We start from the raw sequence: 66,879 nt of genomic DNA on the forward strand, positions 1-66,879 counted from the left end.
AATTCAGCGTTTGATAGGCTCTCAAAAAAAAATTCTAACACTCGTAAAAATACCAAATGGGCAATTTAAACGTTCAAGTCAATCGAGTGGCGTGCGGCACGGGAAAATGTCCACTTTTGACCGAGATGAACAGCGATTCTCTAAATTAATGGATGCAGCGATTTGTGTTGGAATTAGAAATCAAGGAATATCGCTCCCTGTACTACATTGTGTGTGGTTTGTTACGCTTCAAGTTTATGAGAGACGAAAACATTCATTTAAAAATGTGCTTGTGTGAATTCCATTTTGGATTTAAAAATTGACGTGCAAAATTTAGAATTTTTTATGTTGACCTAAGGAAAGATATACCTTCACTATGTTTATATGTGTTTTGTATTTTGCTTATAAAGTTAGCTCAAAGGAAAAACACCGTAGCAATGATACAATGTTGGAATTGAGTTTGTTACAAATGACGTCGTCAAACGCGTTTGCGGCGCACGGGGATGTAAAAAAATCGTTTTAAATATGGCTTGTCAGCTTCAGAGACAATTAGTAGCGAAGTTGTTTATAAATGACAGAAGAGAATCATGAACTGTTTTCAAAATAGACAGACCTCAAATAAGTAGGGTACTGTTTGTTAAATTCAGACGGTATGGAACGTTATTGGTCACGATCGACGTCAAACCTTGTGTATTGTCTGCTTCCTACAGTACAAGGTAAGGCAACCTTTCGAGGACTGAAATTAAATTACGGTCAGAAATAATGTGGTATTCGTGGGATTTGAACCCAAAAAAGAAAATCCTGAATATTATTGAGATTAATACGCTAACCACTGCGCTTAACATGCAACTCTTGAAGATTAATGACATTAAAATCATTTTTGAGATTGATCCTTGACGAAATGGACTGCAAGAGTTTTTAGGAAAGATGCGAATGTTGTCTCATAAAAGTGTATTTTTAAGGTGCAGTGGATCCTTGCTCCATGTTTTTGTTAACTAATAATGTACATTTTTACGCAAACTATGAGGATAAGCTTTCAATTAAATGGAGTGAAGACCCACTCATATCGAAAAATTGTGTTATAGTATGAGAAAATTTTTTGCCCTATTTAGTGTGTGTGTTATTTTAATAGCAAATAATTTCATTATTGGTGAGATTTATAAGTTGTGGTGATTTTACATACAGTATACCAGTACTTTAATATTAGATGAAAATTTAAAGAAAATTTAAAGAAAATTTTGATGTAATTGAGATTTAATTCATTCATATTTGACGAACAAGGTATTTCGCTTGCCTTGTTCGCTCATCTTCTTTATCTCTGGGTCTATTCTCTATTTTCAAAAATACTTACCACACAGATATAGCCTGATACAAATGATCTTATTGGGTTAACTAAAAGCATTTTTGTTGTAATTTTCTTCCACTTTTATGATTCATTTATTTAATTTTTATTTACTGTTATATGCCTGTATACGCTTTTGATACAGACAATATGTTAGTTTCTTAGATGAACTTTTAATAATTTAGATAATTTAAAATACTTTTTGTAACCTTGTTGAAAATCCATAATTAAAAATTGTTTTGTTTGATCTGAAAAATGAGCATTACCACAAGTGTTTATAATTTTTCCAACTTGACATCTTTCTTCCCGTCCCTAGTATCGATGGTGTTCGGCCATTATTGTTATCAGATATATATGGTCAGATCTTAGACTGGTGTTTCTTTGAATTTGTTATGATTACTCACACTCTGTCCTTTAATTAATCAAATTAACTTCAATGAGCTTTCCCCTTACTTGACTACCGTCTTTAAACTTGTTTCATTGGTTCATTTAAGAAAACCTTGGATATTTCACCACTGCATGTAATAAAAAATATCGAGTTAATAAAACTATGCAAAGTCATGAATGCATTTGTATTTTAGGAATATTTATTTTTAAATCACATTGTTCCAATTTCTTTTTGACTCACGTTGTATTAAAAAAATGATAAAATAAATTAAAAAAATTCAGAGTCTTCATTAATTCTTCATTACTTGCTACAATTCCTTTTATATAGTAATACAACATAAGCTTTTTTTTCTAATTTCCACGCAAAACTTCTCTTGAGTTACTTTTATTTAGAAGTATTACAAATGTATAAATATAATTATACCTAAATTAATGTCAACTGGAATTTTTATATATGAGATCCTTATTAGATCTAATATATGTTAACATATCTTTATGTCCTTCCTGAATACAATTGTATATACAATATACAACCATTTATATACATGTAGTCAGATAATATAATTTTTATAACCAACATAAACTAGGGTATGACCACTTAATCATTATTGACAGCACTGATGAAGAATTAGAACATCTGAAATCGAAAACGTCAGATTATAAGTATATGTAAACTTTATGTTTATCTTGGACATGTTTGCAAAATACTTTAAGAATCTGAGTATTCAAACACTTAAACATTAAAACTATAACGCGTAAATTGTCGGCATCATACCAATTACGGTTTGGTCATATACAAAAATATACAGATTCGCAGAATTTGTTTTCTATAAGTAAAGAGTACAAAATAAATAAAGAGACACATGGGAAAAATAACAGAAGATTAACAAAAGAGCAACGCTTCTGTCATTAGAAGTTCTCAAATATAATTGCACAGAAGATATATTTTGTATGGCACAGTTCATGTCTAATAATTTTCATTTGTTAACAAACTCTTTCAAAATATATAAAATGATTAAAATATTTTATAATATATGTACATCTTTTATTTTTTAATTCTACAACTAAATACTTCTATATACCGTCTTGGTATTTAAGCATCTACTGGTTTTAGCAAATTTGATAACTTCTGTTTTATTAGGCCATCATTATCATCTTCTGTAGACCATCTTAAATACTCAATACACCACCATATATTTTTGATATCGTTTGGGAGCCTCTCTAATGGTATATTGTCTTTGATGACGACAACAATGGAACTCTGACGTTGGTTGTGAAAGGCGTGAGTAACCGTCATCTGGACGGCGTATGAGGCCCAACCACTCTCCAGAAAACATTCAGTGATCACAAACAGCACTTTTCTACTTTCATTTATACAATTAACTATCTCCTCTGCCTCCCAATCTCCTGGAATCGAATCTCTGTCCTTAAGCCACGCCTTAGTATTTAAGCTTTCCAATTTTGGGTACAGATAACGAATAATCCAGGCATAGTCCTCCTCACCATATGACACAAAAACGTCATAGATATAATTACTTTTTCTGTTTTCTGGACTCACATCTTTGCATCTATTTTTTAGTCTTAATATGACGTATTCCACATGTACCCGGTATTTCCGCACCGTAAAGGATATAAAAAGTATAGATAAAGTCAACACGATTAATACCACAGAGAAATTGAGCCAGGTTTCTGTTTGACATTTTAGTTGAAATTTTCTCCAGATTTGTTCATTATAAAGTAAGTGAGCGATTAAATTTCTACTTCCTGCACATGAGATTCTACTTAAGTCAGCAAAGAGATGCTTGTTATTTTTCATCCAGAGTAAAGACTTAAAACTAGAACAAGTACAAGAAATCGGATTCCCTTCCAAGTAAAGTGATATATTATTCAGCGTTTCAAAAATATTTTGATCTTTTTTAGTAAATTCCGATATCAAATTGTTTCGTAAAGAGATATTTTTCAAATTTTGCAAATACCTTAATGAGTCCGGAATATTAAAAAATCGGTTGTGGTCAAGACATATTTCTGTCAAAGATTCTTTCTGGTCTATGAATAAAGTAGGTGGAAGAAAACGCAAATCGTTTTCTGAAAAATCTAGTATGGAGAGTTTTTTCATATTCCTGAATATATTTTCAGAATTTAATACTGTTGAAAACGTGAACGTGAAGTTAACAGCTTTGACAGATAAACTTTGAATACCTAAGGAAGACTGGAATAAATCAGTGTGCACATTAACAAATTTATTACCAGATAAGTCAAGAATCTTTAAAGACGGAAAATCAAATTGGTCGACGTACGCCATAGGAAAATTAGTGTCTTGGATGTACAATGCTTGCAAACTTTCACCAACAATTTTAAAACGAGGTATTTTTTCTTTAATGTTGTGCAACCAATTGTTCGAGAAATCAAGTACTTCGAGTTTCTCTGGTAAAGTTAGAATGATATCTGAAGTATCCTGATATTGGTATTGTATTATATCAGCAAAGCTGTTCTTTACACAATACGGATCATTGCAGCAATAATTCAAATATTTCAATTTAGGTGCTAAGATCCAAGAAACAACCACTGAAACATCTACGACATGCAAATCGTTTTTGCTTAAATCTAATTCTTGCAAACAGTTCCATAACGTTGTGTTATGAATATTCTTTGTTATAGATGCAATGCTGTTTTCAATCATAAATAATTTTAGAACACAGATATTAACAGCATATTCAAGTAACCTTTCATTTAGAACTATCACATTTGTCTCAATCTTTTTCTTATTTTCATAAAGTGTAATGTTATCAATATTGCGATGCTGTAGACATTTTAAAGAGCGTAATGCCGGAGTTACGTCACATTTCCCCCCGAAATTAATGAAAACATCTGTGAGGTTGGGAAAGGAGCAAAACAGATCCTCAGTGACATCACAATACACGTGATTTGCAAACGTCAGATTTAGATGTTGGATTTTAGAGCTTTTGAGTCCTAAAAAGGACGTATTTGATAAACTAAAATCACTAAGAACATTAAACTTTAACTCAGACAAACTTGTTAGGTTTTCAAATGGTGTTGTAAATTCAAAATTTTTAAAAACGTCTTTTTCCAGGCTACACAACGACTGAAGTGCAGAAAGTGCAACATCCGGGTACATGTGTTCACTTTCGAAATTATTATGATCAATTTTAAGGTACTTGATTGGTAGCTGTAAGAAGGCGTCTACTTCTATGCTATTGTTATCAAGATGACAATATGAAATGTCCAAACTACACATGTTTGTGAGTGCTTGAAAGGTATTGCTTCCAATCGTTGTTATGTTATTGTGATTGAGAATTATGGATGTCACAACTGACATATTTGCAAGATTTTCAAAGGTACTGTTGTTAAGAATAGAAAATCTATTAAAGGATAAATCCAAGATGACATTGCGGCCCAGTAATTCCTTTGGTATTTTCTGTGGCAGTCTGTGTATTTCAAATCCACTACAGTTCCATAAAACTCCTATATTTCCACATTGATCTGTATAAGGTGTTGTTTGACACGCTTCTGACATTATGACCAAGCTACTGTCTGCAAAGGAAGTAAAAAATTCTTTGTTATCGACGCAATCATTCTGCTTAAATATCATCCATGTATTCTTTGGATAAATGCCCATAATTATAGTACCTCTTTAAGCATCATCATATTTCCATTTGGTTGTTCAAATGAACAACATGTCATTTCTGTCAATGAACCCTAAAACCATAGTAATTACATGTACCTATTGGTAGTCATAAATTGATAATTTATAAAGAAGATATTAGTATTATTAATTATATTTAAAGATTCGTCAGTATACAATTGTACTCACATATAAAATAGCTTAATATATGTCGTCAGTATATAATTGTATTCACATATGAAATAGCTTAATATATGTCGTCAGTATACAATTGTACTCACATATAAAATAGCTTAATACATGTCGTCAGTATACAATTGTACTCACATATAAAATAGCTTAATATATGTCGTGGTTTCATCTCCGTCATGATTTAAAATCCACACTTCCAATGAACTGGTCTTCAAAAAAGTATTGATTAGCTAAACACGAACAAGTCAGACTTTCTTCTAAATATTCTGCTCATAAGGCAAAAAAATATGAGCAAATGATACTTATTGTGAGTGCACAGTCATAATAATCCATACACTTTCGGTATGAATCGAGTAAACTGCTGAATAAAAAAATAATTCAAATTATCTCAAAAAAGAGAGTGAATTAATATTTGTGGTCCAATTTAACAAAAATATATGACAGTTAAAGCGGAAGTGATTTTATTACAAACTTTGAGCAAACATATTTTAAAAGAGATTGTCAATATCTACCTGTGCCAATATTTAATAATTATATTTACATAAAACGTTCAACAAATGCTTCGACAAGGTAGTCGCTTTTTATTTGAACATAGAAATAATTCATAAACTTTCATTCAGGTGAGAATAAATGTCAGACTGAAAGCAGGGTGGCCTTTAGAGTTTATTCCTTAGGAACACACTCTCAGACTGACCTGGTGCACTACAAGCTATTTGCATTTAAAGTACTGATTAAATACCGTATAGAATGACGTTCCATAAATGTTGCTTCCTCGGAGATGCTTAAGCTCGTCAAAAAATTCCAAGGTTCATTTAAGTCCGTAGAATTGTGTAACTTGCTAGTGTGCCAGTATTTGCCCGATACGTATAGCTTCCGCTTGTTATTCCAGTCTTTTAATTATTCATGCAAAATAAATTTGCACAAACATCAACTAAGTAAACGTTCCTGGTAGAATATAATGTTCCATTTAAAGATTACAAAAATCTTGTCATCAGAATAATTTGCGTAATATAAAAAGAAATTGAAAGAAAAGATATGAACTTTCTGCTTGCCTTAAATTAAGGTTTTCAAAGATAAAAATTGCTAATTCAGACAACTTTTAGTGGAAGAAATTCAGTTCCAGCCTTTGAAAAAATAAAAAAAAAGTCAAATACATCAGTAAGTATTAATCGGGATTAACTAAATGTTGCTTTTGCAAGAATTAAGACGTTTCTTCCTTTATATTGCTTGCGTATGTCAGTTTTGAAAAACTTCATACCAGTAACGCCCCTTAGTTCACTTGTTGGATTGAAGTCGGGTTTATGTATTAGCAGTTGCAGGATAAGATGAATTAAGGAACTAACTGAAGAACTTATCAAAGAAAGTATTTCCCTTAATGTTGAACTCACATATAAAGTTTCTGACAGTAGGTTCCTGGTAACTATTCAGCTGTCAGATGCATGTTGATTCTGTGTTCTGTTTTACTTGGGTGAAAACCATGAAATACATCGTGATATTGTACCCAAGGATGAAATTGTTGAGCAGTTTTTATCATGATAACTGACAGCATAAATCAGTTCAGTTCTTGGCAAGCATAATATAAAATTATATTTTAAGATTGTTCCTTGTAAATCATGCGTCGCGTCCCTGTCTACTAACATGGTGTCGGAAATCGGCGAGGATATGTCAAAAATAAGAGAGATCAGAAGAACAAAACATAAGCCAAAACTTATAAAATGCATGAAAATCTTAACTGAACAAGGATATCAACAGTCTAGTTTGATGTCATCATTTTGCAAGTTTTTTGGTCGATACAATGACATTGTCAGCAAATACAACCTATCACTGGGTCAAATGCTGACTGACGTTTTTCATACTTATTGTTAGGCCATTATTTACACTAATTTACATTAGTTTTTAATTTCAAAAAATTACGTTGCCATGGTTACTAAAATAGAAGTTTTACATAGCGATATATTACCTGATAATTGTGTCACGATACGATATACATATCAGGATATTTTTCATTATTTACAAATATTCTTTTTGTGTTGAGATGAACAAAATCAAAAGAATAATTAATTCATGGAAGACATATATCTGTTGTAAAACAAAATTATTTAATAAAAGTAGAGTTCATTATTATGCATTTCATTGTTATTGTGACGTCAGGCATATCGCATATGCAAAAATCCAGGTATTTGACTTTTTATTACTTTGTCCTATCTTACTGAATTTTTAGTTTGATCTCTATTAAAATTTTGCTATCTTGACGTTCCAGAACTTTTATAAACCCTTTTCGAAAACCGGGACATTTACTCAAATAAAAGTGTTTTAATGACAAGGTGAAGATAACAAACAGTAATCGATCTCCTAAAAATCTATAATCAATATAAATATGTGAGCAGGGCATAAAACACTGACCCCAGGAAATTCCAGAGGTGGGATCAGGTGCCTAGTAGGAGTAAGCATCACCTGTTGAATGGTCATAACCGCCATGTATAGATCAGGTAGAAGGAACATTCCGTAGTCAAAATCAGTATAAAACACAGGCCTAACAATTGGTATGAAACACGTCACCCAACATACGACCCAGTGACAGGTTATATTTTCTAACAAGATCATTATAACGACTATAATATTTACGAAATGCTGACTTTCAACGAGGTTGTTGAAATCCCAGTAACATCAACTTATTTGTCAGTAACCTGTCTCTATTTAAAAATTGATCGTACTCGAAGTATGCTCGTGAGTATCGAATAAGTTGGGAGATGTAAACACTCGAACTTTGGTCAGTCGCGGCCGTGATTCGAACCCACGACCTTCCGATCACGGACATAAATAAGGAAAGTTGACGATGGAAAAGCTGAAGTCAGCTCGTTTCTCATACAATTTAGTTATTAGTTTGCCTTTCTCGTCTACAGTCAGTAAATATCCAAATATGAAACAGATGTGGTAGACTCTGTGGTGTTTTTTATCTCAAGCATATAATTATAATACATAAAAGAAAATTCTATTTGAACAGAATTTAAAAAAAAAAAAAAAAAAAAAAAAAAAAAAAAAAACCTGTCCATTGCAGGCCATTTTGCAAACCTACAACATGTAATGTATTAAAGTTATTCTCAATGACGATAAGTAGTAAACATTTAGAGGTACCCGTCCGTTAATTTGTTTTGTTATTTGAAGCTCTTTTAAATGGAAATTTAAAGTCCTCAAACTGCGATATACATGTATATCTATAAAGTGCAAATGTGCTGCCATTTTTGAACTGATAAAATAACCACGGTAAGATATCAGAGTAACTTTTTTTAAGGAAATATTTAATGCCGTACAGTGTATAATTTATTTTCTTTTTGTACTCAGTTAATATTCCTTTTAAAAAGTTCTTATAGTAAAATAACAAATTACATATTTTGAAGCACTATGGCGACATCCCATGATCCGTTGATCAGATCACAGGATATAAAAAGATGTCAATTTTGCCCTGGAAAAGACAGGAAATCTGCAGCTGAAACTGTTTGTAGCTCCTGTCAAGTAAACCTCTGTAAGGACTGTGTAGGTCAACATGTCATATCTGATCCAAAAGTGAAACATGATGTTGTCACTTTTGAATTTAAAAAATCTGAAATCATACCACCCCTGTGTAGCCAACATGAAGAATTTAAATGTGACATATCTTGTCTACAATGCAATTCTCCTGTTTGTCTAAAATGCCTCACTTCTGGATCACATGAAAATCACGACGTTCAACAAATTTCTGAAATCTACAAATCTAGACGAAACAGGATTATAAAAGATAATAAAGAGCTTGTAAATGACATAGCACCTGTGTATGAATTAATCATATCTGATATAGATACAGTGTTAACAAATGTTGCCCATCAACATAAAGAAAGACATCAAACCATTATAACCTTTGGTGAAAATGCCACAAGCTTATTGACAGTGTTATTGAAAGGTATTTGAATGAATCAAATGCAATTCAGAGAAAGGATACGGCCTCTCTGTTGGCTTTAAAAGTAGATTTTCAGATGATACAATCATTAATTCAGTCAACTGTCAGTGAAAACAAATCCATCCTAGATTCCAGTGAGTCTTCCAAACTAATTCATTATACTTCAAGAAATGAAGATTTTAGATACGTCCCCTCCAGTTTTGAACTAACAGTACCACAACTAAATCCCATGGATTTTACAGAAGAAGAACTATGTCTTATGATCGGCGTCATTCCAAATACAATTAAATCAAACATTCCAGCAAGTGTTACTCTACCCATTCAAAGTTCTATTGAACCCTACAAACAATTTATTGACAAACCTATAGTGATGGAATCTGTAGAAACTGGTTATGGGAAAATTAATGGAATAAACTGCATTCCATACACAGATGAATTTTATGTCAGTGGTAACAGTGAAATCATCCTACGAATGAACACAGGGGGAGAAATATTAGATGAGATTATCACAACGTCAAGAGGAATGCCATATGATACTGGAGTCACCCCAGAGGGTTGTTTGGTTTACACTGAGAGTCTGTCAAATCTACACTTATAAATTAATAAATTTTGCAAATAAACTCCGAAACGGATGCATCAGAGTTCTTACTTACTCCTCTAACAATACACTAGATACAAGCTGATGTCCGTAAACTATATTTAAATTTCACTTGCATAGTAAATATCGTACATTAAATTAAAAGTCTACTTTTATTTTCTATAAACAGCCATGAAATAGCAAAAACCTGAGTACGGTGGCGTTTCCGGTTGGCGGATCTAAGTTACTGGCAATTTTTAATGAAATTGACAACAAGCAATCATTTATTTATTTCATAAAACGTCATCACTGAATTATTCAATCAAAACTTGATTTAAATGATATAAAAGAAATAAGTTTTGATAACCGATTAAAAAGGGAAATGTGCAAATTATTTTCGTCATTCACCGATCTTAATATTGACGGAAGCTTCTAGAACATCATATAGCATCGAGCCCGATGTTAAAAAGAAAAACGAGGCGATCATTTAAAAAAAAAAAAAGCTTTTGTATGAATGGTCATTGAAATAATGGTAAATCATTGATAACACTATAAGTTTTGAATATATTTATATATCGAAAGACTATTACATGTATGTCGTAGGTTTTTCTATAATAAATTTATTAGAATATTAATAAAATTTGTATTTATTCCTTATACTGAGAGCATCGTGGCAACGAACCCGAAGTACAATTTGTACTTCGGAATAAACCAGCTTACATGAAAGACAATTAAAGCTGTGTAAAATATTGTGCTTTAATCAATACATTTCAGTTTTTTTCTGAATAAAGTCATTTGTATCAAATACTCAGCCTAAAAGCTAATTTTTACACAGACCCTGTACTTGGGTCTTGCATTATAAATATGTATGTACCTTATTGATATGTAAAAAAAAAGTAAAGTACATTTTTACATATCAGTAAGGTACATACATATTCATAAACCAAGACCCAAGTACCTGTGAATTTTTAACCCCCCCCCCCCCCCGAAAAAAATCAATTTATCAGTAAAATGTGCATATTCGCTGCTTTTATCCTTTACGGAAATGAAATAAGAGCATCTGAAGTACAATATCCATAACATAGTATAACAGGTTTCACAATAAAGGTCAATTAATGAAATTGTTATATTTCAAGTTTTTACAGAAAAGGGGGGGGGGGGGGGTGGTGGAGACGTACATCTACTTCATGCGGAATTTTGAACAAAGTATTTCTTCCTCCTATAAGCCTGTAGGCTGTCAGTAGAAACTACAATATATTTTCTGTCGTTAGTGATATAAATTCAATTCCCCGCGCTTGCGCGCGGGATTTCATCTAGTGGTATAAATATAGAAAAGAGTGGCAGGACAAGACGCCTATTCCCGCCTGAGGACTGGATACCGGTGGTCATATGTTGTACCCCAACAGATGAATTACTTGTTGCTGTGAAATCAATTGAAAGTAACATCACACAGAGTAAAATACTCCGTAATCCGAGATTCCTCTGACTCTAACCCCTGCTTTTATATTTTGACATGTCATCGATGGGGACGGACAGTTCCTTTTATACATTTCAAATTGTGAATTAGAAATTCCATTTGATCTCAGTACAGATGAAGATGACAATCTGTTTGTTGCTGAACGTCTGAGTGGCAAAGTGAAGGAAATAAAACTGTTTGAATGATAAGATTAGATCTAAATATTTAAAAATAATACATACAACACGAAATAAATTCAAGAAGTTTCATGTTCAAAATATATACATGTACCATGAAAGCACCACTTATCCTACTTTCATATTTTTGAAAAAAAAAAGATGCATGAACTTTATTTTGTCCAATGGCATAACTTTTTACCTTTGAATAAGAAAGACATCCCAATTTTCTCCTTTACAAAATCGAACAATTACCGATGACATTAATCTACAACTGAATTTTGAATATTGTGCTAATATTAGTTAATTTGCTGTACATGTATGTGTTGCCTGAGCCACCTTCTCCTTTGCCAGATATTTAAATAAATTTTTAAAACAACAATACCATTAACATCTACTTGCTTAAGTTATATATATACTTATTAATTAAACCTTTCCTATTTGGAGAATTTTTCTACAGTTTTATCCTTATATTTATATACATATATATATATATAAACATATTGAATATAAATTTAAAAGCATAAAAAAATGGCATCTGATCCTACTTCTAATGTTTTTAGAGGTCCCTGTTTGCTCTGCTCCAAAATTTGTATTGTTTCATTGGACTTTTGAGATTGATTAATGTTTTATCTTTATATATCATTACAAGCCTGTGAACCTGTCTATGAACCTACCTGGCTTCAATTGGGGGTATAATTATTATATTTACTTTGCTATATCTATTACATCTGTTTGATAGAATCTTTTTCACGCATTATTAAGGTCATGGTCACAGGATCAAATAAATTACACATAATTGTCCATTTTCATTTCATCAATACATTTTAAAATAAGCAAATGAATCATTGAAGATACCCTTAAATTGATAAAAGGAAAGATATATCACCATTTTCAGTTGATATATATTTATAATTTTGAGACTATGTAATGCAGGGAAAGTTTTAATGAATGTATGTCCATGACATGACTTCTGGTGAATTATACATGTATGACTGATAGCCTTGCACCAAAGATATTGTGGCCGGTCATTCATAATACAAAGGTTTCTTATAACCTTGATTCTTGAGACATTTCAGGATTTTGAATAAAAATCACTTAGTCCAATAAAAAAAGGTTACAAAGGCACTATATATTAGCACTGCTGCTAATGTGTATATTTTGAAAGTTTTTTTCATTTAATTCTTATTTCGTTTTCACTTCCTGACAAATGAGTATGTTGGTAAATAAACATTTTGTAATAGAGTCAGTACAAACGTTAAGGCTTGTCTTGTGTCTTGAAACTTAAGTCTTAAGCATAATGTACACCCTTAACACAAACTTTTTCTCAAGCTATACAAGTCTGACTAAAACCCTGTTTTCTTGAGTTCACCTAGTTTTGTATACCTTAACTACTTGTACTGAAGATAATTTGTGTTACATTTGGTAAAATTTCTCACTGTGGTTTTTGAAAATAATTTTAAAATGCAAAAATTTTTACAGAAAAAAAAAACAAACAATTTCCAGAATTCAATTGACTGTCATTACAAAAATTCTTGCAATTCTTGCAAATACATCCATTATTTTCATAGACTCTTCTACAGACACAATTTAATGTCAAATTTAGAAACACTATAAATACACACTGAATTAGCTGTGTTCTGGTGACTTTGGTTTGATGAACCTCCCCTGGACAAATATCCTAGGGACACACAAGTCCTCCTTTTTATTGACTGTGTCTCTTTGTATGTACTCACACTGACTCAATGTCATATCAAATCCAACACTCTTCACAAGATCTAACAATTTGTCTGAAAAAAAAATTATTTTCTATCATTTCAAACATAACTTTCTTAAAAACATCCTTGCCCCCTGACAAAAATTGAATAAACTTGAATTTGTACTGCATGGGCATACATAAGATTAATGATAGCACTGTAAAATTCATTGGATTCTTCATAGACACAGCTACATTCCTATGTAAACTTAGAACCTTTAATAGACTCAAGCCTAGTCTGAGACCTTGACTGGAACAATTGAATTCTACATTAGATGGGGTGAATGCATAATAATTTGACTTTTTGATGCCCTCCTGCTGTTAATGACGACATTTTTTTGGTGGTACATTTGTATGAAAAACTTTGGCCCCCTTCTGAAACCCTACAGGAAAACATGGATCTAGACTATGACTACTTGTTCTTTTGAATGCTTGCATATCAATTCAATTAATTTTGGTACTTCTGTCCTTAAAGTTACATAGTGAGTCGATATCATATGTTTCTTTTAAGATAATTGTATCGTAAAGCTAAAGATTTATGAGAAATATAAATAAAGTGAAGTTTTGAGATCTCAACTGCACGGTAAAAGCAAGAAAAGACTGCAAAATGTAAATGCCAGAAAAAGAAAAGTTGTTCTAAGGCGTGGTTGTTATCGTCAATGTCTACAATGTCAAGGTCATGTGTCTTATTCTTAGCGTGAAACTTGTAAACAACATTGAATTAGAGCAATCAAAAGTAAGGAATAAGTTCTGATCATCTTTTTTGAAGATCATATCAAAATCCTCGGTCATCCGACATTTATATCTATGGAATTGACACCATGGTAACTTCTTCAACTTTTCTGTGCATGCGTACCTTAAAGAGGAAGAAGTGAAGCAATATTTTCGTGTTGGGGCAAACTAAAATTATTTTTACTTATATTTTCCTCCTTAAAAGTAGATTTTTCAGATTCTGAATCCTGTAATTTTCTGAAACCTGATACTTTTAAGAATTGAATAAAATTTGCATGTGTCTTGCAAAAATTCTACTTTTGTCAATTTTCCCGTTCGTCCGTCACAGTGTCTCTTTAAAAAGAGGATTAAAAATCATCCTATCCTATTTTACAGGTGGTGTTTACCATTCATTATTTATCTCCTGCAGAGTTTTGGAAGAAGTCAACAAGAAACCCATGAGTCACAATGCTCACCTTAATGATCTTGGCCCTGCTGTTTTTCATCAGATTTTAAAGTTTTTTTCTACTCATTATTTCCATGAAAAAGTTTAACCCCAATTCCAAGAAGTCTCCTTGACATGGGGAATCTTGCACTATGTGAGGGTGCTTGCTTATTAATATTACTTATTGTGACACTGCTATTCTTGAAAAAGAGATTTTTACATTTATATTCCCAAGAAAAACTTTGATCCCCTTTTGTGGCACCACACTACTCCCAAGGCAGAAATACAGAATTTACACATCTCAGCAAGCTTTCACCTAAATTTCATCTCTTCTCATCTGCCGGTTCTTTAGATGAAGATTTTTAAATGACCCAATCCTATTTTTGCCTTTTCTTGCTGATCTTCCACCAAAGGATGCTTTGTGCCAACTTCAGTTTAAACTGACCCAGTTGTTCTTGAGAAGAAATTAAAAATGTGTTAAGTTTACATACATACAGACAGCTAGACAGACAGATGCCAGAGATGGCTCCGGTGAGCTAAAAATGTGAAAAGCTAGAATAAGTAAAATTGATTTTACAGCTCTCAGGCCAATTTTCCTAAAAACAGATGTGGGTGGAAGGGGTTTTTTTTTTTACCTTTTTATGGGCAGTAATTACATATGTAGATGTGGGAGGCAGTTTTTATTCCAGAATTTTTTATGAAATAACAATGAAAATCCTTTCCCTATAAGTGTACTGGGGTCCTACTGTAAATATATTCAACATCTCACAAAATTACCAAGTATATGCATATTTTTCATTTTATTGAACAGAGTGTCCATGTTGAATGACTGTCCATGTTTATACAAAATGGATACCAGAAACAAAAATGAAGTGCAAAACTATGGATAATGAGTCCGGAATTTTTTTCCCTGGATGGGTCTCCCCAATACCAAATTTTTATTTTATTGAAAATGTGATAAAAATTGTAATGCTGCTACCTTAAAACTGATGTGCAAGGGCTCAAAAAAACCATAATTTCAATTTTATATAGCCTTAACAGACAGGCAAAGACACATAGTCAACAAATTTTTTATCAGAAAAGCTTATTTGAATCTCTCTCTCATTTTCACTATATACCGGTATTTCCTTTGAACTCATCATGATTTTTACCTGTAGAGAAATAGTAAGCCCTGGTTCCATCTTGTCTGACATAGAAGTTTTCCGACAGCTTGTGACCTGACGCGAACCTCAGCATGGCATAATCATAGAGACCATAGTCCCTGAATAACAGATTGCCTCCAGGCTTCATCACCTGAAAATGAATATTTCTTAATAAATCAAAATCCTCTATTTCACTGATTTTTTTTTCTAAATGCCTTGGATCCATCTTTTTTAACTGTTATGAATATCTGTCACCTTTACAATATATCAAACACTTTTGAACTTATAGTTCCCTGCCTTTTGGGATATTAAAAGTAAAACTAAAGACATAAATAACAGATTTGCAATGCTGCCATTAACATGTTTTTTTCACTAAAATTTATGTGAAGGCCCCGACACTACCCTAAAAATTACTCTTTATTAGTTGTGTATTTCTGTCTAAAGTTAAATCAATTTAACTTTATCATATATAAGTGTACAGTTGCAAAGTTTTAAACTGATTAATTCATAAATTGATTATTAAAAGCAAACTAGGCAAATCAAGGAGGTCAGTGTTTGGAAGTTGACAAAATCACAGTAATATGGCCAACAATGAGTTACTGTTTACTGTTATCAATGTAATTATCAATGTTATCAATGTATTAAATAAAGAAACTTGCAAAATTGAAAAATATAACATCCACAATATTTTTTTTTAATTAAAGGTCTTCCTTCATTATCCTTCATAATTTTAAAGATTTATGTGATTTAAATTGCGCAATGTTTGAAAAAAGTTTTTTTTTTTTTTTTTTTTTTTTTTTTTTTTTTTTTTTTAATATTTCCTTATGCCAAATGTTAACTTAGGGTAATGGAACACAATGAGCTGTTCCTAGCACCTCGGGAAATATATTCTGAATACTGATATATTTCTAATAAGGTATTAAATTAAAATAACTGTATATTATTCCATTTTATAAAAGTTATATTAGAAATTGAGGCTCATCTCAGCAATTTATTGGTGTATTATATTCATAGATATTTATAACCTTCATGATATTGGATAAAGCTGCCTCCATCTTGTCTGGATGGATAGCTGACAGGACGAAGATCATAGACACCACATCTACCGAGTCTTGAGGAATGGTCACACTCAGATCATCCTTTGTGATGTCACACTGGAAGGCAGAGCATCGAGTCGAGTCATACTCAGGATTGTCCTACATGAAATGTAATCCCACACATTTTAATCTTATATTTCAGAACTAAACACATGCATGTTTAAATGTACAGTTTTTTTGTTTTGTTTTGTTTTTTGTTTTTTTTTTTTTTTGGGGGGGGGGGTGTTTTTTGTTTTTTTGTTTTTGTTTTTTGGTTTTCTTTTAAATGAAACAATGTTAACATGAGCATTTTGCAAACTTTCACCAAAGATACACAAAAGAAAGATAACTCTTGCAGTTTTTCAGAAGTTTCTTTTTCACAGAGAGTTATCTCTCTTTGTTCATAAACCTCAGACTTTCAAAAGAGAATATTGTACAAACATCAAATCATATCAAATTTATGTCTATGAAATAAAAATGAAAGTTATTAAATAAGCATACATCAAGAGTAAAATTTCTACTTACATACCTGGAAAAACTTCATTAAATAGAATAAGTGATGACAGAGAGAATAGGGATAAATAGTAGATCTATTTACTCTTATTTTGTATTTCAAAGTTGTTTACGTACAATATATAAATAGTACATGTTTGGGAGGGTAAACAGTTGAAATTTACACTCCGAGAAAAAACTATAACTATCATCTTACACGTCAGCTTTATATATATGCATCTGACATTATCATTATTTGTTACCCAAGTGTGTTGCTAATGCTGAGGGAAACATTGAAAATTGGTAATGCTTCTAAACCATACGCATTCCCCATCTTAATTTGTAAATAAGAAATATAAATACTATCAACATAACATTTATAGTGTAGTAGATATAAATTTTTATATTTACTAATTAAGCTGGGGAATGCCTATGTTCTAAACCAATCAGATTTCAGTATTTAACAAGAAAGTATCATAATTAAAAATACCTTCACAAACTGTACAGCTCTAGGAGAGAAATCACAGGCATAGAAGAAGAGAGATTTGTCCTCTTGTAGCAGTGGCCAGATAAAGTTCCCCACCCCACAGCCTACCTCCAGTATTATCCTCTGACCTGTCTGTAAAAAGCAATACTGAGAATTATTGGATAAACAAAAACTCATTTCTCTGGATAGCATATTATTTGCAAGTATAAATATCATGGGTATCTGATTCTGCTGAATACACTAAAATCTGCATGATTATGCTATTGCACAAATACCATGATACTTTTTAAAATTTTGTGAATAAAAGAATTGAACATTGATATCAATAGTAATTTCTATGGAAAATTTCATATGTTACTCAACTCTGATACATGTAGCTATGAATATTTTTGCCTTATATTTGCCTTATACCTCTGTTTCCAAGGCGCATAGATCATCAAACTCCCGCTTTGTCCAATGGCGGTCCTTAAAGAACTTTGTGGTGTTTCTCTTATAAAATAGATCCCAGTTTTTCTGAGCTTCTTTCTCAAGCTTGTTCTGTTTAAAATCGGACACACAGGTTACATCTTTTTTCAGTTTAGCAATTTCCTCCGGTGTGAGAGTTCTAGCAGAGTGACCAAAATTCTCCTCGCAGTCATTGCTGGCTAACATCTCAGATTTGTCAACTTCTACTTTTGAGTCTGTGACTGTCATTTTCTTTAAATGAACATCTACAGAATCTGCTAATGAGTCGTCTACACTTTGCTCTGAATTATGAGATGAATTTTCATTTAACTCATTTCTTTCTCCTAAATTACACTTGTTATCCATTTTATTTTGAGATGACAATTTTCCACAATTTTTTTTTCCTAGCCAAAAAATCTAAAAATATACTTGATCATTCAATTAATGCCCAACATGAAGTAAAGGGACACAACTGCATCCAGTTACTTTGTTAAATTCCTTCAAGATCAATGATTCCTTTGCAAACATTTGCTCATACTGTTCCTTTGTTTCATGATCATAGCCAATCAGATGAGAGATACCATGGGTTACCATGACAGGGAGAACATTCTGTATCTTCTGGTTGTTATGACGACACTGTCGGTTAATGTACGGAATTCCCAGGTAGATATCCCCCAAGTCTAACACACCCTGAGTTGGAGCGGGGGGCAATTTTCCTGGTACAAGATCCTCGTAAAAAGGAAATGCTAAAACGTCTGTTGGTTGTCTTTTTCCTCTGTATTGAGTGTTTATTCTGGTAATCTCCCTGTCGTTTACACAGGTTACAGATAGGTCATAAGATTCAACTCCAAACAGCTTACGCAGGAGGTTAATTTGGGATTTCAACAGGTGTGTGTCAAGGGAAACTACTCTTTGCAAATTTTCAAACAGCACAGACATACTCTTTCAAAATTTTTCATCACCTGCAATAGTTTAAATAAAATATGTATACATCTTTTCATTTATTACTATGATTTCAAATGTGAGATCAACATAAAGAAATATCCTTTTCTGAAGAACTCTAAAATGGAGATTTACAATGTTTTATGCAGAAGTTATAATAGCTATTATATTCAGCAAAGAATATTCTCAAAGTCTATATTCTCTACATAGAGAAACAGGCAATATAATTGATATTAGCTCAGGGGCTCCGAAAATACTGATGGTCAGATAATTTTTACTATTGACTGGCAAAGAGTTTTCCCACATTTCCCATCAAAATGTTTGGATAATAATCTGGCGATAGGCTTGCCTTACGCTTTTCCTGCTCAGATACACAGCTGGCTCTAGCTGTTACAACCATTGTTTACATTATTTGAGGTGTCCTTGTGACATCACAATCACATGCGCTGACCCTCTGGTGAATACAGCTTTAAATTCAGTGAATATGTAATGTTAGTACATTTATAAACCATTTATACAGCAAACTCGTGCCTATATTCACCAATATAAGTTCAATAACCCTGTATTTTCACATCCTTCCAATGACCCTACCAAGAGTTATTTGCTTAATGAGGTTTTCATTGTTAATTGCTAAACTTTTACTAGATTATACTTTTGTCTATAATAATTAATAATTTTAATTTTGTGTGAAAATCGACACATCTTACCTAGCTACCACTACCCATCAAACATGTAAACAAGTGTCGTTGAGTGGTTGACAGATGACATTTTTTGTTTACAACATATTTATAGTCTTCTCCATTATGATTATTCAAAAAATGTAATCTCACATTTTCTAAACATAGATTAGCAAAAGAAATGGTGGACTGTTGGCTTATTATTGTTTTAATAAAGTTTTTTCGTACCTTGACAGTAGTTTTTCAATTTTAAACCTAATAGTTAAACCTAATAAGTAATGTACTGGTATACGTATGCATAATGATGGCCAGTGAAAAAATCATGAAAAATACCTTAATTAATTTGAGATGTAATAATTGATTTGCAATACATGTATTATGTGTATTGATATATATTTGTACTTTTTTTTTAAAATGAAGACTCGCAACCATCAAATTTTGAAAATTTTGAGATGATTTACAATAACGTCATATATTAATAGTTTATCCTTAGAACTTAAAGTTACAGGGAGATAAATAATGGGGATAAATAGAAGTTTACCAAAAGATTCTTGTCAAAAGTGGTTAAAATTCAGTTTATAAAATAACATTTTAATTAGGGCCTAACTCGTAACAAGGGACAAGCTGTAAGGAGAAAAAAAACTTACAAGTTGTTGAGTGTAACAGCTTTTCTTTTCGTCATGCTTACAGGAATGAAAATGAAAGTAAAAATAAATGCTAAAACCTACTGTGGAATGTCCGAGATAAAAATGTAAACAGTGGCCTGGTGTTAATATTTTATGTTTCTATAACCGCTGTTTTAGAGGTATCTTTTCGAAAAATGTGGGTGGCCCTTAAAAGGGCCGTGGGGTTTATTCAGTGAACAGCTGCTCACTTAGCCTTTGCTGCTTTCTTTGCCTTCCTTGGGGAGCTGGGCCTTTTCCTTGCCTTGGATTTGGTTTTCTTAGGCGACTTCCTCGCTGCTTTGGGCTTCTTGGCTGCCTTGGCTTTCTTTGGTGACTTGGCCTTTCTTGCTTTCTTTACTTTTTTGGCTGCTGCTTTCTTTGCCTTGGGTTTCTTTGCCTTTGGCTTCTTTGCTTTCTTGGGCTTCTTCGCTGCCGCCTTCTTCTTTGGCTTTTTAGCTGCCTTCTTCTTCTTGGGCGTTGCTGCAACTTTTCCTACTCTGAAACGTCCGCTTGCACCGTGGGCACTGGATCCTTTAGGCCGAACTAGGGCTCCTGACTTAAGACCCTTAGCGAACGCGGCTTTCATTGCTGAAGACAGGTGTGTTGCACTCACCGATTTGTTGTTAGCCAAGATGTATTTTCTGATGGACTGGGCTGAGGATCCTTTGCGGTCCTTCATGGCAGTAATGGCCGCACACACCATGTTGAGAGTTGTTGGATGGGCCGCTTTCTTGGATGCTGCTCTGGGTTTTGATGCCTTCTTCTTTGGTGACTTCCTGGCCTTCTTAGCTTTTCTTGGGGATCCACTTCGACTGCGGCTTCTACTTCTGCTTCGGCTGCGACTGCGGCTACGGCTCCTGGACTTGGTCATCTTGGGGGCAGCTGGCTTTGCTGGTGCTGGAGATTTCTTCGCTACAGCTTTCTTAGGTGCTGCCTTCTTTGGAGATCGACTTCGGCTTCGGCTCCTAGACCTTGACTTAGACCGGGAACGGGAACGAGATCGGGATTTCGCCATATTCTTACGAACTGACTGGTACTCTTGCTGGAACAAGAATGACGCTCAAAGCTGGTGACGCGCTATTTATTGAGGTGTCACGGACGTAAAAGAGAGCACCCTTTACCCGGATGCTGGAATATCATGGCGGACTGCGAAAATGGCATATTTGTGCTTTCTGTGTAAACGTTTTCGAGTTATTCTCTTCATGTGATTGCATTCTGGATTCCATTTACCCAACATATCATTGAGCTGACATTTGGAGATTATTTTAGAGTATTCATATTTTTTCTATTGCGATTTTATGACAAGTAAGCGGCTTTTTAGCGGGTGCTATGTAGGTCATCGTTACTGACATGTCTACTTTTTATTCCAATTTCTCTTAAGGGTTACATAATATAAACAATTAAACTGCCGTATGCGTTTGTACACATGTATTTCTTCGTGTCTGGTGTAGAGTTTTGAAATTTAAACACTATAATTTATGAAATATTACAAATCTTTGATAACCAACTCAACCATTTTCAACTATCAGTAGCCGTTACTATATAGAACCATAACAACAGCAATATCAGCTAGGCTGTATATTGATTATTATAATTATTAAATATAAAACTAAAATTCTATTTATCAAAAAAAAATATCATTAGAAAACAAAATTATAAACACAAAAGAGCTTTTGAAAACTATTGTGGAAGCATATAGGCCTACATTTAGTGAACCGTTATAGGCTAAACTCCTGTCTAACAAAATTTAACGTTTTGTCAAACAATAAAAGATGAATAAAATATTTTGTTTATAAGATGAAATTATATATTTTACAACATTTAAGTAAACATTTCATGTAATGTTTTCTTATTTCACACAACACTGGGTGACCGCCTGTTTGTGCAGACGAGAAGCCATGATTTTCATTAATCATATTCGTAACGAAAATTTGGTTTCAAAGTTAAATGTACATTATAGAATGAAAATCATTAACAAAACTTTGCAGACACTACTAAACAAACTTGTTGAACTTTTTCTCCAATCATTTCTATTTTCATTGAAAATTATTCATACATACACACATGAATATTATCAAAAAAAAAAAACCTCTAATTTCAGTATTAGATCTTTTGGAACTCTAAATAAACATTGAAACTAATTTACTTTTCGGAAAAAAAGGAATGTTATGTCTATTTTATATGTCTATTTAAGGAAAATTTAAATAGAATATAAAGAACAATGGGCCTTTGAAATGATCATAGCCCCAATGTTTTGATTGCATTCTGTTAGTTGTTGGTGATGTCCCCACCTCATCCCTTCATTTTATATTTCTTCCTGTTTTCTACAGTGATAATATTCAATCAAATTATTGTACTCTTCTCCCTCTCCCTGTATTTTTTTAATCACAATTCCGTATATTGTTAGGAGACATTTCCTAATAAGATAGATCTAGATAATTCCTGTGTCCCATAATTTATCTTTAAAAAAAAACACACACTTGTTCCCATTTCTCCCTTACATTTTACCACATGATGATCAATACCCATGACTCTGCATATTTTTTTTTTAAAATATTCATATGCATGCATGAATGTACATTTTTAGTACATAGCCTACATGTATTTATAAAACAAGACATTTCAGCCTGAGATGGCGGAAAACTAAAATGAATATTGGAAATATGAGGGTACATCTATTAAAATATTTTCATGACCTTAGGAACCGGGAGGGGGTAACCCCCCCCCCCCTTCAATAATTTTGCCGATATATATAATAGCTTAGTGTACTACATACATAAAAACATAACTACTTTAATAATTTAGCTTGTGTCACCCCTCAATAATAATGTCTGCATGATGACTTTTTTTTTGTGTTTGTCATTGAATTTTTGCTTGGCATCCCCCCTCCTCAACTGATATTGTTAGGGTACCCCCCCCCCCAACTGATATTGCTTCCTACAAGTCTGGTTTTGTTATTTCCTATTTTGATAAGGAGAGGCTAGAGGGGCCGCGGGGTGATCTTTTTCTCAGAGGAATCTTGGATCACTGAACAATACTAATGTAATCTAGATACTTTAATTTTTTTTATTTACTCCAGAAAAGATAATATTTATGTTGAACAAGATAAAAAAAAAAAACAAACAAAAAACTACAACATGTATTCTGGCATTAATCTTTTGAACTTAGTGTTTGTTGCTTTTTCAATTTTTGTATGTGTTTTTTAAAAAAACATTTTATAAAATGCCAATCAGTGACTTTGATTCATTACATTTGAGGGTTAAAAATACACAGTACACTGAAATACATGTATATTCTATCCTGCTTTGAAAACGCATCTTTGCAGAAGATCTGCAAACTTTCGGTGTGTGTTGAGATTTATTACTTCTTGAGTGCTACGGTAGTATTTTGATTTTAAATATTCTCACACTTTGCAGAAGCTAATTAAATAAAATTAATGCAATAAGTTGCAACAAATTATCTTATTTTAATTATTTAAGCTGACTGCTATTAATAAGAGTTTTACATATTAAACATTATTACTTATAATTAAAAAATAATAAAATAAAAATTAAAAATATCAGCTTAGAATTATAGATATTTTCATGCATAAACATAATCATAGGCGTACAGAGAAATATGTTTTTTATTAATTTTTTTTTAAATTTTTTTAAAATAACTAAAATAATAAAATATATTTGATTTAACGAAAGACGGCTATTTTTAAACAATTTAATTATTTTTTTTTACTAAGTAGCAGTTAAAAGAAATAGATGCCTATTTGTGAATGCCTTCAGAACAAAAATAAATCGGGATCGGGAGGCTGTCAAAGCAGCATGGAAGAGGTCAAGAAAGCAGCGTGTGACTTCATCGACAAATATGCCAGTGAACTTCATCAGCTAAGCAAAAGCATATGGGAAAAGCCTGAGTTGGCGTACAGGGAACATTACGCGCACGATGTCATAGCGACATATCTCGAAAAACACGAGTTTACGGTGGAAAAACATTACAAACTTGACACGGCATTTCGTGCTGAATTTCCGACCCAAAACTCTAAAGACGGTCCCCGTGTCGCTGTACTTTGTGAGTATGATGCATTACCAGGGATTGGTCATGCTTGTGGTCACAATCTCATTGCAGAGGTGGGCGTGGCAGCTGGAATTGCCATAAAACATGCAATGACAAAATCTGGACAAGCCCTTGGTGGCCAGGTAACCTTTCACTACAAATTGTTCAACAGCGGGAGTAGCATTTTAAACATGTTAAAAGCAAATATTATTGTTGTTGGCTAGAATTCTTTGTCACCCGCAGTTGCTAATCGATTGCCACTACTCTGTATTACAAACTGACTTAAAGAGTATAAGCACTTTACATCATCATTCATCTGACAGCAGATTTGTCTACTATGTACAGTTCTACACAAGATAGTCATGATATTTGCAAGGGTTTATCAAATATAAAATGTTTTACCAGCTGTCAGTGATAGGAACTCCAGCTGAGGAGGGTCGCTGTGGGAAACATGACTTGATTACAGCAGGAGCCTTCACTTCAGTTGATGTAGCCATGATGGCTCACCCTTCACAGTACACACTAGCCCGTCCAAAGTATACATCCATGATTCCGTAAGTATGAGAAACATTATTGTATGGTTTGTTGAAATAATTCTAATGTACAGGTCCCCATATATCTATCTATTTGTCTACTGCTCTCTAAGATTGACAAATTAATGAATATAGATTTCATATTTTATATATATACAAAATTAAAGTGTGGCTAGGTAAACAATAAATGATCTTGGAACTTAAAGCTATCTTCCATAAAACATAATTTTATTTCAATAATTTTGAATCATTTTAGTGTGACTATCAAGTTCAGTGGTCAGGCAGCCCATTCAGCCTCTCACCCCTGGGAGGGACTCAATGCACTGGATGCAGCGGTCATGTGCTACAACAGTATATCTTGTCTCCGTCAGCAAATGAAACCAACATGGAGAGTTCATGGTTAATATAATTCAGGTTCTTGTAATATCAGATTTTTCTCCATAAACTCAGTGCATAATACAACATATATTTTTTTTTTTTAAATGTTTTAAATTATAACTTTTTTCATAGGAAAGAGTATAAGTGTGAATGAAGCATGATGTCAAAAAAAAGAGGAAAAAAATCATAATCAAAAACAGAGGGGAAAAGAGTATATATATTTAAGAAATATCTCAAAAGGTAGTTTCTTTGGTTGATGAGAGTATATCTGAAGCACATAGAAAATTGCATAAATGGGAGAGATATAGAGGAATTTAAAATTATTACAATGTGCATTAATCATGCATTTTTAATTCCATAAACCCCCAAGTTGTGAAGGTGTTTCTCTTGCTATCCATTGCAGTTTTTTCAACATACAATCTTTGTACCCTCCATATATTTTTTTTAAAATATGTATCTGTTTTTTCTACATGAGGAAGAAGTTGATTAGTATGTCCTTCGATCAGCACCGACTATTGCTGCCTCGATCTTGTTGATGTATCAGGCATATGTTATGTGTTAATTAATTCAGATGTATGTTGCATTAATAATATTAATAATGCACATGTTTACACTTTACACATGAAATATAACTAAATATGCAGATGTATCTTAAATAAATAGTAAAAAAAATATGTCTACATGTGAATCTTAAATTATACCACCAATGTACTATATTTATAAACTGGAAGACTTACGATACTCTTTATTATCTAATGTCTGTTACTTTATCTATAATATTTTATATGTTTATGCCCATTTGGGCCCTGATTTAGTAATGAATGCTATTCTATTTTATTCTATATAATTATACATTTTACACAGTTTTGAAAATTTTTTCCCCCAAATTTGACATTAAACAATAATATGCAGCAAAAATGGTTTAAAAAAAAATATGTAAACAGTTTAGCATGCCTGCAAGAGAATGACATTACAGTGTCTTTACATCACACAGCATAAACAAATTTATACATATTCAGATCTCTTTGAATAGTCTTAAACATCAGTAAATTCAGATATTCATTATAAATCAAGTCATTTTAAGAGATTGAAATATAATTATTTAAGTTGTCCTTGATTGCTTTTCTTAGGAGTAATTCGTAATGGAGGTGCAGAGCCAAACATAATACCCGAGGAAACGGAGATGGAATTCTTCCTGAGAACACCATCAGAAGCGGAACTGGAAGTCCTCAAGAAGAAGGTGATAGATTGTATCAATGGTGCTGCCCTCTGTACAGGGTGTCAGGTAAAACTTCAGAAGACTAGCTTCAACCACTGAATCCTGATTCCAGTCTTTTTTGTACTTTCCTAAGCAACTTTTAAAGACATCAGGCTCCGGGGTCATAAAACTAAGATGAGCTCACTTTTGATCTCAGTCTCACCTTTTCTGCTATTAATTCCTTTGGTAAAAGGGAGACTGAGATCAAAAGTGAGCTCGTCAAAATATTATGGCCCCGGAGCCAGGGCTGGGTCAGGGCTTACTTGCATATAAGTTGCTTTAGTTATAAGTCTGTCATATTTTTTTCAGATTATTTTGAAGAAATTTCCAATTGACCCTCATATACATAGGTACAATTTCTTGCCAGAATCTGTTGCAAATTTTATGTCAATATTCTATTTGATTATATAGTCTATAAATAGTCCCTATATAATGTATACAAATGCAAACATTTCATAATACAACATATTCACTGGATTTGAAGCCGTATTCACCGGAGGATCAGTGCATGTGCAGCTGCATTGTGATCTCACAATCAATACCTCAAACTATGTTAAAAACAATGGTTGTAATGGCTGGAGCCAGCTGTGTATCTGAGCAGGAAAAATTTAAGGCATATACCCGATGTTTCTAGGAATGCTTATAAGTCTGAAATAGAGATTTGGACCAAAATTTAACTCCTAAATATCCAACCAATAGGAGAGTGTGTTTGGTAGGTTCAAATATCACAAGGAAAAATATCCTCATACCTAAGATTCATTTTAACATACAGAAATAGATCAAAAGATAAATATTTTTTTTTTTAACATACAGAAATAGATCAAAAGATAAATAAATCTTTCTTTTAACATACAGAAATAAATCAAAAGATAAATGAATCTTTTTTTTTTAACATACAGGAATAGATCAAAAGATAAATGAATCTTTTTTTAACATACAGGAATAGATCAAAAGATAAATGAATCTTTTTTTAACATACAGGAATAGATCAAAAGATAAATGAATCTTTTTTTAACATACAGGAATAGATCAAAAGATAAATGAATCTTTTTTTAACATACAGGAATAGATCAAAAGATAAATGAATCTTTTTTTCTGCAGTTGCTCTTAAGTAATATATATGGTAGTACAATGTAAATATACCTGCAGTGATATTTATGACATGATGCATGAAAGGGTTAGATACATGTATGATAGAAGAGGACACACACAATCCAATACATGCATGATATGATAGGATAGACACATGTCCCGATATATGCATACTATTGTCTTCCCAAGGAACACAAAAATACAAATATCCAGACAAAACAAAAAGTGTTCAATGTTGACTAATTTTATCACTGGGCATTGAGATTTCAACTAAATAATTCTTTATGGACTTGCCAAATTATTGATGATAATTTAGATACATGTACTTTTTATTCAGATCGTGCCATTCAATTTGTTTTTTTTTTTAATATAATACAGTTGAACTCCGATATCTCGGAGGTATCTAGAATACCATGGATATGTTGAAGTCACTTGGAAGTTTATGTATGTTAACCTTGTTATCTTGAATCCTTGGATATCTCAGGGTTTTTTTCTGTCCCGGCCATTGAGTTCGAGATAATAATTAAAGTTTGACTGTATATCTGTTATTCTTGAATTTCAATTACATGTGTAATTGTTAACAAAAAAAAATCATTGCTCTTTTCTCTTAATCTGTAATTTAAGCACTTTGGAATGCTGTGGATATTTCATGAAATAGACAGTAAAATAATATACTTTCTGAAAACACACAGTAAACAGAAAATCTGATAAGATACATACACAATAAAACAGGCATTATTCACAATACCATACATGCTGGGAATGACAGAATTGTCAGTGATAGCAATAGAGTTACTATTAACAGTAAAGGAAATTCAAATACATGTATATGATCATCTTGGGATTAAAACCTAGCTATTTTCCGATATGAAATAGCTTTTCCAAAAGGAGGAATGATAAATTGTTGTTTCCCAAATTTCCAGTTCTGTGTCTTTTTTTGTTTTATTATAATGAAACAGAATAAAACAAAAGTTTATCAGTCCAATTCTTCAAACAATATTGAAGGAAAAAATTACAGCAATGTGAAGAAAAAGAAATAAAATTTCATACATTTTTTTATTCAACAACAGCATCATCAACAACAAAATGTATAAGGTAATCAAATGGATCTAAAAACTTTAGATCTCCCTGCACCAAGAACACCATACCTACCAATTAATTTTATTGGTTGAAACTTTATAAGCTTTGCCTGCAAATACATTAAGCCGTCTTTGTTGCAGGGAGTAGTCCCATTTCTGGGGAGAGTGTAGCTTTCAAATGGATAGAAGTGATTTTAGGAAAATGATAGATTTTATTGTTTTGAAATATCATTGGCAAATACATATAACAAGCAGTCTGACTAAAGCCAGCCCCTAGTGACTGGCTTTATTCAGACTGATATAACAAGGTTTTGCTTTTAAAACAAGAAAATATGTGTACACTCTTCAAACTGATTTTATAAAAAAAAAGATTTTATGTGTTTTCTTTCATGAATCTTCCACATTTTGTATGTGATTATAGGCTAGCTATACATGTACCTTTACCACATTTTGTATGAGATTACAGGCTAGCTACACCTTTACCATATTTTGTTTGTGATTACAGGCTAGCTACACCTTTACCACATTTTGTTTGTGATTATAGGCTAGCTACACCTTTACCACATTTTTTATGTGATTATAGGCTAGCTACATCTTTTCTACATTTTGTTCGTGATTATAGGCTAGCTTCAGCTTTAATATGTTGTATGTGATTTTAAGTGTACACTTTTACCAAGTGTTGTGTATGATAATAGGCTAGCTATACCTTTTCCACATTTTGTATGTAATAATAAGCCAGCTACACCTTGACCACATTTTGTGATTACAGGCTAGCTACACCTTTGCTGAGAAACATTACCAGGCTCTGTTGTCCAATAATACAATGGCTGAACTATTTGAGGAGAATGGGAGACATCTGGGGATTGAATTTGACCAGCGGGAGGAAATACGCACCAAGTTTGGTGGTTCTACAGACATGGGTAACGTCTCTCATGTGGTTCCCAGTATTCACCCAAAATTCTACATAGGAACCACAGTTAGCAATCACTCCAAAGGTTTTACAACAGCTGCAGGTCAGTTCACCATGGAAACTAAAGGTTTTTATTAATTAGCAAAGTATACATTTTTTCATTGTAATTTGTCATTCTGAGCCTGCAAAATAATACATCTACATGTATATAAGCATAATAAATATGGTATTTAAAAGTATTTTAAGGATTCCTATTTTGGTGCCTTTGGCACGATTGTTTACTCTATTCTATATCCCACCAAGCTATTGCCACCACTTTTTGCATCATATTCTCAAAATATATAAATATCTTGACCTTCAAACTAGGTTTGATCAATATACTTATTCATTACTACTACCAAAATATGACCTTTTTTCAGTATTATGCAGAGAAAAATATTGATAGGGTTAATTGAAGATTGTGTCAATTACTGGTAAATCATGGAGTAGGTTTGTGCTAGATTTTAAATACATATATGCACCCTAAAATAAGTACGTATATACACACTATTGGCTAAACTGAATTATCACAAATGTTTCACAGCACAATATCTTTAACTATTGTCTTGAGCATTGCTGAAATCAATTCATTGTATGCCAAGTAGAATTATTTTTAGAATTATTCAAATTTCATCTTTCAGGAGCAGATATCGCCCAGAGTTACAGCCTGGCAGTAGCAAAATCCTTAGCAATGACGGCTGTAGACATTATGTCCAAACCAGGGCTGATGGCTAAAATACAGGAGGACTTTCATAAAGACCTACAAAGTGTATCCTAGTTTTACCAGGTGTGGAAAAATGACAATACCTTGATATTGTTGGATTCTATTTATTATATTAAACCAGATTTTATGATTAGAAAAATACATAACTGTTAACTTTTTCACACAAAAAAAAATTCTATGGTTTATCTGAAGATTTTATTAATAAGATTTGATGATGTTTGAAATTTTAAGCCAGTTTCATGAAAGCATTGAAAAAATACATGAGAATTTATACAACATGTTTTGAACTTAAGGACGTACACAACGTAGTTTGAACACTATTGTCTTTTTCCCTGGAGTAAAAGAATTGCAATACTTGAAGGACCTGTGTTCTGCTCTTTTAATGTCTATACAGAAACTTCCATTTTATCGGATAGCGGTTTAACGAATATTTCGGCTATTTCAATATAATATCAGAGTACAAAACCATTTCTTATATATTTATTAATAATTTCACCTGATATTCTGATGAGAAAATATTGGAATTTCGTTTTATCCGATACAAAAATTTAGACTATCATAGTGTTTTTTGATAATCAGCACCTTGTTCACACCTCCAACTTCGTATGTGAAGCCTTTGTTTAGTACACAGTTTGACACCAATTACCTTGACTGGCTTGAGTACGACAATGAGGGGATTAGTTACGGCTGGACGCACACAGGCACCTTACCTGTGTCAATAGTGGGCATAGTAAATAGATATGTTTTGATTACAGTTGTGGTGATCAGCTTGGGTTCAATGATGCACTTGTTAATTATGACAATTATTTGCAATTTTTTCGGCGTGAAATTTATTTATTAAACTGATTAGCTTGTGTATGACAATTTACTTGGATAATGAAATAAGCCTATTCAATCGTTTAACTTGGTCAATTGGCTTAATATTTATTCACTTTTCAGTGCAAAATTTATGGTAAAAATAATAAATGGACCGTTCTATAAAAATACGTTTCAAAATTCATACCATCTTTCTCCACATGGCTCTCAAAATCTCTCTTCAGCAGACAAGAACGAGACTGGTAAACTCACACACAGTATAAAATACGTAACCGTATTAAAGAAACAAATAAAAACGAAACAATTACATATATTTAATATTTTTGTTTATTTTTAATTTACAATCTATCTAGGGAAAAATAGTTTACGGTTATTAATCAAGCATTTAGTCTACTTCCGTTTCCAAAATGGCGACCATCGAAGAAGGAATGTAAACATGTGCTGAAGAAAGATGGCAATAACTATCAAAGAATATATTCTATACGTCAATTTATTTGAAAAAAAAATTTCATATTAAATTCATAAGTAAGTGAAATAAATTATTTTTAGTAAAGTTATTAAGTAAACATGTCAAAAGAAAACGAATGTGCAAGCTGGAAATTTGGAAATTTGGAAATATTATCAATACATGTAGCTCTATGCATCTATCTTTGGACTCGGTATGAAGCAATCGGCTATTCTAATTTTCGGCTATTCGGATAAAACAAGGCTGACAACTTGACTATTCGATAAAACGGGAACCACTGTATATGGTGCTGTACACCTCTTCCAAAACAAATTTAGATGAAAAAACATCTAGAATATATGTTTAGTAATTTTTGTATATTTTTCTTTGAATAATACAAGAGTTTTCATTAATTGATATTTATTCAAAACCCCTGGTAATGCACACTGATTTTTTGTCTGCGAACATCTAATGGTACTATAATTTCAAATTAAGAATATCTTGAAAAATTATTAGTAGGTAAGATAGGTGGGTATGTCCTTAAGGTTTTCTTGAAGTACATGTATTTTGTACAAATGAACTATATCATGAGTCTTCACTTAAGGATTTTGAAAAAAAATTATGAGATGTTCAACTACATTGTTTGTCCAATTAAAACCCCTTCAAATAAAAAAATCAGAATACCCAGTAACCAGTGTGTCGCTTTCAGTAAAAAAGAATTTTAAAATACTTTTGTAATTCTTGAATTCACCGCTATATTATAATATTATTTTAGAATGAAACCTCATGTTGATTGGTTTTGCTATTGTGTAACCAAAGAGAGCAGCATATATTAGCGACACGGTAGTGAATTCAGTTAAACATTTCCATCATTTTTGATATGGAAAACATTTCAAGGTTAGAATTGAACATGGGTCATTGACATTTTGTAAACTTTAAAAACCCAGAAGGTCAGCTAGCAATATGGTTTGAATCACTGTCCTCCTATAACTTTTAAGATTGAGCATCGAGCTGGTCGGTCACATAGCGATGCAGATGCCCTATCCCATAGACCTTATAGTGTAACTTGTCTTGTTTATCAACCTGTAATTTCTCAATATGGCTCTGTATGTTGGAGATGGATTGATAGAAATGGCTTGTTGTCAGGTCTTTTTCCGCATATACTCATGAGATTCAAATTTGTATCAGTTATTTATTCTACAAACAGAAATTATTGATTCATGTTGATTGTTACTTAATAAAATAGTGAATTTTGATCTAATAGCTTTATTTCTTCATTTTAACTCACCTCAAAGAGGTTGGGGGGAGATTATGCAATACCCTCGGCATCTGTTTGGCATCCCAGGTTAAAGTTTTTGGAGCAGATTTCTTTTAAGTACTTCTATGCCCTATATTAGTCAGAGATGCATGGACAATGCTTCTATTATGTTTCATTGTACCAGTCAAGGTTTCAGATGCTTCAATTTCAGCTACAGAATGACCAGGTTAATGTTTTTGGAGCACATTAAAGTTTTTGGAGCAGGTTCATTTAAAAGTAACTACAGTGGTTCCCGTTTTATCGAATAGTCAAGTTGTCAGCCTTGTTTTATCCGAATAGCCGAAAATTAGAATAGCCGATTGCTTCATACCGAGTCCAAAGATAGATGCATAGAGCTACATGTATTGATAATACATCGTAGCAAATTTCCAGCTTGCACATTCGTTTTCTTTTGACATGTTTACTTAATAACTTTACTAAAAATAATTTATTTCACTTACTTATGAATTTAATATGAAATTTTTTTTTCAAATAAATTGACGTATAGAATATATTCTTTGATAGTTATTGCCATCTTTCTTCAGCACATGTTTACATTCCTTCTTCGATGGTCGCCATTTTGGAAACGGAAGTAGACTAAATGCTTGATTAATAACCGTAAACTATTTTTCCCTAGATAGATTGTAAATTAAAAATAAACAAAAATATTAAATATATGTAATTGTTTCGTTTTTATTTGTTTCTTTAATACGGTTACGTATTTTATACTGTGTGTGAGTTTACCAGTCTCGTTCTTGTCTGCTGAAGAGAGATTTTGAGAGCCATGTGGAGAAAGATGGTATGAATTTTGAAACGTATTTTTATAGAACGGTCCATTTATTATTTTTACCATAAATTTTGCACTGAAAAGTGAATAAATATTAAGCCAATTGACCAAGTTAAACGATTGAATAGGCTTATTTCATTATCCAAGTAAATTGTCATACACAAGCTAATCAGTTTAATAAATAAATTTCACGCCGAAAAAATTGCAAATAATTGTCATAATTAACAAGTGCATCATTGAACCCAAGCTGATCACCACAACTGTAATCAAAACATATCTATTTACTATGCCCACTATTGACACAGGTAAGGTGCCTGTGTGCGTCCAGCCGTAACTAATCCCCTCATTGTCGTACTCAAGCCAGTCAAGGTAATTGGTGTCAAACTGTGTACTAAACAAAGGCTTCACATACGAAGTTGGAGGTGTGAACAAGGTGCTGATTATCAAAAAACACTATGATAGTCTAAATTTTTGTATCGGATAAAACGAAATTCCAATATTTTCTCATCAGAATATCAGGTGAAATTATTAATAAATATATAAGAAATGGTTTTGTACTCTGATATTATATTGAAATAGCCGAAATATTCGTTAAACCGCTATCCGATAAAATGGAAGTTTCTGTAATATGTTGACGGTGCGACCGCTGGGGCGAGCGCATTGTTCACTTCATTTTAAGATCCTCCTCTTCAAACCGCACGAGACATTTGGAACGTCTAAACTGTGACGTCACATGACGTGGTATGTTAGCTGCATTTCCATAAACACAGTTTAAAAAGTGCAAATATTTAACAAAGAACGTTTAATCTACTATCTGCATGCAATAGCCATTAAATTAAGGTGAGTTTATTTTTTGTGAGATTTTAGTTGTTGTCACCGCGTGAACGAAGTTAGCAGCGAGAACAAGAAGCGATGCATTGTGGGTCAGAATTACTGCGGAAAAAAATTCTATTGAATGAATGTGCAGTAGTCCGAATTTTCTCTTCGCCCAGGCGTTGTCGTTAGAGCTCGCAGTGACGAGCGGCGCTTCGCGCCGCTCGCTGCGCTCGCTATAAGTGCTATGTTGACCAAACTTGCATGGATTATACATCTAAGGATGCACACTACTGGACTTGCTTCGGATGCTGGATCTGACATACATTTTCTGGATGAGTGTCATTGAGTGACCAGGTTAAAGTTTTTGGAGCAGGTCCAAGAAACTGTATGGCCTATTTTAACCAAACTTACATGAATGATGGATCAAGAGATGCACACTACTAGAGTTGCTTGGGATACTGGATTTGACCTACATTTTCTAGATGAGTTCCAGTGTAACATCAAGCCCTACCCAGGTGATGCATCAAGAGATGAACACTCTCAAACTTGCTTCAGATACTAAACTTGTATTAGATTTTCGGGATGAGTGCCTAGTTTCAAGTTTTTAGAACAAGTCCATTTCCAAGTAACTGCAAGCCCTATATATCAGACCAAAATTGCATAAATGTTGCACCTAGCTAGGGTTGTACACAACTAGATTATTACTTTAGTGTGGGACTTTGCCTCACTAAAAGAATCTGTAATCTTTAATTACATGTACTTACAGATTGTGCCAAAAGTGAAGATAGTTTTACTTTTTTTCTATATATTTCATTGAAAACATCGTTTTGTAAAATCACTGGAATGACAACGTTTCTTGACAGATTTTACCACAGTTTTCTCGATAATCCAAGAAATTGTTATAATTGATAAAAACAATAGTTTTTATCTGATCAGCATCGATATTTAAAAAATATTGTAATTTAAGTGCAACATGAAAATTTAAGTCATATATGCACAATGAATTATATAGTCAACATTGATCTTGAATTTTAGAACTGATGTAAATGATGAACTATCTTTTTCTAAAAACTAAATATGTAATGATCTTTTAGAAAAAAAAATAACTACACATTTTTTGGTTTAAGTACTGAAATAAATAATGAAATTACACAAAAATTGACCATTTGCCAGCGATTTAACTATATGTGATTTTCAATGAAATATATAGAGAAAAAATAAAATTATCTTCACTTTTGGCACACATCTGTATGTTTGACTGTTCTTACAGATAGAATTAAAGGATAAATAACATGAACAAACTCTTTACAGAAATCAGCAATATATATCTATTAGATGTATGTTCATATAGATAACTAAAATAATGTTTGCCAAACCAAAGTCAGAAATTTGTAAGATTTTGTAATAATGTCATTAAAATATGGGCAAAAATTTGTATAGATTTATAGAGAAAAAGGCACAAACTTGCACATTTGAACACCAAAGAAATCCTACAATTTCGTCATCTTTTAGAAATCCATTATTCTTATGTCATAACGGTTCAAAATCAGTCAAAAACCAGACACCTTATCAACACCTAAGCTCCTCTGGTCTCTGACCATTAAGGATAAATATACTTGTATATCTGTGTTATGTATTCTTAATCCAGTAACAAAGATGGGTTGTTATGAGGGCAAGTTTATTTGACCAGAATACCAGTGATCTCCAGAATTTCTGTGCCCCGTGTCACAAAACACCTGAAACAAGAGTCAAAATCTCTGTGTTCCTATTAAATGATATTGAAATCTGAAGTGTAAAGATGCAAGATTTCATCACCTGATTTCTCCATATTACCAAATTTGAGTTCAGTTTATGATTAATAAGCATCTTACAAATTATCAAATTTTTATTTGAATATGTTTCCTGATTTCAGGACTGTTTCCAGTAATGATTCCCAGTAAAATTTTGAACAGTGGCCTCTTGAATGCAAGAGAGATATTCTGTTCCAATGGTTATTGCCGAATTGCATATCAAAAGCCATTATAAAATCTTACATACATTGTATCCATATTAATTATTAGTTTATTAGTTGGTACATATTTATGATCAAAAATAAGATGCATTGTGCACTATACATAAACATTTTAGCTTGAGAAATCTGTTATTAAGTTCATCAATTTTAAAAAGTGGTGATGTTTTTTTAAATTGAATTTGAGAATATGCAAAGACAATGTCTGAAGTTTTATGAATAACATAATACATTATACTAATAAAGTTGTGAAATTTAATGTACGTAAAGGTACTTCATGTACTTGCATGCTGAATGTATGAAATGACTTATTTTATAAGTCATCCCAAAATGTAGTTTTCTTGGCAAGATAACTAAAAAGTTTGTTTTTTTTTAATTCAAGGTTATTTGCCATAATGGTAAGATTATTCAAAGAGTTTCTATTCAGGAAGGTAGCTAGCCGTTTGAAATATAGATGGTAATTTTCCAAACTGCGTTCGTTTCGCTAAAATTGTTGTTATCTTTTCCAGTTCGTCGTTGTCCTCGCTGTTCTCCAAGATTTTGGAAAGATCAGCAGACGACTTTAGGAGTCCATGTCTATGCATGTCTGATTCCATGATATCGGGTAAGATCAAGGTATTAGTGGGAGGTTTATCATGTCGGACATCTAAACGAATCGCCACACTGTTTGGGGTTCCCCTATGATGCTGAAGATCTTCGAAATCTCCGTCTTTGGCATGTCTCTTGTTGGATGAAGTTGATTCACCTACTATAATGTCTGTGCCTGTCCTCGGAACGATGTCTATTGAGAGATCTGTGATGCTGGAATCACTATTTTTGACGAGTGCATCACGTTGTTCTTCAATAAAGTTGTCGTTATCCTCTCTAAAAATGGCAAGATGAGGATTGTATTCTTTAACCTCTGTTGTGAGGTAGTCGTCATAGTTTTCGTAGGCCTTCTGCATTTCGTAGGTCGATTCTGGTGACGATGAGAGCGATTCTGAGTTTTCAGATGCTTTCTCAAGAACAGGCGTCTCGGAGAAACATGGGGAATTTTGCTTCAGAGATGAAGTTTTCTCCATTAAATCAGATATCTGACTTTCTTTCCACTGCAGTTTCTTCTGCAAATGTTCAATTTCCACGCGAACAGTGGCAGCCATATTGCGCAGTAGTTTAAGATCTGTCACCGGTGTAGATGACTGGTAGTTGCTAGATCCCCTCACCGTTGATCTCAATCTTTCCAACTCTCTGAAAATTGCCACTTTCACCTTTTCCTCTTTGGCTAAGTATTTGCGAACTGTTTCCGATAGAGGTTCCTCCTTCTTCGGAAAAGTATTCAAAAGTTGGAGAATGCTCCGTTTTTCGTCTAAAATGTCATCTGCATTTTCCTTGCTGTCACGTGCTCTTTCTATCACTAATTTCACGTTTCTTTCCAGAACTGTTAGTTTAACATAATCTGCCTCTTCAATTAAACTGCTGTCACTTTCTTCCAAAAATCTCTTTAACATAAGATTTATAGACCTGATTTTTCCATTGAAGTTGGTAAATCGGTCTTTCAACTTGATCAAAGAATTGCTGTTGGCAGCATTGAATTTAGCTTGAACAGCGAGTTCAGTTTTATATGCTTTCTTTCGTTCATTTTCCTCTCTTTTCATCAACTCCGTTTCAATGTTTCGCTTTCGCAGTTCCACATTCAACTTCTTTACCTCATCCGAGATTTGGCGAACCTGTTAAAAGGAACAGAATACATAGTCCATGTCTCGAGTACTCAAATAAAAAATAAAGTATACCTAATGCAATTTTGAGCGTATTTTTAGGCAACAGAATTTACAAAGCATGTCATGTCTCTAGTTTTAAGAATTGCGTACCTGCTTTTGTTTCTTGTCGAGTTTAAATCGTAAGGCTTTTTCTGTTTCAAAGCTCGCCCTTCGTGTTTCAAGGAGTTCAGTTCGCTCCTCTGGGAATTTCTCCCACATATTCAGCAGGGATTTCTCCTTCATCTTTGAGGAAATCACAATAAAAGTGTTATTTTTTTTATAACGGATGGGTTTTGATGCTCTTGTCAGAGAAAAACAAGTTTTATACCCAATCAAGTACAGATTCACGCGTCTCTTTACCTTTGACTCAATTGTCCTGATGAATTTCATCTTCATTTCATCTGGGACTTGGTTGAAAATGGAAGGATACTTTTTAAATATTTCATCTGCCTTAATAACTTTGAGGTCAGCTCCTAGAAATTGGAAACATGAGTAATGTGGACGTTATATACCCCTACAGAGTTTACCTCTGATTCTGTAGAGCTACGGCAAGCGTTCATTTTGGTTCAGAGACTCTAAAATAGTTTACACTGATAAAATTCTGCTTGTGAAAGGCAAAACTTTCTGAACCTTTTGAACCATGCATAAAAAGGTCACCTGCTTTGAATACCTAAAGTTTTCAAATTTTCTTCATTGCGCCCCTAAAAGAAACCTTAATCCTCTTTGTTTCATCTTTTCAATAAATATATAATGAATCCATTTTATCTCAAGCCCGTAGCAACGGTTTCAAAAGTGGGAGGATGGCAACTTCCCCACAAAAAAAAAATCTGTCAAGCAATAAAAACAAATCTTAACTGACCAAAAGTGTGTATGTGTGTGTGTGTGGGGGAGGGGGGGGGGGGCAACTTCCCAAAATTATCTGACAAGCAAAAAAAAGCTAATTTAGTGTCCAAATCCTGAAATTTGCCTGTGCTCGACCTTTCAGCATCTAAAGGAAAATTTACTACAGCAAAATTTATATTCAGAAAAAAGTGGGAGGCCGGGCCTCCCCCCCCCCCACCCCCACCCCGCGTTCTACGGGCCTGAATCTGCAGTTGCCATTGTTTCTTTAAAGGAGATGGACGAACAAGGCGAGCAAAATGCCTATTGTGCAACAAAGAAGAAGTGAAAAATTAAATCTCAATTATGACAAGATTTACTTTGATACTTCATTTAACATTAATGTATGCTTTATGTAAAATCTTCACATCGCAACAATCTCACAAAGATTGAAATAATATTCGTCAATGAAATAGCATATACATGTATACACCAAAGAGGACAAAAATGATCAATTCTTCAAACTAAAACATCATTTTCCCATATGAGTGGGTCTTACCTCCATTTTCTTGAAAGATTATACCAAAAGTATGTGTAAAAATATACAATCTTTGGTTAACAAAAACATGAAGCAAAGACGCACTATACATTAAAAGTATACTTTTATGATACAACATTCGTATCTTTCAGAAAAATATTCAAAAGTCCGTTTAGTCAAGGGTCATATCACAAACACGATTTAAATGCCGATACATGTATTTGTTGTGAGCGGTATATCTTAGTGGTTAGCGTGTTAGAGTCGAAGGGAAAATTGATACTTTGGATTTTTATTGCTTGGGTTCATACCCCGAGAATGCCACTTTTTTGGTAAATCATAGAATAATTTTTGTTGAAAGAATTTTTTAACAGAAAAGTTTCGTTTGTCAGAATTTCATATCTTTCAATGATAAAAACTTTACTCTAAATACTAAATTCCCAAATTGAATATGATTTTTATAAATTTGAAGCTATGGCATTTTGCACGCCTTGCTCGCCCATCTCCTTTGATCGGGTATTTGAATTTGATCGGGTACGTGTTCGAAATCATAGACCTTTGAAAATTTACTAAAGATTATCATTAGATTTACCACAAGAAAATGTCTTTGACACTCTTTCAGGAAGATAAATAGTAGTACATGTACTTCTTTCATTGTTGCATACCTTCTCCATACAGATGGTCTGCCAAAAGACAATGACCCGTCAGATGTAAAATGTGACGCAACTTCCGGAATGAATCGCATCCTCTCAGAACCAAGAGTTCCAGCAATTTAGAGTTTTTATTTTCCCTACTCGACTCGTTCTACAAAGGAAAAAAACTGACATTAAATCGTTATTTATCTAGATCTTGGGGGGCTTATTCAATGACGTGCAAGTAAAAATTTATATGCGTAACGGAAATGCTTCCAGTTAGTTTACAATTGGCATTTCTGTTACCAGAAGGTTTCATTCACTTACTGACAACACCCTTGTTTTAGCCATGCAATTACTACTAAAAAATGTATAAACAGCATACTCACGTGTGAGTATTTTTGTCCATTGAATATTGTTAATTAAGAATCTACATGACATGGTCATTATATCTGGTACTAAGTTGATCCTTGTCTTATTTAGCATTGATTTCTTCACGGACTTTAATTTGTATTTGACAAGTCTTTAATGGAATTTCTTGTCGAAATTAATCTCAATCGGGGATGTTTAAGCCATTAATGACAAAAAATGAAAAAAATTGAAAATAATGACCTTAAGCCTTACAGAATTGTGTACTTGTTCCCAAATGGCATTTGTCTTTGATAAAAAATTATTCTGATTCTACAAGTACTCTGAAGTTGATACTAAAAGATGCTGTTGCTCCTCATTAATAATATCTACATGTATGTATTGTTAGGAGACCAGGGGCCCGTTTTATAAAAGAACTTACGACTAAGACCAAAAAATTAAATTGATTGTACAATTCTTCAAAATTAATGATTCTTTTTAAAATTGCTAGTGAAAAAATATTTTACTTAATTCCTATTAAAAAGATTAAAACCATTTTCAATATAACGTAAATTGAAAAGTTACGAGAAGAATTTTTAAATTTTTGTCTTAGTCGTAAGTTCTTTGGAAAACGGGCCCTAGATCTTACAATATGTTGGAATACTGATGGGGTACTAATTGTGCTCCTTTACTAGCCGACTTCTTTTTTTTTATTCTTATGAAGCAGGATTTACTAGTATTCAAAAGCTTTTTCATGAAAAGAAAAAAACTCTTGATGTGGCCTTCAACTCGACATTTAGATGATGGTTTATCAATATTAACAAAGCCGGTAGTTACTTTTATTCATAGGACATTCATATCCATAGATATATCCCGTTGAGCTCGAAATAAATTTAAAGACACTATGAGTCAGCTAAATCTGTTTCATATCTGGATGTTTTACTGACTATAGATGATAATGGCCAACTTATAACTAAACTGTATGACAAATGGGATGACTCTGCTTTTCCATCGTCAACTTCCCTTATTTATCATGTTTATGTAGGAATATTCCAACATCACCTGTATACGGTGTTTATGTCTCCCAACTGGTTCGGCACACAACAGCATGCTTTGAATACGATCAATTTTTAAACCAAGGCAAGCTACTGACAAATAAATTGATGTTACAAGGATTTCAACAATCCCGTTTAATTATAGTTAGCTTTTCGCAAATTCTGTGGTCGTTATAATGACATAGTTTGTAAAAACAACCTATCATTTGGTCATATTTTGTCTGATATACTTCATACCATTTGTTAAGTCATTGTTGACTATGGAGTACAACTATACATAGGGCTCACGGCGGGGTGACAGGTCGAAAGGGAATGCTTACTCCTAGGCACCTGATCCCACCTCTGGTGTTTCCAGGGGTCCATCTTTTTGCCCTGTTCACGATTTGTTTTATTTACTGGATTTATGATATTGACCACTGTTCGTTATCATCACCTTTTTCAATACAAGGCAAGTACATTGTATCAAAGAACAATAAGTTGTATTATTTCAACCTTTTTTCGTTATTTGCAGAGCCTCTTGTATAACTGCTATCAATATGCATAGGTTTCCGGTCGTACATTAATCTTTGTGCAATTGAAAAAAAGTAAATCTGAACCGCAGGCAATTTGCACTGGAATAATACTTCAGTTTGATCCGTGTAATACACTCTTCCTGTGTGTTACAATCGAACATGCCCTCCAAAAACAATTACTGGGATGTAATTTATAAAGATGAATCTAATTTTAGTCGAATATTAATCCAATGCTAAAGAATCTACATGCAGATCGAAAGCGTTTCTGCATTATACGTGCACCGCTTCCCAGTTTTTGTTTTAAATGTTTTAAAAGACATGCACAGCAAGATTTAATGGAAAATATAATTGAATCCAATGATGTGAAGGACATATCCTCCAATTGAAAATTCAAAAATTGATGATTAAAAGTTGGAAATAAGGGTATTTTATTTTGTATTTACTGCCACTTGGTAAATTCAAAATTTACACATGACATGGGCAATTTTCCCCAAAATTAATGAACATGTAATATACACATTTTTCAACGCATCATCCGCTGCTTATAAAAAGAGGGGGGGGGGGGGTAGGAGAGGGATATGTCGGTCAAATTTATATATTAACTCACTAAAATACTCAGCAATACTAGACAAAGAATTACTAAAAAAGTTTCAATGTTTGTTTTAAATGTACTTGTGAAACACTGGTTTAAAGGAAGTTGAAAATTTGTTGGAAAGTCTGAACCTATATACATGTACACATAGATTTTATTCTCTTTAGAGAAGTAGACAGGCTTATTTTCGCCTACAACCATTGCAGGTGAAAGCCTTGGCCATTTCTCTAAAGAAAATAGTATAGAATCCAGTAAAAAGTGAATAGAATCGCAAACATTTGTGTATGTGCCAAGTTTAGTCCCTAGATACATTTTGTACTGGAAAGAAATGTTTAGAACTCGGTTAGCTGAGTCTAGGTTTTATGTTGGAGTAGATTTTTAAACGTTATTAATTACAATATTCTGGGTAGTGTTACTGGATGCAATGTATATATACAGAATCTGAAATCATCTAAACCTTGAATATGATGCATGGAATGAAATTCCAGAACATGCAGGCGAATTAAAAACTGATTTTTAAGATAACGAGATTTACCTGACAAACTAAATTATTAAATACACAATTTTCCTGATAAACTAGATGATTAAACACACAAATTTCAATCATGATATTTGTACAGAACAGCTAGGACGAGGAACTTTTGAAAGAAAAAAAATCACTCATTAAGAGGAGGAGGGATTCTAAGTTTGTTCAAATACATCATATCATTATAGATTTTATAAAACACTCAGTGACTATTCCGTTAGGTATTTAATAAATCTCCAACTCAGTGTATAATTGGCCCCTTCCCTTTCCATCAAATTGCAGCACCAAACTCGATTACCAATCTTCGAAATGAACGATTATATTTACTTATTACTTATATACCACATATGACGTAGGAAGTTTACGTTTATCATTTGTGCTGTTTAATTTGTCTATTTACCTATTTTCAAATATATGCCCTTGCATGTGGATATTTGGTTTGAAACGGGAGGCTGTTATTTGACTGATCATCCTAATAAATCCTTTCTATACGCTGGGGAAATTTGCTAATTGTATGAGACAGCCATGCCCCATAAAACAGTCTCGTACTTTAAAATAAATGTACATGTATAACACTATATAGTTTACGTTTTGTATTGTGTATTATCAATATTTCCATTTAGAAAAAGACATATAAACTATTCATAATCAGCCGGAGACATCCCCCCCCCCCTCCCCCAACATATTTTTTCGGAACACATGACTTTTAAAACATTGGAAATTCACGATACAAACTACTTTTCTCACATAAATTGTTCATCCAAATTTCAAAGAGATTATAGATAAACAAGGATTTTTGCAACCAACAGAAGTTTCTCAGTTGCATTCAAAACATTTTTTCTCACACTGATCATACTTCATTCGAACCACCTACCTCGATGTCTTTGATCATAGTTTCTGGAAGAACATGGTAGTTCCTTAAACATTCGAAGAACTCCTCCGTCAGGATAATGTTGCTGACGAGCAGACGATGATTTTTTCTGATGATCTCCCTCTCCCGTTCATCCATGGCTATCGTCTGCTGGTCTAAATCCAGTCCTGTCACCCGTCACGGAATTCTTTGGCCCATCGTAAATCTATTGTGTGGGGGTTTAATTATGGTCATCAATGATACATATTTATCCTCTTCTGAATTCTTAACCAAATTTTCTGTCGTAAAGCATACTTATAGGTCTCGATAACAGCTGAAGGAAGCCATTGTACGGATGAGGATTAAGACACTTAACTATTGTTTAAAATCTTCTTTAGTTTACCATTCGAAAACAAAATATTGCGAATCAAGAAAGGAAATCACCGGTTGTGTACAAAATTGCGTGACACTCCAGTAAATGTTAGCCTAATGCGTGTGCTATTAATTTTCTTCCAAAGCTCCGGGGTTACAGTGCAGAAACTTCAAAAAAGGTCCCATCACAAGAAAAGGAAGCAGTTTCTTCAATAACTCGCAGAAGACAACAAAGCGACAAAAAATCGACCACATTTTTACCGACACATTGAAGTGATTATTGGTTGGTTCATTAACTTTTTTTTTAGTCTTCAATGGATCGATTGTAAAATTGTACCTGTCAAACGCCTCTACTATAAACGACTTCCCGCCAGACAAACTTGAATCTTTAAATATTCCCTGTCCTATGCATTTACTCTTTAGTTGATATACAAGAACCCCATAAGATTGAAGTGCACTTATTTTCTCGTGAGATAATTGAAAACTTAAGTTGTTAAAATTGTTCTGAAGTACACTAAACATGTTCTGGATTTTAATTTTCAAAGGCTGCAAGATTTAAATGAGCATCGATTACCTCATGTACCCTACTTATATCATTATTTCGCAGAAGTACACATTGTAATTAAAATAGGAAAATCACTGGCGGTGTTAGTATTCGTACTCGATCAAATATTATATTCGCGAACTCGAGAAACCATAAATAATTTACGTTTTGAAAAACAATTTAGACGATGAAGAATTTTCGCGAATTCAGAAATTAGCGATTACATATACAGTAGATGCTAAAGAAAATATAATAGTTTTTACAAGTCCTCCTGTCCCTTTACGTTGAGATGATTTTTTTTAAAAGAACTTTTCTTTTCTGCCAATTAAACTATATATCGATGTCGGTGAGAGCAATTCAAACGATATCAACTCAAACACCTCATATTTCTTGTACTTTACACCATTCAGTTCTACATGTATTCCACTGTGTAAAAATCCCGTAATCTTGCATAACGTCAAGAACATTAGCCATGCATTCCAAAATTCTCTGCGTTTTATCCTCTATGAATTTGACGTCATGTTTCCTCAAATTGTACATTAATTTTTCTTAAACATGGTAAAGGATTTCTTAAGGTTAATTAATACATCTCAAAAAGATAAACGATGTGCACAGGGTCAATGATTAAAATGTTTACATCACGTCTGGCTTTGGGGTCATTTAGAATCAATATCGGCAAGAATTCTACCTTCCCTATACCAGATCATGACCATTAGATTTGTAAATCACAGATCATTTAGCTGAATCCCAAACAAAGCAAGTTTTCTGTAAAAAGTATGAAGGATCCTTACGGCATTGGCTTAATTCCATAATGTAGATCTATATTCGGAAAAAAAAAACATCCAGAATTAGCAACATCAAGCAATACCAGTGAAAAATTGTTGCATTGCTGATGCATTGAATCTCGATCTGACCTCCCACCTTTAAAAAAATCCATAAGCACTGACACTTTCTGTTTAATTAATACCATGTATATATAAAACTTCATGGATATCTTACTGTGCATGTAGTACTTCGTGAACTTGCTATTGATTAAACCAAACATTCTCAATTTTGAGTTTCATCCCTGATTAAAATCAGACCCCTGTTACGCCCCGAAATTCTAACAGTCGCTGTACATCCCTCCAAAATCCAATCTAAATTCTAAGGTAGACCGCACATTTCTTCCGTGTCTAAATTTCGACCTTGAACATTTAAATGACCTTGATCTCACATTTTCTGTTTTTGCAAATGAAATGAAAATGTAAATCTTTCAAATACACAAACAGCAGGCGCTGTATGTAAAGACAAGAAACTCTTCGTTTGTTTGGTATTTAATTACAATAAATACATATATATATATATACTGTACACAATTGTCCCCTCACAACACGTCTGTTTGGAATGTCTTTATGGGATGTCGATGCTCCTGTTGTGTGGTGAACTGACTCATATCAACTAGTACTGACTTATCCAGAACATTTATGAAGTAAAGGAGACTATAACTCTATGAGTGAATAAACATTCAGAAGGTTCCAATATCTACTTTATCTTAACAAAGTCATTTGCATAATTCGGGATGAACTATTGTAAATTACCTATATTTTTCATGTCAATTCTACTGGCTATACCTTGAGATATTATCCCCGTTTCTTGGTAAGATTAGTAAAAAGAATTTCTACCCGTCATTATTCTTGATCACTTGGTTTTTGTGTAAGGACTAGTGAAAGTATGCAAAAAAATAAAAGTTTTCCTGGACAAAATGGATTTAGGGACTTCTGCTTAATATCTGTTCTAAATCAAATCAAATACTGAAGTAATATTTTTTTCTCAATACTACAAAAATCAACAAAAAGAAAAATAATTTCTTAGCATGGAAGTTTTTAAAGAGGACTTTGATCCTTTAAAGGAATAAAAGTATATGGCAGTGAATGAAAGGTAGAGCTTTTCCTATACACAGATGGTAAACACATCATCATACACACTTTCTCAGAATTACATGTATCAGGCCATTTTTCAAAAAATTGTTTGGTTGCCCTCTCCCGGCTGACTGGCTACAAATGGCCCGACTCAAAACTTTTTTTTAATCTCCATGAAATAATTTTTTTTATGCATTCCTGAAAACAGATTTCGAAAATTCAGCATTGATATGAATTTTTCTATGAAGAAAAAAATTTCATACCTACCTATCGACCCAAAATTTTCATCCTGAGTCAGGAGAGGGCAAACAAACATTATTTTAAAGTTGGCCTCAGTTGGGAAAGTTGGCTAAATCAGTTGTTCATTTTGAAGCATTATAATGTTATAACACAGAGTGTACCAGTGGAGAAAAATGTTTTAGATCTGTAATTCATGATATTTAACAGACAAAAAAAATATTCCACTAAATCATACATTCTACAATGTCACTCGATTGACCCAAAAAACAGGTCAACTTCCAATTCTAAATAAATTTAAAAACAAACAGTATAACTTGCACTAGAATCATAAAATCTGCACCTTTATAATTTCAAATTAAACTTTGAAGATTTAACAATCAGTTTATGTAAATATTCAGATGCTTAAAGTCATGTTGTGTACTTGAAAAACAGTAGTAAATCTTTCATCTTTGCTTAAGCAAATGTTTACATTAACAATGTATTGTACAAATATAGTTGCCACACCTCTTAACTTTACAATTAAAACCTGACGATACTTTAATATATTTTGGAATGATAAAAATAAAATCCCAATTATTCTATGAAATCCCAATTATTCTATTTCCAATTACATGTATTTACTGTGGCTACAATAAGATACAAAACTTTTTAATTCAGCTTATCATGAAGCTCAAATTTCTAAACAAAGCACTTGATATGTATGCGTAGACACTTCAATGGATTTACTTCTGTAATGAATAGCCCTACCCTAGTGACAGTAATATATAGTCACGGATACTGTAATTATTGAACCAGATTTCTGGAATGGACTGGGGAACTAGTTTACATTTCTAATGCAAACTGAGAGGCTCTCAATTTCCAGTATACCTTATTGATCTTTTTTTTATATAATTAATGTACTTACATTTACAAAAGACATGATAATCATTCATTATCTCTCTCAAGCACTTTTACATTGAAAACTTCTGTAACATTACATAAATGCATTAAAATATGAAAAAGTCTTATTGAGGAATATAGCTAGGATCTACAGCAGGAAAATGCCCTATCATAAGAACACAGTCTCATTCAAACCCCGTATGAAACATGAAAAGATGGGTCCAATAATTTTTTAATGGGCATTAGGTATACATAGGTTCTGTAAAAAGTGAACTCACTAAAATCTACTCGTATGATACATATCATAAATAATCATAATATTACGGACAAAAAAATATCCTTTTTGAATAAAGTTTTTTCCCACTATTTTACAGCTATCAAATAGTGAAATAATAATATATAATCTGTAATAATTAAAGGACTAATTTTCTTTATCATTAAAAAGTAAACACAACCCATTCAGTCCAACTTGAAACATTCACCAACATAGAAGAGAAATTCACAAAGTGAAGCAATATAACAGGTGCTAGCACTACATGGTCTTTATTACAGTGACCTCCTGAACTTTGACCTTTTAAACTGGCCAACTACTGTATCTGACCACAGAACAACAATTCAACATGTGCCATTTCTCCTTGACTAAAAAAAAAAATTAACATAATTCAAAAACAGATCACAATAATTTCCAGTGAGATTCAAAAGAAATTCAGATATAGCACTGAGTTTATAATAACATGGAAGCACATAAAAAGAATGATAAGTTCTTATTTATTCCTCAAAGCATTATTTATTAATATCCAGGTGCCAGGGTAAAAAAGAGAAAAGAAATTCCACGGACTTTTGCTTGAACCTGTCTAAGACTGACAACTCCATCACATCCCAGGAAAATATTATTTTGCTTTCCAAAGACAGAGTTACTGTCCTTGAATCACAGTTCTGAAAACAAGATAGGTGGCATCTACACATGGGATTCATCGTTAACGAGCTTCTTAATCCGCTTCATTTCCACTTCTGTACTGAGACGAATCTTCTTCTCTTCATCCACTTCATTAATTAAGTCTTTAATTTTACGTAAACAGGAAGTCTTAAAGGTTTCAAAGTCTTGTCTGAGTGTATCATTTTCGGTCTTGAGTTCATCATATGCTGCTTTTGTAACACTATTGGTTCTAAGTTCCCTGATTTCTTTTTTAAGTTCCTCAACCATCGCTAACAATCCTGATGAAGCTACAATTTTACGAAAAAAAACTAAAATAACTACAAGTATCAGATACCAGATAATTTCCATGGTTTTAAGTTATTACAGTTCGATCCTTTAAAGATGTTTAAGTTTTATATTTGCCATAAAAAACAAAATTTATTCAGCATATATTTGTATCATATAGTTTTATTCTAATTTCATAAAGAACAAAAATTCACTTGGAATATCCCAAACGGATTTATACTGTCCAGTATACAGACAAGGAAGTTCACAATCATCAGTGTGAATTCCTATCATCTAGCATAACATTATCCAGATTTAGAATTTTCCTTCCACGTTGTTCATGATGGATAGAAAACTTTGAGCTGCTGATACTAATCAAGCCAAGAGATTTACTGAGAAAAAACTTCTGGGAAAATCTTGCAGGTCTCATTTATATGGATAATGTAAAATTCTTAAATTTGATTTTTTAGAATCATAATATTGCTTGGAATGGTAGTGCTTTAATATGATGAACTCTTACACATATCTACCATAATTCAGTTATAAAAATGTAATAACGTTGTGAATTCTGTAACTGACAATTTCAAACAACCTCATTAAACATACACAATTACATGTATACAATTTAAACTTTGAACTTTACAAAATATCATTGACTTTGATATTGATTGTCAGAATATTACAGAATGTGGTCAATTCACATTAATAAATATCAAAATGTTTTTTTCCTTGTTTGGGGGGAGGGGGGGGGGGGGGGGTCCCTTAAATTTGAATAAAAGTTTTAAGATTTTTACCAGAATTAAAAATTATCTAACGCCTAGAAAAAACTCTTGTGATTTTCATATCAAAATACCAATGGACTTTGTCTGCATTAAATGACACAATTTTTTAAACATAAAATTCAATCCTTTGTATGTCATTAATTTGTACTAAACAACAAGAGGCCCATGGGCCTTGAATCGCTCTTCTGATAAACTGTACAACCTATTACTTCTATTTGAAGCCTCGAAGTATCCTGTATATTTACACAAACCCTTGAAATTCCAATTCACACTCTGAGAACCCAAGATGATTCTAAGCCAATTAGTACCTGAGTGTTGGTCATGGTGACCTACTTATCACTTGTCATTCTCTGAGGACCCATCAACTAAGTTTGATGATTCTAAGCCAATTAATACCTAAAATATTTTTTAGAATTATAATCATAAAATTTTATAAGTAGGTCAAAGTGACCTACTTTTCAATTGTTTTACTCCAAGGACCCAAGATGCATCAACTGACAAAGTTTGATGATTCTAAGCCAATTAGTACCTGTAATATTTAATTAAAGCCATAAATTTTCAAAAGTAGGTCACCGTGATCTACTTTTCAGTTGCTGTACTCCGAGGACCAAAGATACATCGACTGACAAAGTTTGATGATTCTAGCCAATAAGTACCCAAAATATTTAATTAACGCCATAAATTTTCAAAAGTAGGTCACTGTGACCTACTTTTTAGTTGACCTACTCCGAGGACCAAAGATGCATCAACTGACAAATTTTGACGATTCTAAGCCAAATAATTCCTGAAAATATTAAATACAGCCATAAAATTTCAAAAGTAGGTCACCGTGACCTACTTTTCAGTCAACCTACTCCGAGGACCAAAGATGCATCAACTGACAAATTTTGACGATTCTAAGCCAAATAATTCCTGAAAATATTAAATACAGCCATAAAATTTCAAAAGTAGGTCACCGTGACCTACTTTTCAGTTGTTGTACTCCGAGGACCCAAGACGCATCAACTGACAAAGTTTAATGATTCTAAGCCAATTAATACCCGAAATATTTGATTAAAGCCATAAATTTTCAAAAGTAGGTCACCGTTACCTACTTTTCAGTTGTTGTACTCCGAGGACCCATGACGCCTAAACTGACAAAGTTTCATGATTCTAAGCCAATTAGTACCCGAAATATTTTATTAAAGCCATAAATTTTCAAAAGTAGGTCACGGTGACCTACTTTTTAGTCGATCTACTCTGAAGACCCAAGATGCATCAACTGACAAAGTTTGATGATTCTAAGCCAATTAGTACCCGAAATATTTAATTAACGCCATAAATTTTCAAAAGTAGGTCACGGTGACCTACTTTTTAGTTGACCTACTCTGAAGACCCAAGATGCATCAACTGACAAAGTTTGATGATTCTAAGCCAATTAGTACCCGAAATATTTAATTAACGCCTTAAATTTTCAAAAGTAGGTCACTGTGACCTACTTTTTAGTCGACCTACTCCGAAGACCCAAGATGCATCAACTGACAAAGTTTGATGATTCTAAGCCAATTAGTACCTGAAATATTTAATTATAGTCATATAAATTGAAAAGTAGGTCACGGTGACCTACTTTTCAGTTGACCTTTTTTGAGGACCCAAGATGCATCAACTTACAAAGTTTTATGATCATAGGACTTAAAATGTCCAAATTATGCCTCTAAAACGCTTTGAAATCGAATGCCTGCAAAGTTCAAAAAGTAGGTCACTGTGACCTACTTTTTAATAACTATGTTTTATGGCCCCAAGATGCATCATCTTACAAGATTTAATGATTCTAAGCCTCCCCGTATTCGAATTATTGACCTTAATTGTTTTAAAAAAGATTAGCCATAAAATTCAAAAAGTAGGTCAAGGTGACCTACTTTTTAGTTGACGTACTTTGAGGACCCAAGATGCATCAACTGACAAAGTTTGATGATCATAGGCCTTAAATTGTTCAAAATATGCCTCTAAATCATTTTGAAAAAGAATGGCCGCAAAATTTAAAAAGTAGGTCACTGTGACCTACTTTTGAGTCAACACGATATGAGGTCCTTAGATGCACCAACTGACAAGATTTGATGATCCTAGTCCTTATAGTAAGCAAAATATCAACATTTTAATAAAATGTAATTTTTGGTCAACTTTGAAGTGACCTTGAGACCACGCCCTTTGCCCCAGGGTAAATCCCCGTGCAAATTTTAATCTACAACATATCCTCATCCTTTTGTGTAAGTTTGGTGATAATCTGCCCAGTGGTTCTTGAGAAGAAGATTTTTTAGCAACCAGTACTTTTGTTTCTATTTTCCTAATTATCTCCCCTTGTTAAAGGGTCACAACCCCAGTTTTAGTATAAAAGGGAGCCCTTGGGCCAAGGATACCCTGTGACAAATTTGACAATAATTGGCCAAGGAGTTCTTGAGTTATGGCCCATATTCTAAAAAGTTTACGCACACTGCACACCGCACAAATGGCCATAGCATTAGCTCTTTGAGCCTTTGGCTCAGAAGAGCTAAAAATTAACTTTGTTATAATCAAAAAACCAGAAAAAGGATGCTTGCTATAAAAGCTTTCCTCTTATCAGTTTATTTTCAATAGACCAGCAAGTCCTTATAATTTTTCTTACCAACACTGGCCTCTGGGGGTCTGGCTGGCTCTGGGGGCCTGGTAGGAAGAGCCTGATGGTGATGATGTCTCTCTTTAGCTGGCAACTGTACCTAAAAGGTGTACATAATACTTAAGGCTATTATATTAAAACACTTAAACTGTAGTTAAACTGTTGGGGGTCATAAAAACTTTTACACATTAATATATTGTCATTTTCTTTACCCACTTTCTCAGATCATTTATAACAATAGCAGAAAAAGACTCTACAAAAGATTTTTCTTTATTTTATTTTCATGTTTAAAGGTACTTGTAGTACCTTGCAAATATATCTGAACTTAAAAAATTTATTTTAATTCAAAATTTAGTTCTTTATTGTATGCAATAGATTGCCAGTACATGTACATAAAGCTGTAAACAACATTCTTTCTATCAGCAGGACAGTCAAAACATTAATTATTGCACCATTTTCATTTTAGGACCATTTGTCCATTAAACTCACCCCTGGTTCCTCACTAATTTCTTTAACAGGTGGGGGATGTTTGTGAGTATGGATCTCAATGTCACCATTTCTTTCTTCCTCCTATAAATGATAATTTACCTTACTAAATTTATATCAAACTCTTCTAATGTTTCAGAGCCCAGTGTTTACTTACTAGTATGGGAAGCTCCATGTATATTGCTACTTCCAAAATTTCTTCTTTTCTTTTTTAATAACCCTCTGCTACATTTTTGCTTATGTTCATACTTTTTCTAGCTTTATATTTTCTTATTGTTCAATCTCCAACATGTTCTCTATTACATTTGATGAGTATCAGAAGATGTCAATCTAGCATTAAACCCTCAACTATGAAATAAATGCTGAGAAAAACCTATCTTTTACCAAAGCAAACTCTGAGCATTATAAAAAATGTCTTTCAAAATGACATGTAAATAACAAAACACAGGAGCATTCAATGTGTGTTTGTCCCGTTTCTAATCTCTTTCCCTGTATAATGATTGTTACAGCAGAATATGTCAGTTTATACTGAAGAATATATATAGTACTATAGATACATAATATACTTTCATATTTCTCTTTATCATGAGATAGTTTTCTTAAAATATTATAGGAGATGCTTAATATATTATAGGTATAGTCAGATTTAACTAAAAACAAAATAACTGCCATTTTTGAGAACTTACATGAGAAAACCCTTTATAATAAATTTTCACTGTCAACAAAATTAAAACCAATAACCCATACAATAAAAAATCTGTTCATTTTTAAAACCAAATTTGACTAAAATTTTCAATTTTTTAATATACTTTAAAAAGAGAGATGGGTTATGCAAGAAACACTAATGTGTATTGTTTAGATGGTCAGCTTTTACACTAAAGTGCTGGAAATACTTAATAGAAAAATATCACAGCAAAGCTGCTATAAGCTCAGAACTCCTTTAATGCAAAATATATCTTCTTTTCAAATTAGTAAACTGCCAGTAATTTATAATGCAAATAACGCTAAAATGGTTAAAAGCTTTTTTTCTGTTTAAATATTAATTCAGAAAATGCTGAAAAAAAACATTATTCAAAGAAGTGTAAAAGGAATTGCTAATTAATTTGTCAAATTCTTGGCAGAATACTAATTAGTTTTGTACCTCTATAAGTCTTTTGTTATTCTTCTGTGAAGGAAAAATATAAGCTTAAGTCAATTTCCTGACAACCAATTTGGTAAATTTTTAAACTAACACCATTTATACATTTATCTCAGGTTGCTTATACTGTGAGAGTTTCAATAGAATTCATAATAGATCATTTATAATTCATTGATTTTACATACATTTTAATTCAAGACCTTAGCAGGGTCTCTGAGCGCAACTTCAGAATAAAATAAATATTGGAAAAAATTATTGAAAATGTGTGAACTTAAATCACTTCTTTTCTTCCATCATTTTCGATAAAAAGTAATCAGATAAACTGAAACAAACTGACATGATACAAAAATCCAATATAATAAAATTATTCCTTTTTAATTCCAGCATTAAACCAGCTTAAGAAAAAATACCCATGATGCACAATAATTGATCAAAAAATTAAATAAAAAGAAATTCAATCAAGTCATAGTCATGTGCAAAAAAATATCTTGCCAATAAATAAAACCATCGATAATACAGCCCTTGCTATACTGTGTTAAATCTTGGTTAATAAAGCTGTTAGCTTCTTACGTTATTAAATATTACTTGTGATGGTGGCCTCTTTGATGGTCCACGAGGTCTGTTAGCTGTTAAATGGACCAATTTATCTGAGGTGGGTTCCATCCCATCAAAGTGAGATTCTGTGAAAAATTTGTTGGGCATACATAAACAAGAAAGTATTACATCATAATAAAAGTTGTTCTTTCCATGTGAAAGTTATGATTTTCAAGATTTCTTGCTCCATTTTAGCATATTCACTTTTGTATTTGCTAATCAAATTGAAAAAACTTACATTAACCACAGTTGTAAGTGTGTGAATAAAAGAATGATTAAACAGTAAACCTTGCCTGTCTGGATAATACCCCCCCCCCCCCCCCCACCAACACAACAAAAACCTACCTTGACATCGATAGTAACTCACCAGAATGAGGTATATCTTTGTGAGTGTCTTTGTGACTGGCTGGTTCCTCCTTGTTCCCTCCCACCACAAAAGGTTTCCCATTTGATGTGGGTCGTGGAGGGTCAGGCTTGGTCGGCTTTTTCCCCACAGGGGGAGGCAACACTGGCTTTTTTCCTGGCAAGAGTGGAGGACCTGGCTTCTCTGGCTCTGTTAATCATTATTATCAATATCAAAACTATATACATGATACATCATTGGTGCAGTGTATGACTCTACCAAAATTTCATCAAGAAAATCATTTAAAATCTTAAGTATGAACAGTATTACATCAGAGAAATCTTCATCTAGATAAAAATATATGTAATCAATGATATGAAAATGCACAGTATTAAATTTGAAAAAAAGCATGTTCATCAGAAAATATCAAGATGAACTCAAACCTATTGATACCATACCTGGTTCTTTTTTTCTGATGAATTTATCTGCCACATGGTCCAGGACAGGTGACTGTTTCAGGTCCAGTGACTTGTCTTTCTCCAGTGATTTTGTCTTCTGTTGATTCAGCACCGCAGAGGGGGGAGGAGGCTTCTTGGGTTTAGGCTAAATATAGAAAAAAACTTCAATTTCGAAGTACTGGCTTAGGTAAACTGGTTATAATTTTCTACAGACAAAAAAAAAAATCAACAGCAATCAAACCATACTAAATCCTTTAAAATATCAATATTCAAAATTCAAATTTTCTTTATCATATATAAATGAATGATAGCCATGCATGCAGCTATGATATTTATATGATGAGGAAAATAACCCAAAATGGCTTTATTTACCCATTTCTATAAATTGCATACAATTATCTACAACAACTGATTATTAACCACAGTGGAATTTTACATTCAGGAATATTTAACAAATTTGTAAAAATTTTATTACAGGTACACTTTACATCCACTTCATGCTCTCTATGCTTTCCTGTTAAAGGGCACATTTTGAATGTTTTTAAACCCAGCAATTTTATCTACTAGATACCTCTACATAGGTTTTCCCAACTAATTAATTATTTACATTGAATATCTATCCCAATACACCTCTACAGACATTTACCCTCTGCAGAAAAGCCAAACGTTTAAAAAGCAGTCGCTACAACAATGGATGAAATGAAGAATTAAGATTCATGCATATGATGATTCAGGTTTAAAATCGGATTATTCACCATTTATCTCCCCCTTAATCTTCAATTTTATTCAATACTTCAACAGATTGAAATGAAAGAAAATCAAATATTTGAACATTATGCAATTACAAGTATAAAACAGAGAAATACTTATTAAAGAAGGAAAAGAAACTTGAGGCAATGTCGTGTTCTGAACATAATCTCCCCAATAGTCAATTAGCGATAGAGTTAGTTCTTGTACCTCTATATTCATAACGTATTATACCAGTCCTCAATAGAATCTCTCCAAAACAGGAGAACCAAAATATTTTCTATTTTGAAAAAAGTTTATCTTCAAAGAAAACTATTGCATCATTCTCTTCACCAACAATCATAAGCACTTTTGTAAGTTCTGTTTAGTAGAAGTATAACTAATTGCCTTTGTCAATTTTTATATCCTGAATATCATGAGCTTTATTTATCATTTGATTTGAATCAAAACACTACATTACAACCTTTATATACCAGTATTCAGAAATATTTAGGAATGTCAAATTTTTAGAAGCAGTAAATACATATACAGGTGACTCTCAATCTCTCGAAGTTCAAGGGACCGCAAGAAAAGTTCGAGAGATCACGGGGTTCGAGAGATAGAAAGTGAATAAAATCCAGAATTTTCAGTTCCGATCATCATTGTTCTACTATTATAAATACCGGAAGTATATGTTGATTATATCATTGCACGTTTTCATTCGTATTTTACAGGTTAGACTGGTATTGCCTGTCTCTATCGTTCGAAAGAGACAGGTGACTACCGTCATCTAAGCCAGGAATTCCTGGCTTGATTGATGCGCCATCTATCGCCGCTGCTCTACGCCCTAGCATGGGAAATAATCACAATAAACTGATAAGTCATGGCTATCTACTGAGTCAATGAGTCATCATAAACCGATGAATGTTTAAAATGTGTCAGTTTCAATTAACAAATGTTGCAGTTTTCGTTTATCCAAGTGATGTCTGGTATGTAATGTGATAGGAGCTTCGCAAGCTAATTAAAATACCTTCAGGCGAAGCGAAATGTGTGAGTGAAATCAGGGACCTATAGGCCTATACTAAGTATATCGTATATAGGTCCCTGGTGAATGTTAACACTTGTGTTAAACAAAATCTGAATAAGGGAATATCTGTATTGTATGTGGAAAGTATTGTGACCGTGTTAGATTGATTGCACCAAAAGCAAATTATAACTAGTGTCAATACTTTTATGATTTGTTTCAAAACATCCCTCACGGTTTATTTTTTCCAATGCAGCTTTTGTACGCATGGAGAATTTAAGGTAACGATATAAACGGCCGATATCTCTGCACTCTGTGATCTGTTTTGGTTTCCCCGACACATTTAAATTTCTACGTAGGTGAGAGTTTTTATCAGCCAATGAGCGCGGCCAGCAGAGGGCTCTTTACATTACTGGTCACCTGTCTGTATATCGCGCATATCAGACAGGCAAGCCAGTCTATTTACAGGTATGCACTTGATTTCAACTAGCCTACAACGATCGTATTTTCAATAAATAGAACGATGTCTTTAAGTTTCAATATTTATTTGTTTTCATTTCATGATTACATAAAACCTGAATAGCAATCGTCGGTGTGGCTACCCCCCCCCTCCCCCCCCCCCCCCCCCCGGCTTGATCAGGTACTTTACCATATTTCTCGTATTAAATCGGTATTTAATTCTTGAGATAGGATTTCTTGTGCAATGTTTGTCATACTGGGATTATGTACATTCTAATAAAACTTCATAATCTATGGGAAATTATTGACACGCCTCTTAAATTATTTTCTAAAAATTTTCGTCGCGCTGTAAAGTCAAAAATAAGTTGAGAAGAAATTCGTTTATAATTTTCCAATTATAACTAATTAATTATTTATATCAACACTCGGATATTCACAGGTATAGTGTCGTCTATGTAAACACCCAATTAACACCTCCATGCCAGCCCCAGTCGTTCACTGTTATCCAGGTAAGTCCAAGCTGCATTAATTTTACGCCTGATTGGCGTGTACACACGCGCAATCAAAACTTCGAGAGATAGAGAGTAAAAAACAATGAAATGTGTGTAACGGGACCCAGGTCTTGGTTCTCGAGATAGAGAACTTCGAGAGATTGGAAGTTCGAGAGATCGGGAACTTCCAGAGATCGGTGTTCGAGCCATCGAGAGTCACCTGTAGATGTAGCTTTCTTTTAGCTTGGAACTTTTCTTACAGAAAGGGGAATATTCAATAGATGACATAATACCCATATCAGAATATGGTCCTTAGCAGAATTGCAATTTGCAATAGAAGTTCTCCTTTTGGTCTTTTCTTTTAATTCTTTTTAGCCAAACACAGCATGAAATGACAAAGATCGGATATAACATTCAACACTTACAAGTATAGACATAAAGTGCAATGTCTATATATGCACTGAATATCTTGTTCCCTCTTCCTTATTGAGATCTTTGTACACTATGATACAAAATGGCACCAAAAACATTGCTATTTTATACACCATGAATTAGAGCAAAAAAGCAGTCACATTCATGCTTTAGCCTGAATATATGTCATACAATGAAACATTGAAACATGCAGTCACTGTTTAACTTATAGGAACACTGTTTACATTGGACTTATAATACACTGAAACAGGAAAAAAACTGTTTTCTGAACTTTTCCTTTTTGTGTAAATACAACATACTGATTTTGTGCCTTTTTTCCCAAATATTTATCTTAATAAAACAATTTATTTTATGACTATATGCACAATAATTATTTACTCAGCAAAAGTTGACTTCAACATGTTAAAAATGCTATCTTGTGAAAGGTGCATTATATACTCTCCGTTAGGTATGAAAAAATTAGCTTATCTATTTTACAGTCAAGTACTAAATTCAACTGCACTTATAAAGGACTTGAATGTATTCTTCATGGTTACCTATACTTATACTGGTATACATGATGTATGTGAAACAAATATCTCACATCAAACATCAATTTATATTGCTCAACATTTCAACCCAAGTGTGAGATCAAATTCAGTAGAGTATCCACATAGAGTTTTGTCAAGGAACATTTTTTTAATTTGCCTGATGAATTATACTGATAGGTTTTTGTGAAATTAAACCCTTCAATTATTGTAAGTGCTGTTTGGAATCATAAAAAACCATTATAGAACTCTTGTTAAGATACATGTATATGATAGCTGTTCTTATTATATTTTCCTGGTGTAAATGTTTTAGCATAGGCAAGGATAGTACATGATATAAATGTATACAGATTTGCTTTGATGTGTTTTAGAGGTGATATGCTTGCTAGCAGTGATACAGAGAGGTACACAATTTTACCTTGTAACTAGAAGCTCTTTGCGACCCCTGCAAAAAACAGCGGTCAACATTTTGTGATGTACATTTCAGGCCGGTTATCCATACACAACATAAAACCCCTGACAAAGCTACAACACATTGGGTTTCAAATCAGAAAGTCAAAACAGAACACAAAAAGAAAATTAAATTTGAAAAAAAAGTCATGCAAAGTTTAGATTTAAACAGAAAAATAGAGAGAAACCAATTTGAATCCCAAAATGCCAAACAACATAGGGAGAAAAATGGCAAGCAGGAATACACAAAATAACATGGTCACTGTGCTCAAAAATCCTATTTCCTCCATGCAAAAGCCTTTCCTATAACTCCTTCCAGTTAAAATGTTCTAGTGTTTTAGTTGAACTGAATAAAACAAAACTGATAACAAAAATTTATATATATTCTAAACATTCCCCTAACAGTCATCTATTCAGCTGCCAAACACATGAAAGTTACATACACATTTTGATAATTTTGATTTTACAATTTTTTGGGGAATGTAAGATATCTCCCTAAAATATTTTTTTCTTACATGTTGTGAAAACGTTCAGTACACTGTAGCAAGAATTTCAAATAATTTATGCATATTTTTTCCATATGCCTTGACATTTGAACATAACATGACTGTACAGAGTGTATAATGGTGGCCTAGCACCGGTCTCCACGAGACTCCGAGCACAGTGAAAAAGGGAGGTAACTCAAAAGACATACTTGTGGTGGTATTTTGGGGCTAGCCACTGGCCTAGAGAATTTGTCTATTCCCTGCTGAAAATATCCATGGCAGTCATCAAGCAAGCATCAAACAAAGACAATCAAAACAGAAAAGGGTGTGTGTGTGTATAAAGAATCCTTAGAATTAATTAGCAGTATTATGTTGACATATTGAAAAAAAATATATATCATTTTCAAATATGTGAATTCATCTTCACTAACTCAAGAATTCTATGGATAAGGTTTCATTTTTTTTTTCCATTTGGCAAGTGTAATGCACATATCTTCAATTTCCTTGCATGCAAATCATATTTGTAGCAAGCATTATATTATTAAAGAAACATTTTATCAAATGCACCAAAAAATCAATTTCATTCAAAAGAAACATTCCTTCATTTACTTTCCAAATTGACTTGCATAATCCATGCAAGGAGAAGATAACTCTTGCACACAGGGACCGTTATATTTACCTCCTCTGATGGAATGAGTTCTACAAAGTTGTCAGGAAAAACACCAATCTTGCCGTTAAGTTCTCCTTTCCACCACCCCGCATCTTCCAGTTCCTTGTCCAGAATCACTATGACATCGTTTTCCTTCAGACTTAATTCGTCCTCATTATCAGCACTGTAGGAATAACGGACAACTGCCTTTTCCACTGTAGCTAAAGAAAATGACAGAAAATTTTCAATTAATCTATGCTTTGCAATTTGAAACAGAGATGCAATTCTTTTAAATTTACATAAATTTTGTCTTAATTTACGTGAGTTTTCTGCTTCCATTCTGTATCAGAAATGTTTGAATCCAGTGATAAACAAGGAAGGAAATGAGTCTATTGGAATAAAGAACAGCCCTAGTCATTGTATTGATGTGTAGATTTCTAAATTTATGACAAAACCTGAACAGCTGCTATACTTTATAATTCTAGAATATGACTTTGGATCATCTTTTTTATACATTTTCTTTGGTAACTGCACAGGCTGATATTCAACAACGACTTTAACAAGAATCATACAATACTATCCTCATTAATGATTTAAGTATGTAATGATCTTTTTCTGTATGTAAATGTTCCATAGACATCAATCATTGATTTTTTGCATACTTTAACAATGATATAATAGTTATTCTTGTTACAATGATATTAGTAAGACTTGAAACAGAAAAGCCAGAAAAATTAGTATTGACAAGGTGTAAATAATTAAGGGATCCAGGCAGACACAATGTGATCAAACAATACAAATTGCAAGTTGAAGACCAGTTGATAATTTTAGGAGAATAAACTTGTTCAACATTATGAATGTTATTGTTATTTTTATCTCTGAATTTCGGAAAACAATTACAAGAAGAAACAAATAACAGGAAAAAATAATCACATAATCATCAAGTATTGAAAGAAAATGTAAAAACAAGTGTCACTTGAAAAAATACCTCTTAAACACTCATTTAATATTAACAACTTAAAAATCCAGGAAAGATCAAAATATAAAAACCAATAAACAAACAAAGTACATGTACTTACACACATTTTGGGAAACTTTGTAGTCCATATTTGTCAAATATTTGGCAAACATTCACAGGTAAAATTTTTACTAAAAGATCACTTCAAGGGAACTTTAAGAATTAGGAAAATGGGGTCAAGGACCCCTCCAGTCTCAAGAGGGCTGTAAAATGACTCCAAGCTAATTGTTATATCAAGTGGATCAGAGGGATGACTGTGTGTGTATATATGTAAATTATGCAGGTATTGATCCATCATCTGGCTAGTTTGTAAGGGAGATAACCTACTACCCAGGTTATCTAGCAGCATGTCAAGGTGCAATAGCCACATGACTTAAACACATGGTCAGGTTTTATGACTGATTTGTCATTATGAATCATTCTACACTGGTCATGTCTCTTATTGCTCAAATAAATGGTTCAGATACACCTGAGTTCATAAAATTGTATGTGTTCAAGTGATAATTCAGATGGGACATATATAAACCGTAATAGTTCAGATGGGACATATATACAGAACTGTGATAGGCAAAAACCTGGATTTGCTATATAGTGACTGTTTCCCTTAACAGGAAGTTTCACTTGCATTCTTTATGTATATGGCCTTTATGAGAGCTTCCTGATATTTTGTTGTTTCAATACACTTCCTCCATATTATGAAAAAATGTGTCAAATTCTATTAAATTAATAATCATAAATTAATAAAAAATATGTGGACAAAATCATTAGAATTTAATGCTTTAATTCTTAACATGAACAACACTAAATACAAATAAGTTATGCATGCAACATAAACTTACACAGACTAACATTAAATTCCATCCATAATTTGTGATGACCTTTTTCAAAATATATTAAAAATTTGAACAATATAAATTATTCACATTTTTTTTTTAATAATCTTTAAACTATTTACAATGAATAGATAAAAATGAATGCAATGAACATGTAATAAATGTATAAATACATTATGGGAATCCCCACAAAAATGTGAAACTGTCCTAACAATATTTAAATACACCAAACAAATCTGTCTGAAAAAGATTCCAGATCTACATTCAGTGTCAATGAATATGCTAAGTGAATTAGTTAATCAACAATAATAAAACACTCTAACAGACTTCAAACTTCAATGGAATCATCCATACTCCAGTCCACCACACCATGATCATCACTGCTAGCTGGACTTCTGGAACTCCGGACTATCCTTCTTAACGCTCCAAATGACCTGTCCTCCATTGTTTCATCGAGATCCGTGTCAAGGTCAGTGTAGAATTTGCCGCTATTATCCATGCTGGTATCTACATCTGTGTAGAACTTGTCACTGCCAGTGGTGTCTATGCTACGAGTGTCTGACTTTGATGCTCGCAATTCATATCCACCAGATGGTTCTTCTGCTTGGGCTTCCTCTCTTGTGAAGGTTGACGACAGCATGGAATCTCCTTCATTTTGCTCAATCAATGGGGACATCATGTTAAACCCTGGGTAGAGGTCACTTATCCTACCATAACAGACCATCTCCGAGTTGTTACTGGCATCATTATTGTCGAAATTATTGTTAGTGTTATCTTCATCATCATCATCATTGTCCTCAACATCATTATGAATTCTGTCATCACTATCAGAGGATTCCGTCTCTTGTAACTGGTGGTCCAACAGAACTGGAGTGACACCTTCCACTTCCTCTAGAGCTTCTTTCACCGACTGATCCATCTCTGAATCCTCTGTTGTAAAACTTTTATTCAGGGCACTACACTCCTCCTCTTCAAATTCCATGGAAAATTTAGGACCCTCATCAACAACACAGGGTGAGTTGCATGGTGTGTAGCTTGTTATTCTGTCTTCACTGTAAGAAGTTGAACTAATCTTAGCTTTGTTATTAAGATTTTCTTTTTCGTCTTCACCCATGTCATCATCAGAAGTGTCATTCCTAAATGTCATGTCATCAATTGGTTTCAGAGCATCTCGAAGAAATGAGTCTATTCGCTTGGCAATGTCTGCATCACTGGAATTGGGAGACTGTGTGAGATTTAAACTCTGAACATCTCGAGTCATACTTGCAATCAGACCAGGGGAATCAGGACAGATGTCCTGATCTATCTCCTCATCAACAGTTTCTTCACTGCGGCTTGGCTCAGAGAAATCATCTTTGATGAATTCAAGGTGCTTTCTTCCAACACATAAATCATACTCACTGTCTTCTTGTGTATGGTCATGGGAATTATAACCTTTATCCCCAACATTACTGTCTTCCAAAATGTCTGAATTGTAGAGTAACTGGTACCTTTTGCTGCATGCCATTCCAGCTAAGTACATGAGACTGTGTGGGTTATTGACTTGACACTCTGACTCCAAGTCCATAAAATCATATGCATTCTCTGTTGCTATTCTCAGAAATTCCTTTTCAATCCTCTGGCCTTCTTTCTCCAGTTCTTTGACTATATCCTCCATTGAGTATTTGACAAGGTTACAAGCTCCAGGAGATTCTTTGGGGATCAGTCTCTGGGAAGTCTGAGATTCATTGGACTGCGACTGAATTTTAGACGGAGAAATGTTTACAGGATAAAGAGAGGAATTTCTACTGAGCCCTTCTTCATCAGAAAAATCATGACAGAAGACAGTTTCTACAGTACCAGTAACATCTTCTGGTCTGAACACAACATTGACTATGGTTTCATTTTCATCTACATCTTCCATTTTCAATGATTCTTTAGCTGCTTTTGACCTTTCAGATTTGTGAGGACTTCCCTGTAAGGGTGGTCTCATAATATCTGTCCTCCTATATGATATCAACTGCACAGGTTCTATGCCTTTGGGCTGGAAAAGCCTCTTCCATGACAGACGACGTTTCCTTTTTTCAGAACAATCTTCCATGAGCCTAACAATTCTCCTCTCTTCCTCATCTGGTGTGTATAATCTGACTTTTTGCCCAACTATTTTCAAGTCCATCCCATTTTCTTCTGTTCCCTCAATATCATAATAATCCTCCACCTGGGCATCAATATCATCACCTAAAGTTAAAGTTTTCAATCTCTTTCCTATCACTTCCAAGTTCAAGCCATTCTCCGCTGTACCTTCTATGTCATAGTCACCATGCTGCTCTGCCCTTATTTTGGGAGAACTTGAGTACCTTGCTTTTGCTGACTTTTTACCAGGGGTCACCTGTGGGGTATCACAATCACTGTGGTCCAGACTTGGCTCATAGCTAACAACTTCTGGAAATGGAGCTGCATCATTCCTTTTCCTTTCTTTATAAAACTCATCTGTCTGAAGCAATGTCTCAGAAGTTTGAGTTTCCACATTGCAATAGGCATTTAATTTCGAGTCCAAGTCTTCCAGAATTTCTTGTTCTGTTAGATTTTTGGGTGACAGAGAATTTTCAAACTTATAAATAAGGTGTTCATCAAAATAAGCATTCTGTACTTTGTGTCTCAGGTCATATTTAGGTTTTGGGGATACCCATGGGTTTGGAGAACGGGAACACATTTCATTTTCATCATATGTATCTGTCACACTATCTGCCATGTTTGCACGGATGAATTTGTCCAAGCCTTCCAGACTTGTTGATAGAGGATCCTCCTCTATTGCACTGGCTCCTGAGAAGATGTCCTCCAAATAATTTGGACTCTTTACATCAGAGGATTTAAGCTTTTCCTCATTACCCTTTCTGTGAGCTTTCTTCTTCTGTTTATCGGCATGGTCATCCTGAATGAGTGATTTCTCTGGACTGAGATTTCTGTACACCTCAGCAGCTGTGACAAAGGTTGTAGGAAACTTCTTTCTTCTATTGTCCACCCCTCTTAGATCCCCACCTTTACTGTATCTACTGCTATCTTGAGTTGACATGGATTCCCTGACTGGATCAGTCCTCTTGTCTTTATGTAGATTTTCTGCTGATTTTGCTGCCCTCTGATCATCAGTGACATTACACTGTGTTTTCTCTGGAGACGATTTCTCAAAGAACATGGATATTGTAGAATCCTCATCCTGCACAGCATTATTACTTCTATTCCGACCAGCTTTACTACATATTGGTGACACAATACCATGCTCAATGTTGACATATTTCTTCCATCTTTTGTCTCTCCAGTCTACTAAGTTGTATTTATCTGCTAAAGAACTCACAAAGGGGGATAACTTCCTTGTTTCCTTTTGAGAAGATAAATTCTTATCATTTTTGGTAGATGGTTGAGCATTTGAAGTAGCTCCTTCTTGTTCCTTTTTGTCCTGACACGGAGCATCTTCCATGTCCTCCTTATGGTCATCATAATCCACCTCAAACTCCGGAGTAAAAGCTCTGTAATCACTGGAAGACATATATGGATATTCATCTGGATCTGTATCATTGATATCATGTAATGCAATGGGTCTTAATGGCTTTCTCTCCTCCATCAGATCTTCCCTCATGTTCTTGCTATGAAGGAATGGCACACTCATACATTGCCCCTCATCCTGAGTCTCTTCACTCAGTGGTGTAAATTCGCCACTACATTCGGTTTCAGACTTTGAACCCTGACCCATCAGGTCAAGCTTTCTGGCTTTAAAAGGCAAAAACTTCAAGTGAGACAGAATACTACGCTTCTTCTGGGCTGCCTTCCTCTTCATTTTGGACTGATTCTCAGGGGAAATTTTGGAGCTTTCTCTATCAATATTCT

At 33.3% G+C, this 66,879-nt stretch overlaps 9 protein-coding genes across 10 annotated transcripts in view; 2 read left to right on the forward strand and 7 right to left on the reverse strand.

Annotated features, from left to right (window-relative positions):
• Positions 1-2,491: 2,491 nt before the first annotated feature.
• Positions 2,492-3,841, reverse strand: LOC133201690 (toll-like receptor 4). The gene has a single exon (XM_061337480.1). The coding sequence runs from the start codon at positions 3,822-3,824 to the stop codon at positions 2,802-2,804; it is 1,023 nt and encodes a 340-aa protein (XP_061193464.1). The 5' UTR covers positions 3,825-3,841; the 3' UTR covers positions 2,492-2,801.
• A 5,712-nt stretch (positions 3,842-9,553) lies between these two features.
• LOC133201620 (uncharacterized) lies at positions 9,554-10,075 on the forward strand. Its single transcript, XM_061337411.1, has one exon. It carries the CDS (start codon positions 9,554-9,556, stop codon positions 10,073-10,075), a length of 522 nt encoding a protein of 173 aa, XP_061193395.1.
• A 3,156-nt stretch (positions 10,076-13,231) lies between these two features.
• Positions 13,232-18,687, reverse strand: LOC133201744 (tRNA N(3)-methylcytidine methyltransferase METTL6-like). The gene is made up of 5 exons (XM_061337533.1): positions 18,207-18,687; positions 17,799-17,927; positions 16,766-16,936; positions 15,750-15,891; positions 13,232-13,476 (listed from the first exon to the last, which is right to left on the reverse strand). The coding sequence occupies exons 1-5, from the start codon at positions 18,603-18,605 to the stop codon at positions 13,316-13,318; spliced, it is 1,002 nt and encodes a 333-aa protein (XP_061193517.1). The 5' UTR covers positions 18,606-18,687; the 3' UTR covers positions 13,232-13,315.
• Positions 18,587-20,537, reverse strand: LOC133201745 (endoribonuclease YbeY-like). The gene is made up of 2 exons (XM_061337534.1): positions 20,506-20,537; positions 18,587-19,201 (listed from the first exon to the last, which is right to left on the reverse strand). The coding sequence occupies exon 2, from the start codon at positions 19,176-19,178 to the stop codon at positions 18,681-18,683; it is 498 nt and encodes a 165-aa protein (XP_061193518.1). The 5' UTR covers positions 19,179-19,201; positions 20,506-20,537; the 3' UTR covers positions 18,587-18,680.
• A 146-nt stretch (positions 20,538-20,683) lies between these two features.
• Positions 20,684-21,593, reverse strand: LOC133201695 (sperm-specific protein PHI-2B-like). Its single transcript, XM_061337484.1, has one exon. It carries the CDS (start codon positions 21,536-21,538, stop codon positions 20,729-20,731), a length of 810 nt encoding a protein of 269 aa, XP_061193468.1. The 5' UTR covers positions 21,539-21,593; the 3' UTR covers positions 20,684-20,728.
• Positions 21,594-23,841: 2,248 nt separating this feature from the next.
• On the forward strand, positions 23,842-30,968 carry LOC133201545 (xaa-Arg dipeptidase-like). The gene is made up of 7 exons (XM_061337345.1): positions 23,842-23,902; positions 24,300-24,713; positions 24,976-25,124; positions 25,360-25,502; positions 26,612-26,766; positions 29,680-29,923; positions 30,501-30,968. Exons 2-7 carry the CDS (start codon positions 24,339-24,341, stop codon positions 30,635-30,637), a joined length of 1,203 nt encoding a protein of 400 aa, XP_061193329.1. The 5' UTR covers positions 23,842-23,902; positions 24,300-24,338; the 3' UTR covers positions 30,638-30,968.
• A 6,158-nt stretch (positions 30,969-37,126) lies between these two features.
• Positions 37,127-45,091, reverse strand: LOC133201570 (centrosomal protein of 128 kDa-like). Its single transcript, XM_061337369.1, has 5 exons — positions 44,382-45,091; positions 40,508-40,646; positions 38,849-38,961; positions 38,600-38,731; positions 37,127-38,458 (listed from the first exon to the last, which is right to left on the reverse strand). Exons 1-5 carry the CDS (start codon positions 44,514-44,516, stop codon positions 37,172-37,174), a joined length of 1,806 nt encoding a protein of 601 aa, XP_061193353.1. The 5' UTR covers positions 44,517-45,091; the 3' UTR covers positions 37,127-37,171.
• Positions 45,092-46,570: 1,479 nt separating this feature from the next.
• Positions 46,571-61,543, reverse strand: LOC133201755 (SH3 domain-containing kinase-binding protein 1-like). The gene is made up of 10 exons (XM_061337550.1): positions 61,467-61,543; positions 61,198-61,388; positions 60,728-60,781; positions 60,002-60,028; positions 55,925-56,069; positions 55,491-55,676; positions 55,100-55,209; positions 53,395-53,475; positions 52,915-53,005; positions 46,571-49,514 (listed from the first exon to the last, which is right to left on the reverse strand). The coding sequence occupies exons 1-10, from the start codon at positions 61,504-61,506 to the stop codon at positions 49,249-49,251; spliced, it is 1,191 nt and encodes a 396-aa protein (XP_061193534.1). The 5' UTR covers positions 61,507-61,543; the 3' UTR covers positions 46,571-49,248.
• Positions 61,544-63,017: 1,474 nt separating this feature from the next.
• Positions 63,018-66,879, reverse strand: part of LOC133201750 (uncharacterized) — a 16,464-nt gene continuing 12,602 nt past the window's right edge. For both annotated transcript variants that reach the window (XM_061337543.1, XM_061337542.1), the window contains exon 8: positions 63,018-66,879. This exon is cut by the window's right edge and continues 462 nt beyond it. In XM_061337543.1, coding sequence (XP_061193527.1) covers positions 63,347-66,879 — 3,533 coding nt within the window. In that variant the 3' untranslated portion in view covers positions 63,018-63,346.

The sequence above is a fragment of the Saccostrea echinata genome, unplaced genomic scaffold (genome assembly GCF_033153115.1).
Source record: "Saccostrea echinata isolate AGI-Se365-2 ecotype Australia unplaced genomic scaffold, CSIRO_AGI_Sech_v1 ptg000045l, whole genome shotgun sequence".
In the NCBI taxonomy this organism is placed as follows: domain Eukaryota; kingdom Metazoa; phylum Mollusca; class Bivalvia; order Ostreida; family Ostreidae; genus Saccostrea; species Saccostrea echinata.

What these genes read in the sequence shown, in the direction of transcription:
- LOC133201755 (XM_061337550.1), bottom strand. Translation starts at nt 61,506, where the DNA reads ATGGAAGCAGAAAACTCACGTAAATTAAGACAAAATTTAT. An exon ending in CATCAGAAAAAAAGAACCAG is followed by an intron (nt 55,677 to 55,924) that starts GTATGGTATCAA and finishes AATGATTAACAG; the next exon opens with AGCCAGAGAAGCCAGGTCCT. An exon ending in CACAAGTAATATTTAATAAC is followed by an intron (nt 53,476 to 55,099) that starts GTAAGAAGCTAA and finishes TATCATTTATAG; the next exon opens with GAGGAAGAAAGAAATGGTGA.
- LOC133201695 (XM_061337484.1), bottom strand. Translation starts at nt 21,538, where the DNA reads ATGGCGAAATCCCGATCTCGTTCCCGTTCCCGGTCTAAGTCAAGGTCT.
- LOC133201744 (XM_061337533.1), bottom strand. Translation starts at nt 18,605, where the DNA reads ATGGATAACAAGTGTAATTTAGGAGAAAGAAATGAGTTAAATGAAAAT. An exon ending in GAGCTGTACAGTTTGTGAAG is followed by an intron (nt 16,937 to 17,798) that starts GTATTTTTAATT and finishes CATTTCATGTAG; the next exon opens with GACAATCCTGAGTATGACTC. An exon ending in CTTTATCCAATATCATGAAG is followed by an intron (nt 15,892 to 16,765) that starts GTTATAAATATC and finishes ATTCATTTTCAG; the next exon opens with GTGATGAAGCCTGGAGGCAA.
- LOC133201620 (XM_061337411.1), top strand. Translation starts at nt 9,554, where the DNA reads ATGATACAATCATTAATTCAGTCAACTGTCAGTGAAAACAAATCCATC.
- LOC133201745 (XM_061337534.1), bottom strand. Translation starts at nt 19,178, where the DNA reads ATGTCTGTGCTGTTTGAAAATTTGCAAAGAGTAGTTTCCCTTGACACA.
- LOC133201690 (XM_061337480.1), bottom strand. Translation starts at nt 3,824, where the DNA reads ATGAAAAAACTCTCCATACTAGATTTTTCAGAAAACGATTTGCGTTTT.
- LOC133201570 (XM_061337369.1), bottom strand. Translation starts at nt 44,516, where the DNA reads ATGGATGAACGGGAGAGGGAGATCATCAGAAAAAATCATCGTCTGCTC. An exon ending in CTATGATCAAAGACATCGAG is followed by an intron (nt 40,647 to 44,381) that starts GTAGGTGGTTCG and finishes TTTCCTTTGTAG; the next exon opens with AACGAGTCGAGTAGGGAAAA. An exon ending in TCAGGACAATTGAGTCAAAG is followed by an intron (nt 38,732 to 38,848) that starts GTAAAGAGACGC and finishes ATTTCCTCAAAG; the next exon opens with ATGAAGGAGAAATCCCTGCT.
- LOC133201545 (XM_061337345.1), top strand. Translation starts at nt 24,339, where the DNA reads ATGGAAGAGGTCAAGAAAGCAGCGTGTGACTTCATCGACAAATATGCC. An exon ending in GACAAGCCCTTGGTGGCCAG is followed by an intron (nt 24,714 to 24,975) that starts GTAACCTTTCAC and finishes ATGTTTTACCAG; the next exon opens with CTGTCAGTGATAGGAACTCC. An exon ending in AGGTTTTACAACAGCTGCAG is followed by an intron (nt 29,924 to 30,500) that starts GTCAGTTCACCA and finishes TTCATCTTTCAG; the next exon opens with GAGCAGATATCGCCCAGAGT.